We start from the raw sequence: 69,685 nt of genomic DNA on the forward strand, positions 1-69,685 counted from the left end.
TAAGCCAGGGAAAGTTTGGGGGCAATTCATTCATTCATTTGTTAATTCATTCATCAGATACTCAGTTCTCATTTCAACTCTGAAGCACATTTGCACAACTCCCAGGATCCCTTCTCCCCACCTCCATCACAGGATTGAGAGCAGGAAAGGACCTTAGAGGTCATATAGTCCAATCTGCTTGTTTTACAGATGATATACATGGGTAGCAAGCCTCAGAATCAGGATTTGGAACGCAGGTCCTGTGCGTCTATGTTTGTGCTCAGAAATCCTGACTCCTCCTGGGGGCAGCTAGCCCTCAACCAGGCGAGTCTGGATGAGAATACTGGGCATGATGTTGCAAAAAGAATCCCAGATGAGTTGTCAGGGGAACTGAGTGTGAGTTCTGTTTTCTGAGTCACTGATCTAAAGGAACTCACTCATTCAGTGACTCATCAGGGCAGGGTCCACGGTCCCCTGAAGCAGCAGGGTTCTGTTAAGTTCCCCATAAGATGGGACCTGAGAGGCTTGGGAGTGGTTCTAAAGTAGGAAAGGGGAGCAGAGGAGGAAGAGGGGAGGAGTTCTGTGAGAGGTTGAGAGGAGGCTGGTGACAGTGGAGTGATGGGGGTAGGGTGGGAGTGGGGGGGGGTGGCGATCACTGCAGGGAGTTGCCACAGGGATTGTGCAGGGTGGGAGTAGCCACCAGGGCTGAGGAGGCAGTGAATTGAAACTCTTTACCCCAGAACCTAGGACTTCTCCACCTTGTGCCTAATAAATCAACCATGGGCAAGGCAGATCCCGGGCCAGAGACCCCCTACACTCCTAAGAGCACAGAGAATCCCTCACATCCCAGGGCCCTCCTGCTCTGGAGGGAGTAGCTGCCAGTGGAGAGAAGGACTGTCCCCCGCCTGGAACAATGGGGTGGGAAGGGTAGGAGAGGGGGAAATTGTGTGCTTCTGAAAACAAGTTTGGGAGCAGCCCTCTGCCCCCACCTCACCTCACTCCCAATTGTCCTTGCTCCCAGAACTGGAGAGAATCAGCGGCCACTGCCCTCAGGCTCAACTCAGAGCTAACAGCCATACATCACAGGGCTAAGCAAAGCATCCCAAGCTGAGACCCTGACCTGGCCTCAGTCAGGGTTATTCTCACAGACATGAGGAGACAGATGGCAGAACAGATGTGTTCATGTATATACACATATGGTAAAAGCAGCTTCCTATAACAGTTTACCTTCCATCTTCTCTCCCACAGCTAAGGGGAGACCTTATACTGGTCCCTGAGTGAGACCTTAGGGCAGTGGCATGAACATTGCATCTGGATCTTAGACACAGCATTGAAGTCCATTAATCATCAATCCCCACTCCCTCCCTCTCCCCACCAGGATCAGGCACCAACTACCTGAGACTCCAGAGGCCATTTCCCCAGTCTCTCTCATAGAACAGAGACCCTTGGAGGCCTCCCAGTGGTTGCCAAGTACTAGGCCTAAAGACAGACTTTTAGCCCACCCCATGGCTTGTGCCTATTGGGGAGCATCCCCCCAGATCATCAACAGTGTAACCTGCTGGTCCCAAGAAAGGAACCTCGGGTCTTAATGGAGTCACTGCCTCATCAAACTCTGTCCAGATAAGGAGCAAGAAAACACCAAAGGAGAGAGACAACCATAGGTGGCCAAAAACTGGGAAAGGGATGCCTCAGGATTCACCTGGAAGAGCTGCTGGGCTGGGAATCCAGATTCCTGAGTCATCTCTGACACAGCCACCACAGCACCTAAACTATTGGGATGGCACCTCCTAGGGATTGTAATTTGGCTAGAGGGAATGAAGGGGGCCAGATGGAGTTAGAGAGATAGGCAAAGATGGGGAGAGTGGGGAAGGGAACATGTTCCCAACCCCTTGTTCCTTACACCAAGCAAGGTTCCAGGAATGATTCTAAGAGGCAAGGTGGTGGCTCTGAGAATCCAGTGGCCAGTTGAACTGGGAATGGTACCACCACCAATCAGGAATATGGGCAGTAGGAGGGTAGACCAGAGAGGCAGGTGAGGGAAGGAGGGTGAGAAGTAGAGTGACAGTGGTCACAGCTCAGATTCAGGGGTGCTGGCCAGCAGGTATCCACTCCCATAGCGTCCATTCGGGGCACTACTCATCTCCAGGGGGGATGTACTTCCTGGGCCAAGGTAGGAGCGATGGGTGGGCATCGGAGAGGGAGTCTCGCTGGGCATCTTGCTCAGGATGAAGCGGGTTTCATCGTTTTCCTCCAAGTTGGAGATGTCCTTCATCATCCGGCCCTTCTTGTAAGACACAGACAGGGTATTGGAGCCATCTGACAGCAGGTGGAACTGGCGGAGGATGAAGACCACAGGGATGGGCAGAATGGCCAGAACAATGAGAGTGATCAGGATGGCCATGGCCCAGTTGGGGAAATAGAGGTACCGTTCTGCAGCCTGAGAGAGGAAGTAAGGGGAGGGCATACTAAGTAAAAGCATTAGCATATGGTCACCCTTGTCTGGTTCTCTCTCTAGGCTATAGGAATGGTCTCTCTCTGACCCTCCTCACCAATTCATCTAGGCTCTAGGCACCCCAAAGGAACAAGGCTATCTTTCTTTCCTCGTGCATGCCCTTCCATGCCACAGTATTGAAGAGACAGATAACACTGCCTGGCATGGAATCATAGTTCTAGAACTGGAAGGCGTCTCAAAGGCCACCAAATCCAACCCCATCATTTTATACATAAGGAGACTGAGACCCATGGAAAATAAGTGACTTGCTTAAAAAAGACAAAATGCAGAAGATGTCACTGGACCTAGAGAATGAAGTGATCTGGGATTCATTACATTTGATGTAACTGCTGATCTAGAGAATATATTTGATTGGAATGTAAAGTCACTGTTTCTATATTTACCAGCAGAATATTCAACAAAAATAATGCTCTGAACCAGGCTGTCCTCTGGGACAAGATTATTCTGAGAGGTGATAATCTGAAGCTGCTGCTGAGAGATATGAAATCAAAATATTTTTTCTTTGACGATGGAAATGGTCTCAAAGGAAATAGAAATATTACTTTAACCCTCTCTTGGAATGTTCTACCAAATGCTGGAATTCTACCTCTACCTGAGAGGATCAGGACATGTCTCTATTCCATTCCCAGATACATACGAAATAACAAAGAATTATTCAATTATTATTCTGAATTTGAGCAACAAATCTTTATATGTCATGATTTTAACCTCACTTGCCCCATCCCTTTCCCTCTTCCTGCCCTCTCTTCTTTTGCCCTGAAAGGAAAAGATATTTGCTCCTGGTTGTAACCTTTACAAAAAATTAGGTTTCTTTTCTTTTCTTTTCTTTTCTTTTTATAAGAGCCAACATTGAAAAATATAACTGAAAGGAAAGGTAAATGGGTGACAAAAAAAATTTTTTTTAAGTTGGCCACCTGAATGAAGTATCATCTTTCTTATAAATAAAAGTTGAAAAACTCTCAAAAAAAAAACCAAAACAAAACTAGGCAATCATAGTCATCATTTGAACACAGGTTCTCTGACTCCAGAACCAGCACTCTTAAATGGCACATAAGAGGCAACATAGTACAGGGCGTCCCTAAAGTCTGGACACGTGGACAAAAACATATATTTTGAAATATTTGGAATATTGACAGACCTTAGCCCCCTTGACTTCTTTTTCTGGGGTATGCTAAGGGAGAAGGTATACACAATGAAAATCACGGATGCAACACACTTGATTGAACGCATAAATGCATAAAGAGTGAATGTTCTAAAATTGACGGCAATGTGGAGTTATTGCATCGAGTTCATGTGAATCTTGCAAAGCACATCGACCTTTGCATCACAAATGATGGAAATCATATTGAAGATGTTATTTGTTAATATTCCAATTAAATAAAATGTTGAAAATTTCATTCATTTCATTTCTTGAAAACATGCATTTTTGCCTATGTTTCCAGACTTTAGAAACACCCTGTAGAGTGGACCAGGAATCAAGAGACCTAGAGTCTAGCTTTGGTTCCACTGCCAAACTTTGCTTAGTCATGATGGTTGACTAATACGGCCTCTGCAAGCCTGCTTCCCCAGATCCAAAGGGGAGCATTAATTTCCTACTGAGAACAAATAACAGTCTGAGAGATGATAGCGACTCAGGAAGGCTCCAATGGCACCATTGTGACCCTGCCCTTTGGAACAGGGAACCCCATAGCACAGGGAGGCTTGGGGAAAGGTGACCTGGTCTCTCCTCACCTCCTCCTTGATCCAGGCACTATAGCCTGGTGGGGTAACACCCAGCTGGATAATGCTGGCAGTGGTGAGAATGGCCATGCACAGGGGGGACACATATTTCCACATGTAGAAATAGAATTGGTAGGGTCGGAAGCCCAGCATCTCTGTCAGCTCCTGCATGAACCTGGCAAGGGAAGAAAACAGAGAGGACAGGAGGAGATGGGGCGACTGTGCCACCACCAGCCCAGAGCCCACAAAGGGCATGAGAGGGCATTCTTCATGACATTGCTGAGGAACAAGGAACATTCTCCCCCACCTCTACCCCTCACATCTGCCTGGCTCCAAACTCATCATTGGCAAGAAGCTTTCTCGGTTAGTTCCTCCCTACTCCTAGGAGGTAGGAAGCAACTCCATCCCTTTCTGCTCTCTCCTCTACCCTGATCAACCATAAAAATCACATATTCCCAGGTTCAAAGAATGAATGTCGGAGCAGGAAGGAACTTCAGAAATCATCTCATCTAATGTTCTTGTTTGACAAAGGAGGAAACTGAGGCTCAGAGAAGTGAAATGACTATCTGGCCCACTTGTCAATACAAGCATCACAAAGGCTCAGATTCCTTAAGTCTACCCAATTTGGTGAATCTTTAATAAACTTTGTTTTACTTTGGCTGAAAGAAGGTGTGGGTCTAATTCATTTGGGCAAGACCCAGCGTGTCGGTATTTCCAAAATACCCCAGGTCCTGAGTACCCCTAAAACTCAACATTCTAAACCTCAACATTATGACCCACAGGCAATAAAGGACAGAGCCAGAATTCGAACCCAAATGCCCTGAAGTCAGAGCTAGCTCTCTTTGTACTCCATCAATTTATGCCTGTTGATATGGCCCTCGATAAACATTCACACATCAAAGTTTAATTCAGTTCAGTAGCCACTGATTAAGCCCCCACCAGGTGCAGAGCACTATACTCTCGAAGACAGAGTGGAGTTCAGACACAGTTCCTGCCTTAGGGAGCTTACAATCTAACAGTATATGATACCAATACAAAACACCTGAATTAAGAATAGGGCATAATAAATGTTTAAGAGAGATGAAAACCAAGAGCTACAATTATTTACAAGCAGATGAATCAGGAAAGGAGAGGTGGCATTTGAACTGGGATTTCTAGGATGCGTAGGATTAGGATCTTCTATCTAGAGCTGGAAGGGGCGAGGGCAGGGAGAGTGAATACTTTGATTCTTAGGGACGCGGAAAATTCTTCCAGAGTATTTCTTTGCTCTCCATTCATATTCTCAGCTCAGAATTCTATCCACAATAGTAACAACAGCAGCATTTATGCCATGCTTTTAAGTTTGCAAAATATTTACAAGTATTATGTCATGTTGTCTTTACAACAACCTTCTAGATGATGGGTATTAGCTATTATTATCCCCATTTTATCAATAAGAAAACTGGGTCAGGCAGCCTTTAAGTGACTTACCCAGGGTTATACAGATATTGTGTCTGAAGCCAAATTTGAACTCAGATCTTCCTGACTCTTGGCCCAGTGCTCTATCCACTGAACCACCTTTTGTTAGTTGTTGTTCAGTGGTTTCAGTCATGTCTAACTCTTCCTGACCCCATTTGGGTTTTCTTGGCAAAGATACTGGAGTGGTTTGCCATTTTCTCCTCCACTTCATTTGATAGATAAAGAAACTGAGGCAAATGGGGTTAAGTGACTTTCCCAGGGTCACCCAGCTAGTAACTGTGTGAGGCTGGATTTGAGCTCAGGAAGATGAGTCTTCCCAACTCCAGGTCCGTCATTCTATCCACTTTGCCATCTAGCTGCCCACTGAGCCGCCTAGCTGCCTCTAATGCACAATACACAATATGTAATAATATGGTAAGTCTTCCATTCTTCAACAACAAATCATCAAGAACTTATTAAGTACTCACTGTGTACTAGGTGCTACACATCTAGCTTCCGTAGAAGGAGGAGAAAGAAGCCCAGCCACCTCCTCATTTGCCACCAGCTTTGAATTCTATTCCACCGTCATCATGACGGCCCCCAGGAAAAGCTCATCATCCCATAGATTGCTTCAGCTCTAGTTCTCATGCTCATCAGGACTCGAAGTAGCCTCTGCGCCTCTGACTGGAGGGCTGGAAGAAGTAAAACACTTCTCCCAAACCCTCCAAATAAAGAGGGCTCAGAAGCCCAATGAACTCTTCATTTCCCAACAGCTGTACTCTTTGGATTCTACCCTGACCCCAACACTGAGTGCTTCCTTCCCCCCCCCACCCCACCTTTTAGCTTCCTTTTGTCTGATGGGTTCCTCCATTAGACTATAAGCTCCTCGAGGGCAAGACCTGTCTTTCCTTTTCTTGTTATAATATTCCCAGAGCTTAGCTCAGTGCCTGGCCTATAGTATGTGATAAATAAATATTTATTGTATTATATTATGTTGTGATGGAGTTACAAAGACAAAAGTGAAATAGTTCTTGCCCTCAAAAAGCTTACTTTCTAACCAAGGGAAAAACAATGTACACTTGTAAGTATATCCAAGATATACCCAAAGAAATACAAAGTAATCTTGGGGTAGGAAGGCACTAGAAGTTTAGGAGAATTTGTAAAGGCCTTGTGTAGGAGGTGACATTTGGGCTGAGCTTTGAAGACACACAGGGATTCTACTAGGCAGATGGGAGGAGGGAGGGCCTTTGAGGTAATGGGGACAGAGTCTGTACAAAGACTCATAGACAAAAGACAAAGGGTTATGTTTGAAGAAGATCAAGGTGGCTGGTTTAGCTGGACTATAGGGTGTATAAAGAGCACTAATGTATAATAAGCCTGGCAAGGTAGGTTGGAGCCATATGGTGGTGAAGGTCTTTAAATGCCAAACAAGGAAGTGTAGATTTGTTCCTAGAGCTAGTGGAGACCACTGGAATTTTCCAAGCAGGAGAGTGGTCAGACCTGTACTTTAGGAATATAACAGTGAATTTTATGGAGGATGGATAGGAGAGGGGGAGAGAATGGAAGCAGGGACACAAATTAGGAAACCAGAATAATAATTAAAGTGAGAGGTGATGGGGGCCTGAACTAGGGTGATTGTAGGGTAAATGTTTAACCACTAGCTGTGGGGAGGGGAAAGGAGGGAAAATACCCACATACAATACATTGTTTGATCTGCATTATTACTCTTTTCTCCATCATTTTTTTAAATCTAGAAACCAGCAAAACCAATAAATCAGGCCCTGGTTTGTAGGAGAGATTTAAACATTCGCACTGAAATTTTAACAACCAGCTCTCTAGCCTTAGTGGACTCAAGCGCACCCTTGGGTGATTGTGACATGAGTAGAAAGAGACTGATGTGAGAAATGTTGTGGAGGAAGAAATGACAAGACTCAGACATTGCTTGTGATATGTGGGGTGAGCAAGAGTACAGATTGACAATCTAGATTCTTTCCTTTGTTCCTTTTTTCTGTCCACATTTATTAATTGCATCTCATGCACAAGGTGATAAGCATTGTGGTGTGGTAGATAAAGAATCAGCACTGGAGTCAAGAAGATCCAGGCTGATGTTCTGCCTTTGATATATACCAAGAGCAAGTCACTTACCCTCTTGGTGGCACCTTCCCATACCCCCACCCCAAGCAAGTCTCTAAGACCGTAAGTCATGGCCAGGTGCAGATCTGCATTGGTGAAAGGACTGGTGGCTCCCCACACTGATGAAACTATAGGTCTGGACCAAAACCAGAACTTTACCAAAAAAAAACCCACAAAAGGTATTATGCTCTGTTCTGGGGTAGAGATAAAGATAAGTAAGATACAGTCTTCACTGTTAGGGAGCTTACAGTCTAGTGGAGAAGGAGGGCAGTGCAGTATAATGGAAAGAGATTACTACACAGGAATCAGCAAGGGTTGTCCACCAGCCAGGCCTGCACTAGTTTGGTCAATGGTTTATCACAGAAGCCAACTGACAATAAGGATTTCTGTCCGGCTCTACAGTGGGCTAGTGTTTTTTAGTATTTGTGCTATGCTATATTCTAAGGAGTGTGCTGATATTGGTTAATGTCCAGTCTCATATCTCCAAATGAATATTGGACTGGATCTCGAACTCGATGTCCCAGAGGCATTCTAAACTCAGCATCTCCAAAACTAAACTCAAACTTCCCCCAAAGCTCCCTCTCTTCCTAACGTCCCCCTTACTATGGAGGGCCCCACCATCCTTCCTGTTACCCCAGTTTGCAACCAGCTGTCATCTTTGACTCTTCACTTGTTCTGACTTCCAACATCCAATCTCTTGCCAAGTCCTGTTGATTCTACTTTTGTTATGATTCTACTTCGTGTACACCCTTTTCTCTCCTCTGACACTGTTACCGCCCTCATCACTGTTACCACCCTGCAGGTCCTCATCACCCCATGCTTCACCAATTGCTTGGTATGATTGGTCTTGGTGCCTTAAGTCTTTCTCCACTCCATCTGCCAAAGTGATCAGCACAGGTCTGACCAACTACCCTCCCTTTCAATGAACTCCAGAGACTGCCTTTACTACTAAGATCAAATCTAAAACCCTCTGTTTGGCATTTGAAACCCAGTCCATTCCCACCTTTCCAGTCTTCTTATACCTTCCTTTCCTCCATATATTCTGTGATCTGGGCACATTGGCTTTCTTGCTATTCCTTGAACACTCCACCTTCCAACTCTGATTTTTCGTTGGCCGTCCCTCATGCCTGGAATTCTCTCCTCCCTCATCTCTGCCTCATTACTTCTCTTGCTTCCTCTAAGTCCCAGCTAAAATCCCATATTCTACAGGAAGCCTTTTCTAGTCCTTTTCAATCCTTGTACCTTCCTTTGAGGCTCCCCTCCCCCAAATTGATCCTGTATATAGCTTGTCTGCACATAGTTGTTTACATATTATCTCCTTCATTAGACTGAGCTCCTTGGAAATAGGGACTATATTTTGCCTTTCTTTGTATCCCTAGTGCTCAGCAAAGTGCCTGGCACGTAGTAAGTTCTTAATAAATGCTCATCAGCTTGTCCTGATTCACTTGGGGCACTCTTGGTGATATTCCATGTTATGTCTTTAAAAAAGTTTTGATTTGAGTAACCCTAGGTAGACCTGAGAGGCATCTGAGACACAGAGCTGGCCTCGGAATCATGAAGATCTGATTTCAAGTCCTCCACCTGATGTATACTAGCTCTGTGGCCTCGGGCAAGTCATTTAACCTCTCCTTGTGCCCCCTGCCCCCAGTCTATTCAAAGACTAGTTGTATAGCAGGTAGTCATCTGTGTCAGTGGAGGAAGTTTCCTCCCTGGGAGCTACCTAAATGGATAAGATCACAGTTTTTGTCAAATCTCCCCCACCAAAAAAAAATCTAGATTGAGTTATGAAATCTGGGATTGAGTTCCAGAACTGTCGCTAGGTATTTGTGCATGATCTCTGGAGCCCAATAAGTACCTCTGCTGGTTAAATGAGGGAGGTGAGTCTAAATGATCTCTAGATTCCTTCTAGACCTGACAAGATACTGGCTTTCTGCCTAAAGCTGACTCTGCATTCATGATCTCTGGAGTCACCCTACAAAAAAGTCTGAGAACCTACTTCTTCATTCCCAGTGAAACTGGAACCCATCGAGGTCCTCCCTCTTCTTCCAATGTATGCTCTATACTCTACCCAGTAATGACAGATCATTATCATAAGATTGCATCTACTTATACCTCCCTAACCCCAAGCAGGTGCTGATGCCTGCCCTTCCCCAGTCATAAGAAGGGGATTCAGTAGTAGAATGTAGACTGGAAAAGGTATGGGAGATTTGGAGACAGAGGTTCTCAGTAAGAGGCTCTGGGTTTTGACATTTGCAATCTGTGTGACTTCAGACAACTGGGTTAAGCTCTTAGTCTTAATAAATGTTTGTTAAGCACCTACTGTGTGTCAGGTACTATGCTAACCTGCTGGGGTTCTAAAGTCCTCCAAAGACAGGCAAAATATAGTCCCTCTCAAAAATCTCTCAGCCTATTGGGAGAGATGACATGCGAACAGTGGGCAAACATGTGAACATCTACAAAACAAGAGGCTTGGACCAGATTGTTTCTAAGGTCTCTTCTAGCTTGAAACCTGCGATCAAGTTTGTACAGTCTCAGATGCCCTCTGCTGTAGAAGCGTGAAAAGTACAGCTTCCCCAGAGCCTCCCAGGTTCAATTAGACAAATATTTACGTAGGACCTGGATGAGTCTTAGCAGGCTACGAGTTCAACATGAGCCAACAATAAGGCTGCATTAACAGAAGTAATGGGCAAGAAGCATTTTGCAGGGGAGAGAGCCTTTACTCAGAGTCAGGGAGGTCCTGGCTCTGACACGACCTCTGAGGAAGTCACTTTAGTGTCAGGCACTGTGCTAAATCACTGGGGACACAAAAACAGGCAAAAGACAGTGCTTTCTCCCAAAGAGCTCACAATCTAATAGGGGAGACAACATGCAAATACTATATACAAATGAGAGAGAGAGAAGCTGAATTGAGGGTAGTCTCAGAGGGAAGGCACTAAGACTGAGGACTGGGAGAACTTTCAGCTTCTTGTAGAAGGGGGGACTTTAAGATTTGAAGGGTGCTGGGAGGTGATGATGAGGAGGGAGAACATTCCATGGATTTGGGACAACCCAGTAAAAAAGCTCAGAATCAGGAGTGTTTTGGGGGAGGAATAGTAAGGAAGTCAGTATCCCTAGATTGTAAAGTATGTTGAGGGAGAGTAAGGAAGGCATAAGAAGACTGGAAAGTTAGGAAGGGACCAGGCTGTGAAGGACTTTAAAAGCTAGGGGGTTTTATATTTGATCTTGGAGGCAATAGGGAGACACTGGAGTTTATTGAATGGGGAGGGTGACATGGTCCAATCTGTGCTTTAGGAAGATCAATTTGGCAGCTGATTGAAGGATGTACTGCAGTGGGGAGAGACTTAAGGCAGGCAGAGCAGCCATCATTGCAACAGTCCAGGGTGAGGCAATGAGGGTTTGCATCAAGGTAATGGCAGTGTCAGAGGAGAGGAGGGGGCTCATTTGAAAGATGTTACAACAGGAAACAACAGGACTTGACAAGAGAGTGTGCCTGGACTAGAGTGGAACCACACAGGCAAGACAGGAGTTTTGTAAACCTTAAATATGGAAGACTATATAGGATCCAGAACAAGGGAGGAGATAGTCCCACAGCACCCAAAACTAGTGAGACCATACCTACTTTGCCAAATTGTTCTCACACTTAGAGAATGCCCTAAGGTTCACAACATTCTTTCCTTATTTAGAACAACCCTAAGTGGCAGAGCCCAGCACAGTGCCTGGCACACAGTAGGTGCTTAACAAATATTTGATTACTTCAAGTAGTATTTTTCCATTTTACAGATGAATAAACTGAGGCCCATCTTTAAATGTTTAGTTTAGAGCATTGTATTTTAGGAAGGTACTCTAAGGTATGGAAGAACATTGACGAACTAGAGTGGGGGCCAGAGGAGGGTACAAGTATAGTGGGAGTGCTAGAATGTGCCTTTTGGTCATACAACTAGTAAATGTCAGAGGCAGGATTCAAACCCAGGTCTCCCTTGACTCCAAGACCAGTGTACTTTCTTCTATGGGGCTCTTATATGAAGGCAGGATTACACTCTGTTCTGCTTGATCCCAATAGATGGAAATTGCTGGGAGGACGATTTAGATTTGACATAAGAAAGGATTTCCTAAGGGGATTCGGGGAGAGCGGACAAGGTTCTCTATACTTGCCAATCTTCAACTATCACCACCATGTAATAACAAGAACTTTTCTATGGAGCTTTAAGGATGAAAAATTGTTTCTCTCACAACTCTGCAAGGAAGGTTGTATAAATATTCTCTCATTTTTGGTTGAGGAAACTGAAATTCAGAGTTTATATGACTCATTACAAAGTCCATAACTGTTGGGGTCAAACCTGGTTCTTCTTCCTCTAAATGCAATACTGGTTTTCTCCATGCTATATCCCACATTGCAGAAATCTATAAATCTCCATCCCTGACTTCTCAAATATCTAATTTTTTATAAGACATCTCTACCTGGATGTCTCAAGCATATCAAATCCAATGTGTCCAAAACCAAGCTTACCAGTCTTTCTCCTAAATATACTCTTCTATAACTTCACTATTTCCATCAGTGGCACTACCATTACTCAATATCCCATCTTCAAAATGTAGATACTATCTATTATTCTCTCTTCTTCCTTCACCTCTCAAGTCTGATCAGTTACAACTTCCCCAGGAGCTCTTGTGTTCATTCCTTGCTCAATATTTCCATAGCCACCATGCCAGTAATTTCTTGATTAGCATCTAATTGGACTATGATATGGATTCCGTTGAGCTGATTCTACCAGTATCTTGGACAGAGACTACAGAGAACTGGGCCAGGAATTGAGTGGGAGGAAGAAAGCAGACTATAACATTTGGGAAGTAGCACATCACTTATTTTGATCCCAAGTTGCTTCCTGAAATAATAACCCATCTTTTAAAACATGAATATTCTTCCAGCACGAGCATGGTGGATTGGATAGAGAGCTGACTTTGGAGTGAGGAAGACCTGGGTTCAAGTCTTTCCTCTTGCCTGTGTGACCCTGGGCAAGATACTTAACTTCTCTGTGCCCCAAGCTACTCTGTAAGACTAGAAGTTGAAGGGAAGGTTCTGATCTTCATCAGCAGAGGGCGCTTCCTCATTTGAGTTCCTTATACCAATGAAATCCACTCTACCCTTAAAATCTGCTTTCTGTCCTTCTATTCTTTTAATGATCCCGTAGAACTGTAAATCATGGAACAATGTAATCTCTGAAGAATCAAAATCATGGGTGACCCAAAGAGCAATAGAGAGATATATGGTGGATGTAAATGGGCTGCAACATTACTGATGAAGACTTGTGTACAAGGAGGGGCATAAATGCCATCATCCAAGAGTAAGAAAGCAAGGTGTAATGGAAAGAAACTTAAAAGTCAGACAATCTCGGTTCAAATTCTGGCTCCATCACTTAGTACCAATGTTACTTTGGGCAAATTACTTTGCCTGTCTGGGCTTCAGTTTCCTCACCCATAAAATGAGTGAGTTGGACTACATGGACCCTAAGACCCCTTCCAGCTCTAAATTTATGACCTTATGAGATTTATAATCAGAAAAGGAGGCAAGCTAGTTATGTTGGGGAGGACTCGGGGTAACAGCTAGGCAGGCCAAGTTCTCCATTGCACTTGGCCGACTTATATAGCAATGCCTTCTCTTTCAGTTATTCAGTTGTTTTTCAGTCATATCTGACTCTTTGTGGCCCCATTTGGAGTTTTCTTGGCAGAGATAGTAGAGTGGTTTGCCATTTCCTTCTCCAGCTCACTTTACAGATGAGGAAACTGAGGCAAATGGTTACATGACTTGCCCAGGGTCACACAGCTAGTATCTGGAGCCAGATTTGAACTCATCAAGGTGAGTCTTCCTGACTCTAGGCCTAGCGCTCCATCCACTGGCCGCCCATGCCTAGTCTAGCAAAGCCAAAATATCAAGAGGAAGGCCTCTAATATGTTGAATGGTCATGCAATAAAAGATTTATGAAAGCACATGAATGAGGCATGAGGAAATGTAAATGGTAGGGAGCAGGTACCACTGGAAGGTGGTCCCACATTGATGAGATTTGAATCTACTAGACTATTCAGGGGTCATTCAGTTGTGGAGGAGGGATTCCACTCTATTCTGCTTTTGGCCCCTCATGGCTGAGGCAGGTTGGTAGAAGACTTTAGAAATGATGTGGAGAAGGTGGTATAACCACTTGGCATGAACTTCGGAGCAGAAAAGGATAGTGGGTAGTTTCATCAGGACAATAGTTTGGAAGGGGGAAGTGGGAAAGAAAGAACATGCTGACACTTCCTTTTGGCCCTGTGAGGAGGGCTGGCCACCAATTGAGAGGCTTTCAAGGCTTGTAGCATCCCTGAGAGAAAGTCAGGTTTTCATTAGTTTGAAGAGAGGGAGTGTGTGGGTGGAAAGGAATACAAGAGGGGAGGACAGATTTTCAATAGCCTAAGGCCCTAAACTCTAAACTATTCAGTGGAAAAGAAAGGGAGAAAGAGACTGAGGGAGTATTAGGGTTAAATTAGATAGGGACTAGAGTGGGGAGGGGGTGCGGTGGATAAAGCCATGGGCCTGGGGTCAGGAAGACTAACCTTTCTGAATTCTAATCTGGCATCAGACACTTACTAGCTGGGTGACCCTGGGCAAGTCACTTAACCCTGTTTGCCTCAGTTTCCTCATCTGTAAAATGAGCTGGAAAAGGAAATGACAAATTGCTCTAGTATCTTTGCCAAAAAAAACCCTAAATGGAGTCACAAAGAGTCAGACACAACTGACACAACTGAAGAACCACAGAATGGGGGGAGAGTGAGAGGAACTAGGGAGCATTCGGGTTAAATTAGATAGGGATTAGAGTAAGGGAGGAGACAATAGAGAGCAAGGAGAAGGTGTTTTTCCCTAGAGCATCAAATCAGAATAACAATTAGGGAGGTAGGAGGTTGATTGGAAGACTGGAGGAACAGGTTAGCCACTGAGAAGAGAAAGTTCTGATGAGTGATAATATCTAACATTTATAAAGGGCTTTAAGGTTTGTGAAATGCTTTATATAAATGCTCTCATTGGATTCTTACAATAACTCTTTGAAGTAGGTGCTTATATTAACGCCATTTTACAGATGAAGAAACTGAGCCTGGGAGAGGTTAAATGACTTACCCAGTGCCATACAGTTAGTTAGGATGTGAGGCAGATTCAAGTCTGGGGCTTTTAAGGCAGAGCCATCTTCCTATCCTAGATGCAGGGTCAGAGGCATAGCCCTTGCTTGGCTCTATTCTAATTTTCTTTGCACTCAGGGCTATGAGAGGCTCCTAATATTGCTTATAGATCATAGAGCTGGAAGGGGCTTTGGAAGCCATCTAGTCTAAGCGCCTTTTTTTTTTTTTTTGAGCAGGGAAAGGCAGGGCAATTGGGGTTAAGTAACTTGTCCAAGGTCACACAGCTAGTAAGTGTGTCAAGTGTCTGAGGCCAGATTTGAACTCAGGTCCTCCTGACCCCAGAGCCGGTGCTCTACTCACTGTGCCACCTAGCTGCCCCTAAGTGCCTTCTTTTACAGATGAGGAAACAGAAGCAGAGTCAGTGAAGTGACTAGCCCAGGAGGCAAGGGTCCGAGATAGTAAACATCAGAGGCAGAATCTGAACTGAACCTAGAACCAGTGCTCTTTCCAGGATACCAAGTCTGTTCTTTGAACTACTCTCTGGTTGTTTTAGCTAGGCCTCCTGTCTTTGGCTAGGCTCCCTACCCTGAAGGAGCATGGAAGCATCCACTCTAGCTTATATCCTTTTCTAAGTACTTGGGCTCAGTAAACCATAGGCATTTTTTTAAAAAATCAATTGAATTCCATAACCTGACTTCTATTGCTAAAAATTAAGCAGGGAGCTGAGTGGTACCAGGAGGAAGGGGTCAATGACCAGCCTTCCAGCAATCAGTTCTGAAAATGAAAGACCCTCCATGCCTCCCCTGTAATTCCCAGGACTAGGACTAGGAGCCCCTAAGGAGGAATCTCTCCTCTCCCAGGCTTCCCACCCTTGGAAGGCATTCCCTGCCCATCCCCAACATCCCTCCCCACCCAAGTCAGAGCCTTACTTCTTGGTCCCATAAATCCAGGATACAGCGATGTTTTCTAGGATGACAATGATAGTGAGGGGCAGAGTGGCTGAGTAGTCATCAAACATGGTGACAAAGTAGTTCCCAGAGCGCTGGACAAACAGGAGTCCCACAAAAAATGCAACGATGCAGCATCCGACTGCAAAGAGAACAGAGATTTCAGAACCCCTAAGATTGTGGAAGCTCCCGCAGAGGAGGCAGCCCAGCCACCTCTCCCCAACACCTCTCACTCCCAGGAAAGAATCAGCACCACCACAGTCCAAGATGGCCCTTCCAAGGAATGCAATAAGACTGAAGTCTGGGAAAGGAGAAGGAAGCCCCATGGGTAATGGCCATCCTTGCTTTTGCTGGGTATCAAGCAAGAGTATGGGTACCAACATTAACCTGGAAAAGTCTTGAATACAAACTTGGAAGAAGATTGAAGGGTTGGTGGAGGTTATTCCCAGGGTAACCCCGAAGTTCTTAATGGAAATGGGAAGAGAACCAGGAGGTCTAACTCCCAGCTCAAATACTTACCAGCTCTGTCTAGGGAGCGAGCCAGCTACTTATGGTAGAATGGAAGCAGAGCTGAGGCTCCACCTAGCCCTATTCCAGCCACACCCACAGTCTACAGAGTGAATCAGGAAGGGAGGGAAACACGGTCATTGGCCATAGAAACAAGTCCTTGAAAAGTGGCAATGGCACCTGATGACCTCCCTGACCTCACCAGCAGCTTCTTTCCTACTTCCCAAGAAAGATTCTCTGAGGACACTATTACCAAGCTCACCCAGCTTTACCAACCAAAAGACTGAAGTTCTGATGGGGAAATCAAGATAGAGCCCAGCTAGCAACAGTCGCCCAGGTTCACAACATAGGTGTCACCTTCAACTCTTCACTCTCTCACCTCCCATCCGTTGCAGAGTCCTGTCTTCAGAATATCTCTCATATGTATTCCCTCCTCTCCTCTGATGCTGCCACCACCCTGGTATAAACCCTCGTCATCACCCAATGCCTGGACTATTGCAAGAGCCTGTTGGTTGGTTTCCTTCCCTCTTCCACCCCAGTCCATTCTCCACTAAACTATCAGTGATTTTACTGACTAACCCAGTCACTCAAAAAACTTCAGTGGCTCCCTATCACCTCCATGTTGAAATATAAAGCCCTCTATTTGGTGTTCAAATCCCTTCATAACTTTCTTCCTCTCTAGTCTTCTCACATTCTAGTCTTCTCACATCTTACACCCTCCCCTCTGGGATTCAGTGACCCTGGTCTCCTTGCTATGCCTTCTGAAGGACACTCCATCTCCTGGCATTTTCACTGGATGTCTCCCATGCCTGGAATATTCTCTCTTCTCATTTCCAACTCCTGCTCTCCATGGCTTCTTTTAAGTCTGTGCTAAAATCCCTTCTACAAGAAGCTTCTCTTAATCCCTTTGCTCTGTACCTATTTCCAATTTATCTTGACCATATCTTGTTTGTAAATAGTTGTGTGCATGTTGTCTTCCCCATTAGACTCTGAGCTCCTTGAAACCAGAGACTACTTTCCCCCCTTTCTTTGTATCCTCAGTACTCAGTGTCTGGCACAGAGCAGGAGTTTAATAAATACTCATTGATTGACTTACTGACTAGCAGTTTCCCTGAGGGTAGCAGCTCACCCCAGCTGGAGGGTTTCTGGGCACTTGGGGACTAAGTGATCTGTCTACAAATGAACTGAGCAAAGCAGCAGCTATTCTTGAAGTCAAGAGGCTGGGCACTGTTGGCAATGAAGCTGTTCGTCCCTTGTCCTCCTGCAACGGGACAGAGGATGGAGGGTGGAGGGGTGCCCTGGGAGGAGGAACACAAGGCTGAAAAAAGGGGGGAAGGATTTACCTGTGAACATTTCCTTTGGCACCTTGAAGGTATCAATGATGGGTGTGGTGATCCCAGCCATGGTCCCGATCATGCTGCCCAGGCCCAGGTTGATCAGCATAAGGAAGAACATGACAGACCAGAAGGGAGAGGCTGGGAAGTGGGTCATGGCCTCAGTGAAGGCAATGAAAGCCAGGCCTGTCCCCTGCACAGACTGTCCAAGGAGACAGGGAGGACAAGGAAGGTACAAGATTCAGAATGTGTGTAGCAGGATAAAGTGAGCAACCAAGACTACCTCTAATGGCCACCAGCTGCCAAGCCCTCAGTCATACAGCTATGAGCATTCACTGCATACACATGGAATCCAGAATCATAGACTCTTAGACTGAGAAAAGAGCTCTGAGCTCAGCACACCAACCTCCCACCCAGTTCAGGAATCCCTTCTGCATCCATGAAAGTCCTTTACTTGACTAACTTTCAGTGACTAAACTATTTCAGAGGGTAGCACAATCCATGGCTGGACAGCTCTGTTACAAAGTTCTTCCTTGCATTGTGCTGTAATCTTCTCTGTACCCATTGGGTCCCACTTCTGAAGCACAGAACAAAATCTACTCTCTCTGCCATGTGACAATCCTTCAGGAATTGAAGACAGACATTCCCTAGTCCCTCCCCTTCCAACTCCCCTTTCTGTGCAGTTTTCCCCTGTTAGAAGGCAAGTTCCAGCGGGGCAGACACTACCCTATTGCTTATATATGTGTTCCCTATGCTTAGCACAGTGCCTGGTACACAGGAAGTGCTTAATAAATGCATTCATACTATCTGTCTCTGTATATGTGTCTGTCTCTGTCTCTCTCTGTCTCTGTCTCTCTCTCTCTCTCTCTGCTTATCTCTGTCTGCTTGTCTGTCTCTCTCTCAGTCTTCCCCCTCCCTCCTACATGCCTGTTTCAAATATGGTTTCCAGATCCCATCAGCATTCTGGTCATCCTCCTTGGGATGGGTTCCACCTTATCAATGCAATTCAATTGGGTCACACAAGCACTTTTTATGTGCCCTTTGCCCTCAGAGAGCTTACATTCTACCGATCCTCTAAAGCTATATAGTCCCTCAAATGGAGCCCAGTACTCCAGGTGTGGTTTCATTATCGCAGACTCCAAGGGAACTGCAATATCCCAGGACACACTGCTCATTCACATTGAGCTTGTGTCAGCTAAACCCTCCAAATCCTTTTCCATCGGAGCCACAGCAAGCTAAGGCTCCATCATCCTGCACGTAAGTCATTGAATTTTTGAACCTAATTGCAGATCCGGTCTTTCACCTTTCCAAACCATGTGGCACAATGCAGTCTGACTATTCTCTCTACAATGTTTCTTTCAATCACTGCTTCAAGGGCTGGCGCTTGGTGGCCCAAGGAGTAAAATCCAAATAGCCTTGAATTCAATGCCTTCTCCAGTCTCTCCCTAACCCATGAGAAACCTCATTTCCCAATACTCTCCAAAAGGAGCCCTTTCTTTACTCCAGACAAACTGATGCATCCCCTGAACGTTTCATTCCCATTCTAGCCTCTGTTCACATTCTTCCCACTTAGAATGCTTTACCCTTCTCTCCTCTCTGTCCCTCCCAATCCTATCCATCCTTAGGGGCCATTTCAAGTTCTCCTTCCTCCATGGAGCTCTCCCTGAGCCCTGTAGTCCGCAGTAAGCTCTACCTCCTGAGAACTTCTACCTTCTGTCATTTACATTCACATACAGACATCTAGGTGGCAAGGTGGATAGAGTGCTAGTCCTGGAGTCAGGAAGACCTGAGTTCAAATCCTGCCTCAGACACAAGCTGTGTGACCCTGGATAAGGCACTTAACCTCTGTGTGCCTCAGTTTCCACAACTGTAAATGGGTATCATAATAGCACCCAACTCCCATGATTGTTGTAAGAATCAAATGAGCTGATATTTGTAAAGCACTTAGTCCAGTGCCTGGCACGTAGTAGGTGTTCAATAAATGCTTATTCCCTTCCCCTTCAGGATGCCTTTCAGTCCCTCTTGCATCCTCCCCTGATATATCTATTTAACTTTTCATGTGTGACCACTTTTTCTACCCAACAAGATAGTGAGGGCAGGAACCTAGCCCTTCCATTCTCCAGAGTACTTAGCATATTCATTTCTGGAAATGTGGACCCGTGATTTCATTAATTTCATCAGTATCATTTCCGGTGGAAATGGCTCCCATCAAGGCTGAGAGGCAGATTAGTAGTACCTCTCCAGCCTGAGATCCTAAACAGCCGTCTGGGGCATTGAGAAGTTGAGGGACTTACACACAGTCACACAATCAGTCTGTGTCAGAGACAGCCTTTGAACCTAGGTCTTACTAACTCCAGGGTCAATCCCCTATCAGTTATGCTACACTAGTCCTCATCTAACACAGAGTAGGTGCTTTATGAATATTTGCTGAATGAGTTAATGATGATATATCTGTCTTACCTCATCTATTAGTCATAGAGCTCCCTAATGGCAAAGATCCTGTCGAAGCTTTTTCCTGTGCCCCAAACATCTATTACCCCTGTCCCTGGACCCTTTCATCATAGCCGCTGGTCCCTGCAAAGGGACAGCCCTGTCTCCAAACCTTATTGAGTTCATCTTCCAGAAGACAGGGGTCCAGGCCCAGCTCCTGGAATCGGTCTTCCTTGACAGTCATGATGACTTTGTACATCTCACTGTAGTCATGGGCAGTCAGGTGGGAGAAGTTGACATGGGGTGGGATGAGGTCATGACTCAGGACATTGGTGTTCAGGTACCCAAGGATCTTCTCGGCATTCCTGACGGTGGAGAGGGTGAGGGAAGAATGAAGGAGTTACCCAGGGGCAGTATCCCTAGTGAGGAAGTTTCCTTACCCAGGCCTCACCCCAAAAGGGACCAAGTACAGGAAGGTCTCTGACTTCCTCTCTAAGTAATCTGAGGCTGGGGAAAACAGGGTTCCTCTGTTCCCCTTTCCACAGCCTGAGGGTAAGGGTGACTATCCCAGGCCTCCTGCCCCAAGGGAGGAAGGGAAGATGGGACCAAGAGGAAGCTATGAGGAGAAGGGGAGTGTCACCTACTCGACAACACACTTTTCATTCATGATGTTGGCCTTGAAGCCCAGCACAGCAAAAACGACCAGGGTGGCCAGCACCGAGGTGAAGAAATTGATGAAGGACACAAGGGCAGCATCAAAGTGGCAGTTGTTATCCTGTTTGTTATAGCTGGAGAAGGCAATGACGCCCCCAAAGCCCAACCCCAAGGCAAAGAAGACCTGAGTGGCCGCCTCCCGCCACACCTGGGGGTCCAGCATCTTGTCTAGCTGTTGGATGGTGGAGGATAGGGAGTGGAGGAAAGGAAAGAGGGAGAGAGAAAGAGAAGAGGGGAAGGAAGAAGAGGGGAGGAGAGACAATGGTTAATTGTTTTGTTTCCGCTCCTCCCTCCCCCACCCCAACCCACATATACAACCCCCCTCCCCCAGCTTCATCAGGAGGCTCTGATATAATGACACAGAGCCCAGTCTCTCCAGGTGTCACCCTTCTTCTACCCCAATCCAAAGCACTACCTCCCCTTGCTGGCCTAACCTGTCCCCTGACTCTTCATGGAGACCTGGGAAACCCCCAAGGCTCCTTTGTTATTCCATTGTGGGAATAGCAGATTGAGGATCAGAACCCAGGAAATCAGGCATCCTTCCCCATTTCCTCCCTCATGCCCTTCCCAGTAAGGGGTGGTCCCTGACCAACAGGCTCCTTCTCTACCATATAATTACCCCAATCCTTCACATCCATCCAATGCTGTAACCTTTCAACTTTATCTCATTTAATCCCCACAACCTGGCAACTACATTGTCACCTTATTAATAAAAATACCCATCCACCATGTTCATTGTCTCATTGGTGTTAGTACCCATAACAATGTGAAAAAAGAGAGAGAAGTCATAGCTAGCAAGCTTCCATCAAAATAAGAATGCTGGCTTGGGGAAAGGAGCCTGAACAAACTCATTACTGAGGTTGCTAGGTGATGTGATAGGTTGGGTGCTGGGACTGAAGTCCGGGAGACCTGAGTTCAGATCCAATTTTAGACACTCTAGCTACAGGACCCTTGACAAACCTTGTTTACCTCAGTTTCCTCATCTGTAAAGTGAGGAATATAATAGTACTTACCTCACAGTTGTGAGGATTAAATGAGATAATAATTGTGAAGCACTGGTACTATAGTAGGTACTATAAAGATGTTATTTATTACTATTTTTATTATCATCATTATTCCTAGTTACTGGAGGTCTTTAAGTTGAGAAGAGATGAATAACCACCAGAAGAGATTCCAGTTCAGATCCAGGCTGGACCGGATGACCTTGGAGGTCCCTCCCAGTTCCAAACTTTTGTGATTCTCTAAATCTGTGGTTTTTGATTCTTAGCTTTCTGAAAGTTGTGAGCTGCAGGACAGCAGAAGGGAGGACACGTGACTGGGAGTAAGTAGAGGGAGGGATTCTGCCCTTCACTGGCTGTGGGACAAATCACTTAACCCAAATCTCAGTTTCCTCATTTGTTAAAGCAGGAATAATCATCCTTTGCCCGGCAGATCGAGCAGGGGAGCTGTGAGGACCAAATGAGATGAGAAATGCAGAAGTGCCTCCTTTCTACGTGGGAGTTATTGCAGGGGTGTGTTGGAGTTAAATGTTCAGTGGGAGCATTGGGAATCAGCAAATGCCACAAATCAAGGCTTTACTTTTTGTTTTGTTGATTGTCTAGACCTAAGGAAGTAATGGAGAAAATGTGAAAATGCAGGTTAAACTCAAAATCATGTCTTGCATAGATTGGGGGGGGGGGTGCCACTTGTTAAATATTTACCAGTGCACTTCTAATTCTTAGTTTACTGAACAGTCCAGTTAGAAGGCTGTTCTGCAAATTCCTGGTGGGATTTTCTTTTGTGAGCTTCCTGATTGTAAGGTTGGTGATCAGTTTCTCTTGCCACAGGTGTGCCCAATGATACATGTCACCAGATGTGTGACTGCCAGGGGAGCATCCGGGGCTTTACCTTGGGAGTAAACATATGCAGGATCCCATCCACAGCTCCCCGTAGCAGCAGCCCCCGGACCAGGAAGCAGGCCAGCACCACATAGGGGAAAAGGGAGCTGAAATACATCACCTGGAGAGAAGACAAGGAGATGCCCTAGGGTCAGGGCTGTGTGCCTGCTGGCAGCTGCCCTTCATCCCTTACAGCTCAAAACCTTACGATCCTGTAATCCTCCCGCCTGCTCCCCAGGCTGATAGGAGAGAATAGGACAGCTTCATAAAGACAGGAAGCCCCCTCTGAGGTCCATAGTAACGGGCACCTCCCTGGGGCATTAAAGCCCCTTGGCAGAGTGCCAGGCACATTGGCTATGCCTATCCTCCACCGCCAGCTTTGGCTGGCATGCCTATAAAGTTTCCAAGGGGTGAGGTGATAGAGGTTTCATGTGGGCATGGCAGTGCCAAGGAACTGGCTTTCTCTCCTCAGGGCTAGTGGAATCCCCGCAGATTACAAAGCAATCACTCGGTTAAATGCTCCTCCTGAGGTCCACTAGGGCTTCTTGAGGGTGATAACTGCACCCACCACACTGTTTCCTCTCCCCTACCTCCTGTTCCCCCTCCCCTTTGTTTAATGTTCAGCATAGATAGGAGGCAACTAGGTGGTGTAGGGATAGAGTCCTGGACTTGGTGTCTAGGAAGATCTGCGTTCAAATCCTCCCTCAGACACTAGATGTGTGACCCTTAGAAACTCAACCTTTCTCAGCCTCAGTTTCCTTATCTGTAAAATAGGCATAATGAACTAGTCTACCTCCCCCCCCACAAAGTTGCTGTGAGGCTTGAATACGATTATAATTAAAATGCCTTATAAGCCTTAAAGTGCTGTACACATGTCAGCAGCTGTATTTAGCAAGTTCAGAGGGTGTAGCTCTGTTTAAAGAGGGCCTGGACTCCAAGGAAGACGGAGTGCTAAGTACATTCAAATGTACTTGTGTTTTACAGAAAACTAGAGCCCTCTAAGGTTTCATCAGCATGCATTAACAAGCTAATGCTTGGTTAGGCAAGATGAGCTGATTCTGTAACTAGCCAAGTGGGGTATGGGAGGCCTTTGTGAATGTTTTGTTTGGGAGTTTGAAGGCAGAGAATCTAACCTGAGATCACAGGGTTAATCTTTTTGCCCAGGAAGATGTTTCCAACACCCCTTCTCTACTTTTATTCCATCTTAATGATCATTTTAGGAGAGAGCTGTCATATGGAAGAGGGAGGGAAAAGATTTCTCTTTCTTGACCCCATAGGGCAAAGCTAGGAATAGCAAATGGAAGTTTCAGAGGGGCAGATGTAAGGGACAACTTACAAAACAAAGTAGAATGAGTTGCCTTGGAAGGGAGAGGGGTTTCCCCTCCCCAGAGGTCTTTACATGAAAGCTGGTCCACCATTCGTTGGGAATTCTGTAGAGGACATTCCTGTGAAGGTACAGGTTGGACTAGGAGGGCCTTTGGGGCCTCTTCCAGCTCTGGGAATGTGTGTGGGCTCTCAGGTACTGAGAGGGCAATACTGGGAGTTTTCTCAGCAAGCTTGTCTGTCAGCCATCCCCTTAGGCTTAGGTTCCTCAGAAAACCACTTTTGCAATAAGAGTAATCCCAGGGGGGATCCCTCTCTCTTTGACCACCCACCCCCATCAAACCCAATTGACCTTTGACCATTGGTTCAACAAGGAGCTGTCACCAACTATTTACAAAGTCAAGAAACAGAAGTTTGTTCATCCAAGTTTTGGTGACTCCTTACCCCATCAGGCAACTTTTTTGGCCATGGAATTGTTCATTGGGCACCCATTAAAAAGAATAATATCTCATGATTCTATGTCACTTGAATATGAATGTCTTTGATTCACAACAACCCTGTTAGGCAGGTAGTGTAATATTATTATCCACATTTCACAGACAGGTAGACTGAGGCCCCCCAAAAGGCTTAAATAAAAGCATACGGTGAATTAGTACAGATTCAGGATGAGAACCCAGAACTTATTAATTAATTCTTGATTGATGTTCCCTGACACCCCTTATCCCTTCCCACCTCTGCAGTCCTCTGCTACTTACCTTTCCTGAAGACTGAATGCCCTTGACCACAGCCATCCCCACAATGCTCCAAGCCACAAGGAGGCTGAGGGTCATCTTCCAGTTGAGCCCCCCACTCTCTGAGATGGAGTTAGAGATGTCCAGAGCCTCTCGGTACCAGAAGTAAGTGGTAGCTGAACTCTTGTCACACTCTTCCTCCACCACTGAAACCAATGATCAAAACCAGGGTGCCTCAGGGCTGAGTAACGCCCGGCAAGGATGCTGAATTGGCCCACCCACCCAATATCACCCTGTGGGATGTGACAAAGTGTTTCCTTCCAACCCATTAGGGAGCAAAAAGAGGGAAAAGGAGCTAATCTAGTTCTGGGTAAACCAAATTTTCATAGTTGTGTGATGTGCTGGGTGCTGAGCACTGCTGGGCTCCCAGTAGATCCTAGAGAGCACTAGAACATTCTGGCCTGGCTAAATTCTTGTCTCACATCACCTTCCTGACATTGGAATCACGAGGCAAGTCTCCTCTGGAGTGGAGCCCAAGTTAGAAGGCTCAGCTTCCCATCTCAGCTCTTCCACTAACCAGGTTGTATGCATCCTTCTGGGAGGCAGGATGAAGTTTAAAAAGCACGAGGTTCGAAGTCTCAGGGCAGGTAGGTGGCGCCATAGTGCATACAGTGCTCAGCCTGGACCCTGGAAAACGTATCTTCCCCAGTTTGAATTTGACCTCAGATACTTGCTAGCTGTGTGACCCTGGACAAGTCATCTAATGCTGTTTGCCTCAGTTTCCTCATCTGTCAAATGAGCTGGAGAAGGAAATGGCAGACCCCTCTAGTATGATTGCCAAGAAAACCCCAAATGGGGTGATGAAGAGTTGGATATGACTGAAAGGATGGATTTGGAGTCAATGGACCTGGGTTCAAAGTACATTTCTGTTACTACAAGTGAGGTCTCTGAGCCTCAGTTTCCTCATCAATAAAATCAATAAAATAAAGGCTTGGATAAGATGACCCCAAAGGTTCCTTCCTGCTCTAAATCTGTGATGACCTTGGACAAAGCAGGAGAAGGGGGAAGGGCAGCTAGGTGGAGCAGTGGATAGAAAGCTGGACCAGTTCAAATTTGGCCTCAGACACTTACTAGCCAAATGACCCTGGGCAAGTCACTTAACTTCTGTTTGCCTCATTTTCCTGGGGATAATAACAGCCTTGTACTTTAGAGGGTTATTGTGAGGATCAAAAAAGATAATGACTGTAAAGTGCTTAGCACCGTGTCTGAGACATAGTAGGCATTTATACATATATATTATAAATGTTAGCAATTAACTATTAAATAATTTTCCCTTCTGGTTTTTTTTTCCTCTATTGTAAAATGGGGAGGCAGTATGGTGTCTGGGTTCAAGAGCTAGCCTCAAAGCCAGGCAGACCACCAACATGTTATAACTGTGGGACTATGGATCAGTGAGTCATTTATTTAACTCCTCAGTGCTCTGGGCAAACTGCCTAAGACTATAAAGAGTACAGAGTGCACACGTGCCTTGAGGGGGAGGGTGGGGTTTCTTTACCTGGAAATACCACAAAAATTGAAGGTCCTGATCCTAGTCCTATCCCTAAAATGGGACTGGTCAATCCTGACCACTTGCTCATAGGAGGAACATGAGGACCAAATGGGACCAGAGATGTTGAGGTAACATATAAGATGGAGGCAGTAGATTGTAATAATAATAATCCCTATTAGCTAACTTTGCCTTTTCCCCTTTGTCTTCCCATTGAATGTATTGCTGATTTCCTCTCCATTTTATAAACAGGACAACTGAGTCTCAGGGAAGTTAGCCGACTTGCTGACAGTGGCATTTTGATCTAATGGTACAGGTGGGATGAGACTCACTATTTCAGATCTCCAACCTGTTCCCTTAGTTTACGAGGAGCTCTTGTTCTTTGGAAATTTCTTTAGTCAGAAAGGGCCCCCCCTTTTACCCCAGGCAATGAGCTACAAAGATCTATTCTAGACTACACGTGTGTTATGGTTGATAGGCAGGTGATGGCAGACCAGGGTCAGTGTACCAATGGTGCTGTGGCTTTTATCTCCAAGCCTCTCAGCCTAGGCTCCCAGAGACTCACCTACAGTAGTTCCATTCCTAATGACAGGACACTCACTCCAGGGCAACGGATACTGGAAGGATTTGAAGAAATAAAATATACTCCAGGCGATGATCACATTGTAATACAACCCAACAAAGATGCAGACCTGGAAAAAAGACAGATGGATGGAGAACCCTGTGAAGACAGGAACTGCCTCTCTCTGGCATTCTCCAGAGAGCTCTGGTTGGGATACCATAATTAGTGACACTGTCCTTGAACTGGTACCAGCCCTGACCTTTTCAATACCACCTACAATATCCCTGAAGAATCTTTCAGTGACAACAATATTGTCCCTACTTCACAGATGAGTAAACTGAGGCCCCAAAAAGGCCTGCCCAAGGGCTCAAGCCTTATACAAAAACCAAGGAATCTGGAGTCATAAGATTTGTCCTCAATGGATTTATTTTATCTAATCTCCACTGGACTTTTACCTCAGGGAGGTCATTCTTTTACTCCTCCCTAATTGACTCCCTGTCTCACTCCCCATAAAAGTTGGTCCAAATCTTCTCTTTTCTCATCTTCCACACCTCCTTCTGTCAGCTGACTTCACATCTTATTGAGAAAATCAAACCCATACGCCATGAGTTCCTTCTTTTCTCCTTCTTTAACATCTCAAGAACCCTTTGACATCAGTCTCCACTTTCTCCTTTATTCCTGTCTTTGTCAAGATCAACCCCTTCTACCTGTTGATTCCATCCCCTACCCTTTTTCCCAGCAGATTGCTCCCACAATTGCCCCTTTTCTCTCTCATCATCAATCAAAATTTACTGGTTTCTTTCCTCCTGCCTAAAAATATGCCCACATCCTCCTTTACCAACATCCTTTAAAAAAAAACCCTCACAAGAAACTACTATACCTTCAAGAGGGTAGTTATGGCTCAGTGGATAGAATGCTGGGCCTGAAATCAGGAAGAGCTGAGTTCAAATCTGGTCTCAAGCATTTACTGTGTGACTCTGGGCAAATTACTTAACCTGTTTGCCCCAGTTTCCTCAATTGTAAAATTGAGTAATAGCACCTACATCCCACGATTGTTGCATCAAATGAGATAATATTTGTAAAGCTCTTAGCACGGAGCCTGGCACACAGAAGACACTTAATAATTGTTCGATCCCTCAAGCTATCATCCTATATCACCCTTCCCTTTCTCAGCCACACTCCTAGAAAAAGTCTTTTACACTCAATGCTTCCACTTCCTTTCCTCTCTCTTGCTTCTTGACCTTACGAAATCGGGCTCCTAGCCTCACCACTCAACTGAAATTACTCTCTCCAAAGCTGCCAATGATCTCATTAACAGCCAAGTCTGATGGCCTTCTCTCAGCCTTCATCCTTTTCCACTTCTCTGCAGCATCTAACACTGTAGACCATCCTCTCCTTCTAGATATTCTCTCCTTTCCTCTCCTAGATGCTCTCTCCTCTCCTCCTTCTGGATGCTCTCTCCTCTCCAGGTTTTCGTGAAATTACCACCTCCTGATTCTTTCCCTACCTGTCTGACCACTCCTTCTCAATCTTCTTTGCTAGATCTTTATCTAAGTCACACCCATTAACTATGGCTGTCTCCCAAAGCTTTGTCCTGGGCTCTCTTCTCTATTTCTTCTACACTATCTCAATTGGGGATCTTATTCACTCCCATGGGTTTAACTAGCATCTCTGTGCAGATCTATATATCTAGCCCTTAATTTCTCTCCACTCTAGTCTTGAATCGATAACTGACTCTTGGATATCTTGAATTAGAAGTCCTAGAGGCACCCCTAACTTAACATGTCCAACAAAACCCTTGGTTTATGTTCCCAAACCCTTCTCTCTTTCTAAGTTTCCTACTACCACAAAGGGCAACACTATCCTCTCTATTTTGTTGTTATTCAGTCATGTCTGACTCTTCCTAACCCCATCTGGAGTTTTCTTAGCTGAGATACTGGAGTGGTTTGCCATTTCCTTCTCCAGATCATTTTAGAGATGAGGAAACTGAGGCAAATTAAGTGACTTGCTCAGGGTCACATAAGTAAGTGTCTGAGGCAGGATTTGAATTCAAGTCTTCCTGGTTCCAGACTGGGCACTCTATCCACTGCACCACCTAGCAGCCCCTATCCTCCCTGTTACCCAAGCTTATCATTCCATATATTCAATCTGTGGTCAAATCTTATAGCTTTTACCTTTATGATATCTCTCATATATATATATTATATATGTATATATATATATATATATATATATATATATATATATATATATATATCCCCTTATTCTCACTCACATAGTCACTGCCTTTGCACAAACCCTTATCATCTCTCATCTGAATTATTGCAATACCCATCTGGGTCCCCACTCCAATCCATCCTCCACTCAACTACCAAAGTCATCTTTCTAAAGCTCAATTCTGACCATGTCATCCGAATTTACAATAAACTCCAGTGGTTTTCTGGTACTTCTTTGATCAAATATGAAATCCTCTGTCGGCCATTAAAACCCTCTATAATCTACTTAACCCCCTCCTGTTCTTACAGTCTTCTTGCACTTTTCTCTATAATCCAGCCAAGCTGGTCTCTTTGCTGTTCCTCCCACATGACATGACTCTGTCTCCCAACTTGGTACACTTGTGATGGCTGCCCCCATGCCTGGAATCCTCTCCCTCCTCAATCCCTCCTTTCTGGCTCCTCTGGCTTCTCTAAGACTCAGTCCACATCCTACCTTCTGTGGAAGTCCTTTACCATTCCTTCCTTTAGCTCGATCCTTATTAAGGTTACCCCCATCTACTCTGCTCACATTTTGTATATATCCATTTATGTCAGCATCTCCCCAGAATGTAAGCTTGTTGGGGTCAGAAATTGTTTTTGCTTTCTCTTTCTATCCCTAGTCCTTAGCACAGCACCTGGTACATAATAAGTAATTAATAAATGCTTGTCAGTTGATTAATTGATAGCCACCATCATTCTTGCCAATTTGTCTATATCACGTAGTCCCTCTTGATGAGAACTCCCTGTCTTTGTTTCAAAGAACTATTCTGAGCCACCCACTAAGCTGAGATCCACATAAAGGATGTCTCCAGTTCTCAGCTCACGTGCAAATGACTGATGAACCTTGGGGGCTGAATGACTAATCAGATCTCTCGATTTTTGCCCACTCCTCCAAGTAAAAACAACATATTTCTTTTTTACACAAGGGAGGTGATGAAATGATAAGCCAGATGGAACGTGTTCCCCCTAGATTCCTAGAAAATAAAAGTCAGTTTTTCAGGATGGGGCAGAAAGATCTAGCTGAGTGGTCGCTAGGGATATCAATTGGCTAGACTCAAGCCTTTATTCAGCTATTGGTCCTTCTGGCATGAGAACCTTGATGGAACTTCTGTGACCTCACTTCTGGACTCCAAGAACTGCTCTTTTTCCTTCTGGGCTCAGGAGATGGTCTTGATCACTTCCTCCTCCCTTCCACTCATCCTCATCATTCTCTTCCCTCTTTCTTCTCCCCTTACCCTCCTCCCCGTAACTCACAATGCAACTGGAGAAGCCAATGCCACCAAGCCGAGGGCATACATAGTGCCATACTCCAATGCTGCCCCGGCGTATCCTCTGGCCCACAGCCAGTTCTAAGAAGAAGAGTGGGATCCCAATGATGATCAGCAGCACCAGGTAGGGCACGAGGTAAGCACCTGCATGGAGAGAGAAGAGGCATCGGGGAGTTTAGGTTAGTGAGGCAGAGGTGAAGTGAGATAGAAAGTACACTTGGCAGAAAAGATCAAGGACTGGCAACCCCACTCTCAGAGATTCATTTGGCTCCCTGATTTTCCTAGAACTCAATGAGTCTTTCTTCTGCTCTCTATTACTATCCTGCTCCCTGGGATTCCTTCCATGCTACCTTAGCGAGAGATAAAGCAGTAGAATTGTAGAATTAGGAAGGCAATGGTTGTAGCCGAAAGCCCATCCAGGGGTATCATCAGACTCACTCACTGTCTGAGGCTTTGTGGAGGCTGTTTATAAATGAAAAGGTAGACTAGACTTCTGGGCTGGTAAATCCCCAGACTGGCCCTTACACCCTGATGGCAGAACTGGATGCCTGATAGTCTGGGCATCGAGAGCCAGGTAAGACCTCATTGTGACAAAACAGTGAAGGTCTGAGGAGTCCATTTTCTTCAGTAGATCTCTCTGTGTGTCTGTCTTTGGGTTCCCTTGAGTTGTGTGTATCCCTCGGTGCACTGGGCTATACTATACTGACTCCTCTTTTCGGTCTCAGGTAAAGAATGTGTCAAATGGCTGGGCAGTGAGAACTTTATCTCACAGGATCTTGATGCCATCTTCTCTATTCCTTGGGGGCATGCCCATGTTACAGTCTGTGGAAACTTGGCAGTCAGTGGATCCAGGACCATGACATCCGATATGCATATACTTTGTCTCTACTATACCTGCTTCTTTCTCCAAGGAAATTCCTAACCTGGAAGGCTTCAGTACTAAATTCATGTGCATCTCAACATCTCAACAAGGCAAACCAGTCTCAGAGAAAAAAATGAATTTTTTCACATGCCAACCCAAACGTGGTGCACAGTCTGCATTGAATGAGAGGTAGACTAGCGTAGTCATAGTAATAAAAGTAATAGCTGGCATTTATTTAAAGTTTTCAAGGTGTCTTACATATATCATCTCACTTAATCCTCACAACTAGCCTGGGAGGTAGATGTACTATTATCCCCATTTTACAAATGAGGGAACTGAGGCACACAGACAGATTAAGTGACTTACCCAGGGTCACACAGCTAATCAATATCTGAGGATGGATTTGAACTCAGGTCTCCTTGCCTTCGAGACTAGTGTTCTATCTACTGGGCTGCCTAATAATGGCCAGAGCCCTAGACTCAGAAGTTAGGAGATTTGGTTTTCAATCCCACTTCTGCCATTCACTATTCGGAGAAGATACTTATGCTTTTTCAAAACCTCAGTTTCTTCATCTGTAATAATAGCAGTACTGCCTGCTTGACAAGGTTGGAGTGAAAAGAATTTTGCAAACTTGAAAGCACTATAGAACTGTCAACTTTTAAATAAAATGCTTTGAAAACTGCCAAGTATTATGTGAGCCTAAGTTGATATCCTCCCAGGCTAACTAACCCACACAGTAGAGCATCCCTGGCAGATCCACTCCGTCACCTACAAGGATAAATGCCCGGGCACCAGGCTAGATCCTCCTAGCACTACCTTTATCACGTGGGCATTAAGTGCTGACACAGCACATTGGGCAGCTCCGGGAAAGCAGAGGCTGGAATCTTTCCCGAGAGTGAAGGCCCTGAATAGAAACACCATTAATCTACGACTAATTGGGGAATGTGGAGAGAAATTAGCAGCACAGGAAGCATAACCAGGATGACCATAAAGGATGAACCAGATCTTGCCAGAGATTCCAGCTGATGAATTAATCGCACCGCCTAGGGCATCATTTCAGACACATTCCCGATTCTAAGTGACAGGGCGTTTAGCAGGAGAATTAAAACCATGTTTGGACACGGGCGAGTACCCTCAGCAGAGAGATGTGCCAACATTGGCCTCTGCTGCAGTAAATACACCCTCATCCTATGACTGGTCAAAAGCATTAGCTGTCCTCTCTGCTTGTCACAACACAACACAAGCTGCCAGGACACCCGAACCAGGCCAAGCCTTCAGGCACCATCTCGTCTTGTGCTTTTCTGCCCCATGTATTAGACAGAGACAAATCCACCATCACCCTCACCAAGCAGCCTATGATCCCACCCTGTGGGCACCTTCCTGGGTACTGGGGGAGAAATACCAATGAAAGATAAGAAATGGTCTCTGCTCTTAAGGGTTTAAAGAATAGGTACCAAGGAACAGATCTGCAGTGGTACATTAACACAATGTGCAAGGAGCACATATTTATAGAATGAGTGAATACATGTATACTGCTGAGGGGACACGGAGCAAATAAGTGCTATTTCCTCTAGTACAATATGAGATCCTTGAGAGAGATGACTTTTTTGCTTTTCTATTTGTAACCCCAGTGTTTTCCACATGGTAAGTGCCTATTTTTTCATTCATTCATTCCCTCATTCATTCATTCACTCACTCACTCATTCATTCATTCACTCATTCATTGATTCATACATACTTACATTCACAGCCTAATAGATTTTATTAGGGAAGGCTTCCTAGAGGAAGCCAATTCACAGAGCTTTCACCATTATGTGCCTTTTTCATTAAATACTAACCCTCTCCCCCAAACCTTGATAATGATTAAGAGGAAGGTGATGCAGGGACAGACAGTTAAACTTGGAATTTGGAAGACCTGAGTTTGAATACCACTTTGCTAGCTGTGTGACTCAAGGCAAATTATTTAGCCATTCTGGCCCTCACTTTAGGGCAGCTAGGTGGCCCAGTGGATAGACCACTGGGCTTGAAATCAGGAAGACTCATCTTAATGAGTTCAAATCCAGCCTCAGACACTTACTTGCTGTGTGACCCAGGATGAGTCACTTACCCCTGTTTGCTTTAGTTTCCTCCTCTATAAAATGAACTGGAGAAGAAAATGGCAATCCACTCCAGTATCTTTGCCTTGAAAACCTCAAATGAAGTCTAGGAGAGTCCATATGACTAAACAATGGGACTCTCTTTACAAGCTATTCTACCCCTGGGCAAGACATTTAAGGTTTCTAAGTCTCAGTTTCCTTAACTGAAAAAAAAAAGTGTTAATAATAGCTCCTACCTCACAGACTTGTTATGAGGATCCAATGACATTATGTATGTAAAACACTTTGCCCATCTTAAAGCACTCTATATAAAATATGTAAAACATCAGCAGTTATGATGGTCCCCTCAACTCGTCACCAAGAAGAAATGCCACCAGCAAAAAGTATGATCCTGAAACTAAAGAGGACTGGCCGCTTAAACCTCTGGGTTCTGTTCACAAGCTATTTCCAAGGCTGGTTCTGTGTGGGAGGTGGAAGGGGGGTGGGGCACTGAAACATTAACTGAAGGAAGGGATTGTAGCCTCTTTATGCTTTGATTTCTCCAATGAAAGGTTGCATTCAAAAGTTCCTCTAACAAAAAGACTTGTGAGAGTGAGTGAGTGAGTGTATGTGTGTGTGTGTGTGTCGTGTGGGGAGTAGCAGCTTTTAACAGAGATCAGGAAAAGTGGGGATATTCTGATTAATCACATGGCCCTTTCATTTCAACCCTTGCTGAAAATCTTTTGAAAGTGTGTTTGTTTTTTAAGGCAGGAGAGGGAGTATAAAGTGGATTTTCTTCTTTTTCAAAAAAAAAAATTTGGTGTATTTTCATTGACTAAAATAAACTAAATTAGAAAAAAGAAAATCTCTGCTTTTTTTCTTAAAGAAATTTCATTTGTACACTTTCCTTCTATAATAAATATAGTTTGTGTTTTGCTGTTGTTTTACCAGACCTGTGATTTCATCAGCATACGGAGCTTGCAGTAATGAACTCTCTTAATTTCCTTCTTAATTTTTGGTCTTAGAGAGTTGTTGGAAGCAGTGAGAGATGAGGTGACTTGCCCAGAGTCGCACAGCCAGTATGATCAGAAGCTGATATTGAACCCAGATCCTCCTGATTGAGGTCAGCCCTGTATTCCCCATGCCATGCAGCCAAGTTAAAGCACACTGGACAGAATGAGATCCTTCTTTGTTGACTGAGAACCTTGCAGTATACCTTGGAGTCATCACCTTTGAACAGCAATGATGTTCCTTCAAGGTCTGATTCCGAAGATGTTTCCCCATTGTCTTCCCTGATTTCATCCACCCCTCTTTCCTCCCAAAAATTAAAAAAAAAAATTCTGGAAATGATCTAGCACTCCTTTGTATTCTCACGATATTTTGCGCCTCTTTTATTGAACCTTCTCATTTTACCTTGAATTATAGTTGTTAATCCAGCTTGTACTGCTTCACAAGAGCCAACTGTTAAATTTTCTGCGTGAGCATTTACACCTCAGAAATTGGCAAATGCTACAGATCTGGACTTAATTTGTTATTCTGTTGATTTCTAGACTTAAAATGATGGATAAAATGTTAATAATTCAGATTAAATTTAGAAGTGTGTCCTGAATACCATCCTTCTTCCTCCCTCACCCAGAGAGAATTCATTGTTAAACATTTACCAGCACATCCCTGAATAATAAGACATTTACTTAGCACTTTAAGGTTTACAAAATACTTAGCTTATCTCCACTACTATAATATAAACCACCAGACGGTGGGAACAATGTCTTTCTCTTTCTAAATCCTTCCCTCTCCCGTCGGCAGGTAGTGTAGCAGTTCACAATTAAGAGTCAATAAATATTTGTTCAATGAACATATAGGACCATAGGAATAAATATAGAAGAGAGAGACTTCCTAGGAAAATGGAGTAGCACTGTGGGTTTGTAGAAAAAGTGGCAGAGTTGAAATAAGGAGACCTTGGTTCAAGCCTCAGTTAAAATACTGAAAAGTTGAGTAGCTATGGACAAGTCACTTAACCCTTTCTGAACCTCAGGAACCTCATCTGTAAAACGGGTATAAACATATTTGTACTACTAACCTCATGTTGTGCGAAAAAAGACCCCTTGTGGGTGGTTATTATAGTCTAAGCCTAGGACATACCTGGGAGCTGATATTGAAACAAAGCTTTGGTTCCAGCTTTTTCTCTTGCCATGTATCTCTTTTTCACAGAAACGAAGGGCAGGAAAAAAAATCCCAAGGTTTCACTGGAATAACCATATCCTCAAACCACAGAGTGACAACTCTCCTGCCAAAATCCTTCCTCATCCTTATAAGTTCTTTAAGCTCTGGGTCTGGAGTTGGAAAGATATCGATGTGACCCTGAGCATGTCACTGAACCTCTGGTTGTCTCAGTTTCCTCATCTGTAAATTTAGGATAATAATAGCATCTACTTTCCAGGGCTGTGAAGATCAAATGAGATAATAATTTGTGAAGTGCTTAGCCCCGTGATTGACACCTAGGAAGTACTAATTAAATATAAGCTGCTCTTAGCATCGATATTATTATTTTGCTTTTTTAATACCCTAGAGCTAGGGCTACACTTGTGTTAGCCCACACCCTCTCTTGTTGTTAAATGAAGGGTCAGCATTTACACCTTGGAAATCTGCAAACTCTATATATCAAGGCTTGATTTATTGTTTTGCTGATTTTCTAGACTTCAGAAAGGGAGGAAGAGAATATTAACACAGATTAAATTTAGGAGTGTGTCCTGCATATGTTTTCCCTTGGAGTGACAGTTTAAGCAGCACACCCTAGGCTAGAGCAGTCTATTTAAATAAACCAGCAAGCATTTATTAAGTATCTATTACATGCAAGAGGAGGGAGCTAGGCACACAGCAGTTAGAATACCGGGCATCAGGAAGACCTGAGTGCAAATCTGTCTTCAGACACTTCTAGCTGTGACCCTGGGCAAATCTCTTAACCCTATTTGCCTCAGTTTGCTCAACCATAAAATAAGGTGGAGAAGGAAATGGCAAACCAGTTCAGTATCTTTGCCAAGAAAACCCCAAAAGGGGTCACAAAGAGCTGGCCATAACTGAAAACAAGTAAACACACACACACACAAACACACACACACACACACACACACACACACATATGCAAAACCGGAGCAGAAAAAGATAAAAATGAAGCCATTTCTGCCCTCAGGAATCTTACACAGTCTAGTAAGGAGAGGGATACAATATGTACACAGCTAAGTATAATTCAAGGTCAATTGAGGAGGGAAAGAGCACGGACCAGTGGGATAGAGGAAATCAAGCTGGGCTCTATGGTGAAGATGGCACTTGGGCCTTGAAGACAAAAATTCTGGGAAGTAGAGATGAGGAAGAAATATATTTCAGGCATGAGGAATAGCTTGTCCAACTGCACAGAGGTGGGACATAATGTGTCAAGATCAGAAAACAGATTGAATATAGGGAAGTAATATGAAATATAGTGGAAAAGACAGATGGGAACTAGGCTATAGAGGGCTTTAAAAGCCAAGCTAAGGAGTTTTTATTTTCTCCTAGAGGCAATTGAAGTAGAGGGGAAGACAACTAGGTGTCTGAGGGCAGAGTAGTGACAAGGCCAGACCTGGGCTTTAGGAAGATGATTTAGGCAGCTGTGTGGAAGGTGAATCAAACAGGAAAGTGTGGGAGTAGGAAGACCAATTAGGACCAATTAGGAGGCTTAAAAGGAGCCCTTAAAAGGTAATTAGGACCTAGACTGGGTTGGTGTGGAGAGTGAAAAGAAAGGGATGGATATACAGGGGAAGTCAAGACTTGGAACTGGATATGGGGGTTGAGGGAGAGGGAGAGCGTTGAGCCAAGGATAATTCTGAAGTCATCTGAATGAGGAGAAAGATGGGGGTGCTTTCTAGGAAAATACGGAGGAGGGAAGGGCTTAAGGAACAAGATGCTGATGTCCAGGTTGAACATGTCAAGTCTGAGCAGTTTTCTGCCCTTTGAACAGCAGCAATAATTTAAAGCCACCCCCTCTACCCCCAAGACTGCCTCTTACCTCCGCCATTTTTCTGGCATAAGTATGGAAATCTCCAGACATTGCCCAGGCCCACCGAGAAGCCAATCTGTGCCAGGATGTACTGTAGTTTACTGTTCCAAGCAGGCCGATCCTCAGCCTCCAGGTCTTCCTCCACATCCTTCTGTTTGTCCTGGGTCTCTCCGGCCATATTCAGGACACTGTGCTTATAGTCCACTGGCTCCTCATGAGCCAGCAGGTCAGCCACAGACTCAGTGACATGCTCATTACTGTGCTCCCGCTGCGTGACTTTGCTGTTCTTCGGCATTGGTGACCCCCAAGGGCCCCAAGGCCCCCACCCCTGAGCTTACAGAGAAGGTGGGCTGGGAGCCACCTTCAGCTTTTTCTCATCCAGGGAACCTGCAAAACAAAGGAATGACAGATGGAAAGGAATTAGACCAGGGTCCCTGAAGAAGAGTCTGAGGAGCTAAAGGATTTACCCCATGGTATCCATTTGGTGGATTGACCACGATCAAGGCTGAATCCCAGACTGACTGCTGTTAGCTACCCAGCAGAGGGGTACTGCTAGCCTACCTGCTCTCCTCATCAGCTGGGGTGTGCTTGGCTGCTGGGAACTCACCTGTCTGAACAGAGCAGAACTAGGAAAGTGAATCTGCTGGAGGAAAAATCTGTGATGCAAACCAAACTCAAATTTTGGGAATGGGGGGGGGGGTCATTCCTGAGTTAGGATTATCCATTGTTCCATTATATAATATTAATCACAGAGAACCAACTGGAGATCCACTCGATGAGGTCACAGTGGCTTTCCCCACTAAGACAGACAAGGCTGGGCCCAGATTAAGGGACTCTCCCATGCTCACTTTGTCTTCAGTAATCATTATTATTATATAATATTTCTATTCTAGTCATTCATCCTTTCAATAAGCAGTTATTCAGCCTTTGCTGGGTATGAGGCATCGAGCTGGGTACTCTGTATGGAGACAAAAATGTCCCTGACCTCAAGAAGATTACATTCTATTGGGGGAAATAATAGATGCACGTAAAGTAAATACAATGCTTTCTTCATATACTATGTGTGCAAGGGACTGAGACAGGTGCTGGGAATAGAAAGACAAAAAAACCACCCCTTTTTTCATATTCTCCCTGAGAATCCAATAGGCCCACAAAGAAGTAAACACCAAATATTTACAAAGTCCAAGTGATTGCAAAAGTAAGAGAGTACTAAACAACCCGGGGAAGGGCTGGAGATGTCCTTTGCCCTCTGCCCAAGATGCCTGGATGGCAGCTTCCCTGCTCCTGGACAGCTGCCTGGCCTCCAGAGAAGGCTGAGCTGTTGCAGAGGCAAGCTCCAGGGCAGCAGACGCTGCTGGAGCTGGCGGCATTTGCTCTGTGCCAACAAATCCTGGGGTGATCTCTCACTGCTGACATTATCAGCGGACTGCAATGGCCAAGGACCGCTAATTCATCCTTCAGTGACGGCTTTACTGAAGATAACGCCTGCACGACACTGATGAGCGATGCAAAACCACCCCCTCCCTGCTCTCTCCACATTTGTCTTTCACCTTTTTTTTTCTTTTTTGGGAAATTAAACCTTTGAAGGCTCCCATCTGTCTGTTGCATTTCAGACTGCCCCCTCATTAAAGTGAGGCCAGAGGCGGATTTTTAGGAGAAAGAAATGCAGAAAAATAACAAACTGGCTTGCAGTTTGCCTAGCATCTTTCCAGGGATGTAATAACCCAGCGATGTAGTCACTTTTAAAGCACCCCTCTGGGAGCCACCACCCCTCAACTTGTTCCTTTGGGTTGAGTCTCTGAAAGATGACTGCTCCTAGGGTCCAAAGAGGTGTCTGTACCACTAGAACTATAGCTCACAAGCCCCAACTAGTGCACCTAGCTTTAACAGTCACACAGTAGACACCATTTCCTCAAAGCAAAGGCATTTATGAAGATGGCATAGTAGTTACACAACACTCCCCCCATAAACCCAGGGCACACACTTCCACAAATACAGAGCATCAGTGGAAGAGCGGGCACAAACTTAGGATAGGCTAACAGTAAGATACACGTTTGACAATTCATACCGCTAATAGGACAGAGCCCTGATGTCCTCTCTCTTCTTAGGGCGACTTCAAGCTGTTCCTCCTCAGTGGAGGATCTCTACTGGGGAATAATAAGAACACATTATCATCTCGTTGGAGCCTCACAACAATCCTAGGAGGTAGGTATTATTTCTGTTCCCATTTCACAGATGAAGAAACAGAGTCAGAGGTGAAGTGACTTTCCCAAGTGTCTGAGACCAGATTTGAACTCAGGTCCTCCTGACTGCAGGCCCAGTATTCTAATCACTGGGTGACACGGGTAGGCGTCTTAGCTGGCTTTCTTGTATCTAGGGTTTTTTTTTTTCCTTTCTGCAGCTTGACTGTTAACTTCCAGAACTAGTTTTCTTTTGAATCCTTAATTGTCCCTCTTCTCTGCTGCCAGAGGACATGCTCCTTGAAGCTGCTCCCTGCCTCAGTATCTGTCTCTGTCCTTATCTCTCTCTCTCTCTCTCTCTCTCTCTCTCTCTCTCTCTCACACACACACACACACACACACACACATACATACACACATGTGCATGGCATGTGTGCCTACATACACACTCACTCACTCACTGCTGGAGGCAATATCTCCTCCTGGCTGGGTAGCACCATTATCATTGGAGAAGGGCAAAAAACATTTCCTCCCCATTCCTTGTTGCTTTCTGGTAGAGGCTCAGAGGTCTCAGTCTGTGGAGCTCCTTCCTTGCCTTAATCATCCCATTGGACTCTAAGGCTGGGACACTTAATTTTTCAAAGGCCACATTTAGTGGGTCAGTCTTCGAATAGTTAATGATGAGCTAGCTATCTTTCCATTTCTTCACACTTCCTAAAGGGATAGTCCAATCTCTCTGTCTCTCTGTCTGTCTCTCTCAGTCTCTCTCTCTCTCTCTCTCTCTCTCTCTCTCTCTCTCTCTCTCTCCCCCTCTCTCGTGTGTGTGTGTGTGTGTGTGTGTGTATGTGTGTGTGTATCTTTGTACTTCATTAAAACCTCATTACCTCTGTTACCTCCCCCCTACTCTCTGTGATTATATCCACTGGTCTGGGAAATGGGTGGGACTGTGTATCTTATTAAGAAAAGCGCCATTGGAAACATTCTATTTCCCACCAGTTCTCCCTGTTTTCATGCTTCAAGCCCATTAACAGCAGGATGGATATGAGCAAGGACACTGGAGCATACAGCCTATCTCCTATGTTAATCTTACCCCTGTATCCTGGCTTTCTTCAACAATAGTCCAGGCCCAAGAAAAATGTCAAGGCACAGCCTGTTAGACATGAAACATAGAGTTGAACCTAATATAGCTCTAGTAGGTAGAGCCATAAATAGGCCAGGGCTAAAGAGGATTTTACCCAGATGCCAACATTTAGAATGGCATACTTCTTTCCCACTGAGTTCCAAAGACTGCCATCTCTGCATCCCAGCAGGAATGGAGCTGGGCCCCAGGAGAGCAAGGGACTAGACTTACTTGAAATGGAGGTCAAGGGGAAGGAACTGGACATTCCCACTTTTCCAGCAACTGATTTTCACTACCAACCCCTGTGAGTGAACTGGCTCCACTCTCTGGCAGATGATCTCCACCCTAGCTGACTTTGCCCCCAGGTGCCAGGGTTCGTAGTTCTGACTCTTCAGGATGGGTGGTGTTTGGGATCAGGATTTGGCATCCTCAGACTTGGACCATGTCAGAGGGTGACAAGATTCTACTCTTTTCTATTCCACTCAAATTCAAGGGATCTTTGGAATCTTTAGCAACATCCAAGAACAGGAAAGGGTCCTTGGATTTGCATTTCCCAGGGATGATTCCTTTTTGTGGAAAAGACCCCATAATTCCCTTTAAAGGAGACATAGATGAGTGATTTCTCTACAACTGTACTTCATAACTTCTTCCTTAAGAGCCAGAGCCAAGCAGAAAAAGGCACATTCAGACACATCCAGAAGTACGGGACAATGACTGACAACCAGATCCAAATCACCCCAGGAATGGCATTATGGTACTCTGGCTGCTGGAACTGAGATTATAACTTTCAGATTTCCAGCAGTATAAGTATAAGTAAAGCTCAGACTAGAGCCCAGGGATTCATAGTAAGCCATCAACCAACTTCCTAGTTCTTGTTGTTCAGTCAGGTCTGATCTTCATGACCCCATTTGGAGTTTTCTTAGCAAGTTTCTTAGTAGTTTACTGTTTCCTTCTCTCTCTCATCTTACAGATGAGGAAACTGAGGCAAAAAAGGGTTAAGTGACTTGCCCTGGGTCACACAGCTAGTGTTTGAGGCAGGATTTGAACTCAGGAAGATGAGTCCTCCTGATGCTAAGCCTGTCGCTATCCACTGCACCACCTAGCTGCCCTAACCCCCTAGTATGACATGGTAAAACAAACATAAAAGCTTTGGGCCTGGAGTCAAAACACCTGGGTTCAAATCCAGACCTTGCCTCTAATTACCCAGTTTAGTAGATTCTCTCTTACTAAATGTCTTCAAACAAAGTCTGGAAAACTATTTGTCAAGTACATTGCATAGTGGACTCATGGTCAGTTATGGCTTGGCCTTGCTGACCTCTGAGGTCCCTCCCAACTGGGATTCTGGGTGACCCCAGGGCAATCACTTCTGGGCCATGGTTTTCTCTACTGTAAAATGAAAGGGGTTGGACTAGATCAGCACACCTCAAACATTTTTGTTTCATGATTCCTTTACATTAAAAAAAAATTTGAAGACAATCAAAGAGCTTTTATTTATATAGGTTATATTTGTTTATATAGGATGTGCTGGTAAATATTTAACAAGCAGCTCTTGGGGGGGGGGGGAATGTAGGCACAATGTGTTTCTAAGTTTAATCTAAATAATTAACATTTTCCCCATCACTTTTTTTAACCCAGACAATCAACAAAACAATAAATCAAGCCCTGATTTGTAGTGTTTTCTGATTTCCAAGATATAAATGCTCAGACTGAAAATTTAACAATTGGCTCTTACAACCTCCAGCACACCCAAGGTAATGTCCTTCAATATTTACCATATTAGGAAATTAAAATGCCATACTATTATTATGAAAATAGTTTTGACCTTGAAAAACCCCTGAAAGGGTCTTAGAGACCCCCAGGTCCCTAGGCCACATTTTGAGAAGAAATCATGACTAGCATAGTGCTTTAAGGCCTGCAAAACACTTTACAAATAATTATCTCATTTGGTCTTCGTAACAATCCCAGGAGGTAGGTGCCATTATCGTCCCATTGTACAGATAAGGAAACTGAGGATGACAAAGTGCCTTGCCCAGGGCTACACAGCAAGTAAGTGCCAGCAGCTAGATATAAATTCAGGTCCTTCTGACTTCAGGCCCAAGGTAGCCTCTATCCAGCCACCTAGCTGCCACCTTTCCCACACCCAAATCCTATTATCCTGTTTTATATCTTTCTGAGTTCAAATCCAAACTCATTTACTATCTGTGTGACCCTGGGCAGGTCACTTAAGCCTGTTTGCCTCAGTTTCCTCATCTGTAAGATGAGCTGGAGAAGGAAATAGCAAAACCACTCCAGTGTCTTTGCCAAGAAAGTTCCAATGGGGTCACGAAGAGTCGGACACGACCGAACAAAGTGCAGAGTTATCACATATGGCCTATTACTCCCGCTCTTCCCCATGTATTTCTTCACCTTCATCTTTTACCTCTCCCCTCCCTTTCTCCTTTGTCTCCATCCAAGTTTCTTCCATGCTTAAGCCCCAGGCCTCTAACCAGGACTGCCAGAAGTCAGTGCCTCGATGGGGGGAGATCCTGCCCTTGGGTCAATATTAGGAGTATCAGGAAAAAAAACCACATCCTCCCAGTCCCCTCAGTCTCCAAAGAAGTTCTCTCTCTGCTCAGCAAGACCAGCTCCTAATCTCAGGACCCAGAAGCAACTGCCCAGTGACTTGGGGAAGAATACGGCAGAGCCCCTGCCCGTGGAGGAACAACAGCTAAGGAAGCTGGAGATGCTCCTGACCCCTGAGTAGGGCCTTGAAGCAGGCTCATCAGGAAAGAGACACGAACCCCAACCTTTCCCCAAGGCTCAAGCCTCTATCTTTCCACCAGAACTGGAAGATCAGGTCAGGATCCCTCCGGAAATAGCAATCACCAGGATATCCAGGGCTGCAGAACTACCTTCCAGACACTTCATCTGCAGCGTGATTCAGGCAGGACAGATTGCAATGCATTAGACATGATTTACTATTCATTATGCCGCAACTCAAAAAACTCATGCAGGATTCCAGCAGGTCTGCACGCGGTGATGCTGAGTGACTGGAGCTAGAGGTTTTTGTTGGTTTTTTTTTTCCTTTTAATAGGCCTGGTCACTGGGATGTGAAGGAACCTCGTTAGGTTTTACCCTTTGGGGAGCTGGCAGGTCAGAACACTTCCAATTAGAGCTAGAGCATGGGCCAAGCAGCACCAGGTGGCAGGACAGTCAGGAAGCTGTGGGCTTCTGTGGTCACTTTTCGTCAGTCCTCCTCCGGCCCATGGAACCTTCAACATCCAGTACTTCTGATGGGGGCCAAAACAGTCAGGTGAGGGTGAATACAGGCTGCCAGGGTGCAGCTGCAAACAGCCGGGCTCAGGCAGGAGGCTGACCTTGAATGTGACCAAGGTCACCTCTCGTCAGAAAGGTGACCCCTCCCCCCAGCGCCTCTTATTGCAGAATCCTCCAAGTCAAGATCAGAACAAATAAAAAGAGCCTTCCCTTGCCCCTTAGCTACCACCATCAAGAATAACAGCCTGTATTGATGTAGCTCCAGATAGAATTACATATTTATAGAGCTTTACAAGGTGGTAAACTTCCATTGAAAATCTCCTCGGATGCCTCCCTGCAGCAGGAACACGACCTTGAGTTCTCTGAGGCTAGGGAAGCAAAGGGCAAGCTCTGTCAGGCCCCACTGAACGAGAAGGGCCTCAGGTCCCAGCCCAGCAACGATCAGTACATCTGCTGTCCGAGGACCATCCTGGCTCAGACTGGAAAGGCTCATTGCCAGAGAGTTCACTGCCAGCTCACATATTTTCTCCGGACACAGTTATTCAAAAACCTCTTCGGGAATAAGGGTTGCGATTTGAATTGGTGGAGGGAATGTCCACCACAAAGAAGCAATCATAATAGAGCCTTGAATTCTTTATGGCTGCAAAGTGATTTACAGACATGAAGTCCTTGAGAGAAAGGACTGCTTCATTTTTGTGTCTGTATCTCCATCATTTAGCACAGTGCCTGGAATATATGTGCTTAATGATACGTGCTGACTGACTGCCTGATTTGAACCTCTCAACAAGCCTGTGAGGTAGGGGATGCATTTCAAGATGGGGAAGCTGAGGTTCATGGGGATGGAATGACTTGGAAGCAGCTCGGTACAAGAGGGAGGCAGTAGGTGGCTCTAGCAGGAGGCAATAGGGTAGAGACACTTACCAGCTATGGGACTTTGGGCAAGTCATTTAGCCTGTCAGCCTCAGTTTACCCATCTGTAAAATGGAAAGAACGATAGCACCTATCTCCCACTGTTGTTGTAAGGATCAAATAAGGCCGTATTTGTGAAGTGCTTGGCACGTAGTAGTTGCTTAATAAACAAGTGTTCCCTTCCTTTTTACTAGCCCGGAGCCAAAAGGCCTGGGTTTATATCCCCACTTACTACTTCAATGACCTTGGATAAGTTATGTGGGCCTCAGTTTCCCAATCGATTAAATCCGAGGGTTGGCCTGAATGGCCACTACAGTCAGTTCTAGATCTATGATTCTAGGACGTAACCAAGGTTGTCAGCTGCTGAGTCTGATGTTTCTCCTACAGTGCCTGGACTTCTGGTCTATCTATCATTGTCTCTCCTCTTGTAAGTTCTCCTAATACAGGACATGAGTTCTCAGCACTTCGGTTCTCTGCTTCCATCGTTCTATTTAACAATAAAGGTCTCGGTGATGAGACAGTGCCCTGAGTCCCTAGGACGGTCCCCCAACAGAAGGCACCCTCAGCTGGGGTTCCGTTCTGTCACTGGTCTCTGACTCACCTTTGGCTGCCGCCATCCCAGGGTAAAGACAAGAAAGACAGATTTCCCTCTCAGACCAGGTCACTTTCCTTCCTCACTTTCTCCTCCCCTGTGCTTCCTTTTCTCTCCCTGGATAGGATGCTCTAGAGCACACGGTCAATTAAAAAGCATGAACTAAATTTGGTTATATACTGTGAGGGAATTACTAAGTAGAAATTAGATTCATCCTCTTCCTATAGTGAGTATTGGAGTCATCTAAGTGGATAGATAGTGGATAGAGCGCTGGGCCTGAAAGACCTGTGACCTTCTAGGTCCTTGGGCGTAGCCTTTTGACTGAATTCAAGTTTTACAGAACAAAACCTTTTATTAAGGGGTTTGTTCTATGGAGTTTGAATTCGGTCAAAGGACCACACTTGAGGACCTAGAGAGCTACTTGTGGCCTCAAGCCCTCAGGTTCCCTGCCGCTGGACCAGATCCTTACTGGCTGGGTGATCTTGGGCAATCACTTAGCATCTGTCTTACTCAGTTTCCTCAACTGTAAAATACGAATCATAATATTACCTACCTCCCAGAGTTGTTGTGAAAAGCAGATGAGATATTTGTACAGTGCTTAGCACAGTGCCTGGCACACAGTAGGCTCTTCATAAATTCCAGTTTCCTTCCTTCAATAAACACTTGTTAAGTGACTACATGCAAGGACCTTGTGCCAGGCAGTGGGCATAAAAGATGATAAATAGTACACTGCCTGGCATACTCTAGGAGGAAGGCCGAGACGTGTAGAAAATAAACTAAGAATGGTCAAAGAGAGAATCAAGGAAGCAGGAATCAGATGTAGCTTATGGGAGATCATGGTGTAGGTGCAAGCTGAGCTAGGCTTGGAAGAAGAAGGCGTTCAAAATGGGGCAAGATGGGAAGGGGAAGGGAGAGGGCATCTATTCCAGCCCTTAAGAATAGCTTGTGCATGGGCAGCTAGGTGGTGCAATGGAGTCAGGAGGACCTGAGTTCAAATCTGCCTTCAGACACTTACTAGCTGTGTGAACCTGGGTAAGTCACTTAGCCCTGACTGCCTCGGGAAAAAAAAATGACTTGTGCAAAAACATAAGAAAGAAAGAGAAATATATGATGAGGGAACTATGGCAAATCCACTAGACCATAGTATGAATTAAGAGGAGTAATATAAAATAAGATTGGATCCTAAATGTAAAGGGCTTTGAACACCAGGGTACAGAATTTCTGGTTAATTTTGTTGGTAATAGGGAGCTCCTGAAGGCTCTAGAGCCTTGGAGATCGTTACCCCTTGGGAAGATTACTCTGCCAGGGCTGTGGTAGATGGATTAGGGAGGAGAAAGGATGAAGTTCGATCACAAATCAGTGCTTTGCAAGTACTTTCTTCATTTTCCCTTTCTACTTACAAGGGTTTCTTCTAGGCTCTAGCTCAGAAGGATTTAGAGGTTTTTATCTGGTGTGGAGGCCCTGGAAGAAGGCTTTGATGTTTCTGTGCTACAGGGTGGTGTCCGCGTGCAGCTTGGAAATTGTTGAAGACAACTTTGCCACAATCAAGCTCCAACCCCACGGCACATTCAGCCCCCTTGCTTTTGCACCCATTCTGCCTCAGCTGGGCTCCCTTGAATATTCTTACTTCCAGACACAGGGTGATTTGTCCAGTTGGCCCCCGGGCCAACAGTCAGTCACCAGGAGAGGCAGCGCCAACTTGGATTTCCTCATTTCCTAAAGCTGAGAATCTCGATGCCAGCCGAGGGAATCCACACTTCTATTTTCACACTGGAGACAGTAGACCAAGAAGGTTGCAGGATATAAGTGGAAAGAGCATTGACTCTGATTTCAAATGCCTTGGGTTCAAATCCTGACTCTGATGATTACTTACTGAGTGATATTTGGCATTTACTAAGCCTCCCTGGGCTTCAGTCTCCCCGTCTGTAAAATGAGGTGATTCAGCTGGTCTCTGAAGTCTCTGCTGCCTCTACATCTACAATCCTATAAATGGTAAGGATGGTGATCTAGTGACCTGGTGTCTAGCCAGAGGCTCATAAAGCATCCCACATGAGACAAGGATGCAGATGGCAGGAAATAATCCTGTTAATAAGATTAGAGGAGAAACAGCCCTCTCCCTCTTTCTCCTTCTTCACATTACCCTCTGGAATCAGGAGGACCTGAGTTCAAATCCAGCCTCAAACACTTACTAGCTGTTGATCCTGGGCAAGTCACTTAACCCTGATCACTTCAAAAATAAAAATAACCACAGAACTGGGAGTTCAGAATCCTGGAATTCTATCTCTGGCTCAGGTCCTTCTTACTGTGTGACCTTGAGGAAGTCATTAATATTTCTGGACCTCATGCCTCTCCTATGCGAGTGAAAGTTCATTAGTCACAGAATCCTGGTTCTGTCACTTACATCTGAGTGACCTTGGGCAGGTCACTTAGTCTCCCTGGGTATTGATTCTCTCATCTACAAAATGAGAAGGGGATAGACTACACTATTTCTAAGGTTTATCCCATCTCTAACTCTACAATCCTACAAATCTATAAAATGTTTTAATGTCTTAAATTTCTGTATTACATTCAATCCAATTCAAGCACTTATTAAGTGTGTACCATGTGCTAAAGTGCAAGGGGCAGCTAGATGTGCAATGGATAGAGCACTGGGCCAGGAATCAGGAAGACTTGAGTTCAAATCTCTGGGCAAGTCACTTAAGCCTGTTTGCCTCAGTTTCCTCATCTGTAAAGTGAGCTGAAAAAAGAAATGAGAAGCCATTCCGGTATCTTTGCCAACAAGACCCTAAATGGGGTGGTGGAGAGTCAGACATGACTGAAATGATTGAACAAGAAGGTGCTAGGTGCAGGGACTCAGAAACAAAACAGATCATCTCTATGTTCAAGAAGCTTACCTTCTCCTGGGGGCAGGGAAGGGGATGAGACTCTCATTTCAGAGTCTTCTGATCTCATGGTTATGGTCTTCCATCCTCTAGGCAGCCTCAAAGTTCTGATAACTCCAAGAGGCGCTGCCCACTAGCCCCCACAACCTATTGTTGGTGAGACTCCACAAAGGCTGCGTATTTCTAGCCAGCACAGTTTCACTCTCAAAAATTACCCAACTGGTTCTATGGAAGCACAGAAAACCAGTATAACCCTTCATTAAACTGAGGCAAAAGGGTGAACAGACTTGCCCAGGGTCTGGCAGCTAGTTAGCAGCTGAGGTGGGATCATAACTAGTTCTCCCAGTTCCTATCTCAAGGCTCATTCCATTTTACTACCATGTCTTTTTCATTGAGAATCTCTGGCAACTAAGCAATCTGGGTGCCAGTAATTCTCCTGTAATATCTCCATTGGGTTGTAAAGTCACCTTCATGAACGATGCATCAGGTGATTAACTTCTGTGATACTAACTTAAAGTAATATCTCAATTACTTAACGGCACACTTCAGAGACTGCCTCAGCACACTGTGCAAGCCCCTGGTTCCAAATCTTTCACTTAGCAACAAAAGTACCGAGGAACCCAAAATAGCACATTTAACAGAAGAGATGAGTGAGTTTTCTCAAAGGGGAAAAATATAGCAAGACAAATAGGTAAAAATATCTCCTGGTAGAGAGAGGGCTGATCTCCTTGCCACATTTCTTTGCCATTTTACCTAGAGGGCTGACTCAAACAGCAGAGAATGGTTGATCTCAAAGCCCTATTCCCAGCTCTGTTTAGGAACCCTCTGCTTGACTGTGTAAGCCCAGGGAGGTGGAGGGAGGAGGGTCCCTGGAAGCTGAGTCACATCCGGAAAGCTCAAAGCAGTCACTAGGATGCTGGTGATGGTTTGTAGGGTCTTTTCTTGCTCAGCCTGGGCTGCACTGAACAAAGGGAGTTGGAAGGGAGGAGGCATGTTTGCTATTTTTTAATTGAGCAGACCAACCAAAAGTGTAGACAGCTACCATCTTTGATGAGGCCAGACAGATTCCATGATGTCCTTCTTCCCCTGCTCTAAAACCCTGACAGCTAATAATGTCACTCTCTGTGAGTCATTCCCTATCATTCAGAACTGCTTTTATTTTCCATTGTGTCCTTGAAGCCATTGACAAACACCAGGTATGAATGGCCCCTACTAAGGGTCTGCATGACTTAGGAGCATTTGGAAATTACATGGGCACTGATAGATAGTTGTCACAGTACTGAAATGCATAAATAAAAATAGGACTGGATTTGGGGGTCAGAAGACCTGGGTTTGATCCTCAGCTACTTGCATGACCTAAAGCACAGTCCTCAGTTTCCTTATCTGTAAATCTGAGGGACTATACAAGATGATCTTCCAGCCCTAAATCCTATAAAATATGAGCTTCAAGGAGGGATCATGGCATTAGACCTGGAAAGGACCTTGGAGAGCAACAAGGGTGACCCCCCCCCCCCAATGCTTTACAGCTGAGTAAATGAAGCCCAGAGATAATACGATTTGTCCAAGGTCACACAGGTGGTAAGTGGAATTGACTCCAAATTCTAGTAGTATTTCCATTGTTATCACCTCAGCTTGAAGCTTCCAAAATCCCTTGTGTATTGGGGCAATAAGCAACAGAATGCCCCACACACATTTCCAAGTATCGAAGATTATTTCAAGAACATTTTTCAAGGGGAGAGTGAAAGGGTGTAGACCTTGGGACCTTTACTATGGAGGTGAACTGACAGCTTTCCACTGTGGCATAGGCAGGGAGGTCCCAGTAAGTATTTAACAGCTGGTGGAAAAATGTATGCATGAAACACTTTTAAGTTTAATTAATTTAATTTAAAATGTTCATTAAAACTAATTTAAGTCTTAAGTTTAATCTGCATTATTTGCATTTCTCTATCACTTTCTTAAGTCTAGAAACCAAGAAAACAATAAACCAAGCTCTGATTCGTGGTCTGTTGATTTTCAAGATGTAAATGCTTACACCGAAAATTTAACAACTGGCTCTCACAAGGCTAGGTAGAGCTAGCTCTGGTACACCTTTGATGGGGCTGTAACTTAAACTTGCCCTTCTAACAACCCCAGAACTTCTATTACATGAAAGGAGCTTAAATTAGAATAATCTGCAGACAGGGGTCATAGAAAAAAATGGATTTAGAGCTGGAAGGAACATTAGAGATCACATGGTACAACCCCCCACCCACCCCTTGTTTTACAGATTAAGAAATTGAGGCCAGAGAGATCCAGTGATTTGCCTGAGGCCCTACTGTGGTAAGCAACAGAACCAGCACATGCATGCATATCTCCTAAAGCCAAATCCAGTGCTCTGTTCCTCTATCTTGCTGCCGTTCTAAGATCTTTTAGTCAAACCAATTTTAGTCATTTCAATGAACAGTTAAAATCCATGGTATGTGGTAGGGACAGTATGTTGTAACAGAAAAAAACATTCAATTTGGAGTCATAAGAGCGCAGGTTTTGAGCTGGAAAGTACCTCTGAGACCATGCAATACAACCCCCTCAATTTGCAATGGAAGACAACAAAGCCCAAAGAGATGAACTGAATTGCCTGAAACTACACAGGGAGTATATGAGATGTGAACTCACGTCCTTCATTTTTGATCCGCTGTCCTTTCCCCTGCACCATCAGTGAAAAGACTCAGGTTTAAGCCTTGGCTCAATTAATAATTGTGTGGCCTTGAGCAAGTCACAACTTCTCTGGACCTCAGTTTCCTCATTTGTGAAATGGGGATAACAGCAACACTTATTATACCTCCCCCTCTCCCATAGGCCTGTTGTGAGGACCAAATAATAGTTCCATGCACAGTGCCACACACACACACACGCACACACACACATATTTGCACATATACACACATGTGCATATATGCATACATAAATATGACTATATACACATACACATATGTCTATGTAATACACACACTATTGGAACAGCTGGGTGGCACAGTAGATAGTATCAGGCTTCATGAAAACTCCTCTCCCTGAGTTCAAATCTGGCCTCAGATGCTAGCTGTGTGACCCTGGGCAAGTCACTTAACCCTGTTTGCCTCAGTTTCTTCATCTGTAAAATGAGCTGGAAAAAGAAATGGCAAACCACTCCAGTATTTTTGCCAAGAAACTCCCAATAGGGCCATGAAGAGCTGAATATGACTAAAATGACTGCACAACAAGCTATTATTACTATACTCAACTGGTTCCACTTTTCATTGGTTTTCTTAAAACTGCTGATCAATACTGAGTATAAATTTTCCCTCTCATGGATCTCTGGATGACTTAGCATCATTTGTCACTTAACATGTATTTCTGGCTTCTTCTGCTCCCACCTTTGGAGAGTGGCCTGAGTCTTATACTGGAATTGGAATCATAGCTTTCCCTCCCCACACTACTCCTTGCCGCAAATAGGTAGGACTGAAAAGCTCTCTGTCGAGGGCTTAAACACCGAAGCACAACTAGATTCTACAGCAGCCTTGGGCTATGTGTGGGGAGGTCTTTAGGCCTCACAGACCAAATCTTTCCTCAGTCTAAATAGATCCTCATCTGATAATAATGGATTCACCATGTTAAAAGGATCAGAGGACTTAATGGATGGGAAAACCCTTTAAAAAGTTAACTGAGCTCTGCCCAAGATGAAGGCTCTGTACTATCTAACTCCATGTCCCACATCAATTTCATTTTTAACTATCCCCTGCTCTGCATTAGACATATATTCTACCTTAGATTCTAAAATGGTATATAAGCATAGCCCCTTTCTTTCTTTCTTCCTTCCTTTCTTTCATTTCTCTCTCTCTCTCTCTCTCTCTCTCTTTCTCTTTCCCATACACCGCTCATCCACACATATATATTCTTGGCAAAGATGATGGAGTGGTTTGCCATTTCCTTCTCTGACTCATTTTACAGATGAGAAACAGAGGCAAATAGAGTTAAGTTACTTATCCAGGGTCACACAGCTAGTAGGTGTCTGAGGCTGGATTTGAATTCAGGTCTTCCTGACTCCAGTATCAACAGTCTATCTACTGTGCCATCTAGCTACACACACACACACACACACACACACACACACACACACACACACATATTTACATATATGTATATGTTTGTATATATGTAATAAACAAATGAATGGATTAAACCACTGCTTCTTTATCTCCATAGATTTTGCAGAATCTGATCTTTCACCCCCCTACCCATCCACACTCCATTCTTTCTTCTGAAAGCATTTTTTGGTCCTAACCACCACTGTACACTTAGCAAAATTGTCCCCCAGGATCCAAGAAGCCCAGTTCTGTCATTGCTGCTTACTGTCTTCTCCAAGAAGCTTTCTCTGATTCTCTCATCAGAAATTATCTCTTCTTCTTCATTCCTTGCTTCAGATTTCTTTTATGCACTTACCAAGTTCTAATATATTCTAGTTATTTGTGTACTTGTCTTTCTCTCTCCCCTTCCCCACTAAATTGTAAACTCCATGAGGGCATGATTCATGCCTTATTTATGTTTGTATCTCCCTTACTACCTACAACTATATTTACATATAGAAAATGATGAATGAATGATAGATGAATGAATTAATGAACAAGTCACTGCTTAATAAATCTAGTAGGGAAGTACAGGTCTATGAATTCAATGGTGTAAGGAAATTCCTCCACCCATGCAAATTCGTAACTCATCTACAACTTAGCATGTTAGGGGACTATTTGGGGGGGGACACTTAGCTCTTCCTGCTAGAATCCCTCATTTCAAAGGTTAGCTCAAGCACCATCTCCTATATTTACATGAAAATGTGAGATGGGTGTACTGGGTAAGGAAAATCAAGAAGACTATTTTGGCTGGACCATAGAGTGAATGAAGGGGCATGGTACATAATAAAACTTGAAAGTCACATTAGAACTAGGGTGTAAAGGGCTTCATATGCTAAACAGAGGGGTTGGTACTTTCTCTTAGCGGCAATAGGTGGTCACTGATGTTTGCTGAAAATGGGAATGACATAATCAGACCTGTGCTTTGGGGAAAATCACTTTGGCAGCTATATGGAGGATGGGTCAGAAAGAAGAGAGACTCGAGGGAGGGAGACCAATTAGGAGGATATTACAACACCTCAAGGGAGACGCAATGAAAATCTAAAGTAAGGTAGTGGATGGATATGAGGAATGGGGAGATAAAACTGACAAGACTTGGTACCTGATTAGATTTGTGGGGTAAGAAAGAGTGAGGAATTGAAGATGACCTCAAGGTTGCACATCTGAGAGATGTCGCCCTTGACCAAGATAAGGAAGTTACAGAAGTGTAAGTTGGGGAACGTGGAAAATTGAGATCTGTTTTGGACATGCTGAATTTCAGATGCTTATGGGACATCCAGTTCAAGATGTCAGAAGGCAGTTGATGATGGAGCTGAAGAGACTAAAACTGGATATCTTGATATGGGAGTAATCTGCATGGAAAGGATCATGGAACCTGTGGAAGCTGAGAAGGTCACCAAGAGAAAGAGGAAACAGACAAGAAAAGAGGGCCCAAGACTGAGCATTTGTGACACAACTATAGTTAGATGAATGATATGGGTGAAGGTCTGAAAAGGAGACTGAGAAGTGATTATACAGACAGGGAGAACAACAAGAGATAAAAACTCAGAGAAAAGAGAGCATTCAGGAAGAGAAAGAGAAGGGGGTGGATAAACTTGGGAAAAGTGAATGAGAACAGGAACAAAGAACTGTTTGACCTAACCAACTCATCTCTACTCTTCTGCGTGGAAGAAGTATATGCCCTCTGATTGCACTGGTAAGAGAAGTATTTTCTCTCCTATATATCCCCTCTTTTGTTTGAGCATAAATATATTTGGTACAATTAGTGGGAGAACCCAAGTAGATTGCTATCACAAAAGCCCATTTATTTTGACACTGACATTCTCCCAATGATACCAAATAGCTGTGAATCAAAGTACATCATCATCTCAAAAAAATCAGGGAACCCAAAGGATAATGGAAAGAAACATGTTGGACATCAGCAGGCATGTTGACATATCAGCATATTGACAATATTGGGGCATAAAAGATATTATCAAGTCCATACGACAGTGGACTTGTCATGTCATGAGAGTGAGGGACAATAGAAGGACAGCCTAGTAACTACAATGTATTAAAAATAACCAGATGAATGCAAAGTGAAATGTACTGTGTACAAAGCAACAGCAATGTTGTGTGATGATCAGCTGTGAATGACTTAGCTATTCTCAGCAATACAATGATCCAAGACAACTCTGAAAGACTTATGATGAAAAATCCCCAGACAAAGAACTGATGGTATCTGAATACAGATTGAAGCATACTTTTGTAAATTTTCTTTATTTTTCTTGATTTTTTGTCTGTGTTTTCTTTCACAACATGACTATTATGGAAATGTTTTGCATGACAATGCATGTATAACCTATATCAAATTGCTTACCTTCTCAATGGAGGGGGGGATGGAGGAAGGGAGAGAATTCGGAACTAAAAGTTTTAAAAACAAATGTCAAAAATTGTTTGTACATGTAACTGGGAAAAAATGAAATACTAAATAAAACAATACAAACAAACAAAAAAAAACTAGAGGAAGGCTTTTATCAAGTTGAGTGTATCTTCTTTGGAATATTTACAGAGATATGTGAAAAAGAATGCCATGAGAACAGGAGATGCAGGTAGGCTGCAGTCTACACCAGTGGTGAGGTGTGGCAGGTGTATCTACATTAATGTGATCATGGATGCACTACAGTGTCCAAAGAGGAACTGAGAACCCACCTACAGGAAGCATCTCTCTCCTTTCATTTTATGCATGTCCCTGAAGCTATGCATATCAGGGTAGCACATAGGCAAGAAGGGAGAAGGACCTGGGCCCATAGATTGAGGTGAGGGTAAGGGGCAGACAACTAGGTGATGTCAGCACATGTATATTCAACCTGACCCTCATCCTCTTCACAGTGGGGAACAGAGAGCTTCAATGTTTGGAAAGTACAGATAATAGACAAGCTTAGGCTTCCTTTAAGTCTCCATAATGACATTTTTCTATTAAACTGCTTTGAAGCATGTGTCTATTTCCAGGCAGGGGACCAACATAAATCTTCCAATTTGGAATAAGGACATTAAAAAAATCAAATGCAAAAGAAAAATACCAAGTCCAATTAATATACTCCCTTCCTCTCTTATTTAGTATGACAATCCCTACTGCTGACAGATGGGCCCTCATAGCATCTGCCCAAAACCCTTTGACCTGAATTTTCTTAAGATGAATGTTTTCTCTTGACTCCAAGAAGGTGGCAGAGGGAACAGTGGGTGTCCAATTACCTGAGTTATACAATGGGCTAGTGAAGAGCACTTGAAGGAATATTTATCAGATACCCTTAATCACATTCTTTCCTTGATGTTTTTTTTTTTTTCAGATGAATCCAGAGAGCATTTTATGTATCTTTTCTCATCAAGGCTTTTTGATGGAGGTAGGGAGTGAAATACATTGATGAGAGAACAATTTACAGGACAAATATTATTCACCAAGTTATTGGTGAAACAGATGTTTTTATTCCAATGTCAGTGTTCTCACATTGGGTCCTGCCACTTTCCTGAAAATGGCCAAAAGAAAACCCCTTCCAGCCACTCAAAGGGCAGGATTCCAATAGCTGGCAAAGTGCCCTAGTCATGGTTTCAGGACCTTGAACAGCACCAAGTGTTCCACGAGCAGGGGAAGAGAATGGGCCCCCAACACCACCATTCCTTCACCTTCATCCACAGCGGAAATAAAAACCCAAGAAAAGAAAAAAGAAACATCACTTTCCTTGTTAAGTGCATATAAAATAGCATATCCTAGAAGTACAACACCAAACATTGGCTGCAACTCCCTTGATAAACAGTTTTAATATTATAGCACTTAATCCCTTGTACAGCAAGTCTCAGGATTTTTTTAAACTTAAGATTTAAGAAATTACAATAAAGGGTAAAATGCCAGCAGTAGAAAATTCATTTCTAAGCAGAATACCAGGCTTTAAATTAGTGAAACACAGAACCTAGCAGAAACTCAATTAAACCAGTAATTAGAAATGATGAAGTGGTAGGAGAGGCAACTTGTTATTTTCAAATGAGTTCCAGCATTGGGCTCTATGAGATCAAGTGACATCCTAGTGGTGACAACTACATCTGATAAGAATCATCTGGGACCTTGAGAGGTGGAGTATCAGTTTCTCCCTTTAAGTGGCCCTACTTTGGCCTTCAATCTACACAAAAAGGCTACAGAATAAACACTTTGGGACCCCATGTTTCAGTAGTTAATAGGGAGTCCAATCATTCTATTTAAAAATTTATCTACTGCAGGAAGTCTTCCTAGACAAATCCCATATAGCTCTAGTAATTTCATTCTAGCATCTTCTTATCACATCTTTGCAGCTAAGTACAGATATCATTTGCATTATTACAATGTATATGAATACATATGTTCTTTGCATGTATGCCCTTGCATATATGCATTTTTCTGTATACAGTGAATACTCAATACTCATTTTTTTAATGACTAGGTTTCCCCTGCTCTGGAATGTTTCTTTTTAAAAAGATTTTGGTGAGAAGGTAGGATGTGCTTAAATGGACATATCTCCACAAAATGGCCACTCCAAAATGAAGCAAAGGTTCCTAAGAAGTTTTCAGTGTCCTAGTTGGGACAGAGATTGGAGAGGAGGACTAGCTGTACCCTGATAGAGGGATGGTAATGGTGATGAATCTTATAATTGTCCAACATCACTTAACAGAAAAATGCCCTCACATGTTTTCAGGTTGGTCAAAGATGACAAAGTGGGCATGACAGCAAAGACCTATTCCTGCTGGTGTCGGTGGTTTCTCAGAGATATAGAGAGCCAGTGTCCTGGGAATATCATATCACTCAGCCCTTGGGATGAATAGAGTTGGGGATGAAGGAGCAAAGGTGTCTTCTCCTTAGGCTTCCTCTGAGTGGGCTACATGTGGAGGAAGCTGCCTTCCACCCAGTGACACATGTCAAACACCCTTAGAGCATCACCAGTTCTACTTTGAGTTCTGGGTCGTTAGCACAAGCTGCTGCAAATTCTTGGCATGCATTCCCTTCAACAAAGAAATTCGACACACTGGGGGCCCTGACCAGGAGCGAGCTGTGCCCTGATAATGCAGACTCAGAAGTTCTCAGGGACAATATACAGGATCATAAGATCAAAGAATTGAGCTGGACAATATCATAAAGGTCCTTTACTCCAAACTCCATCCACTCCCACTGTACAGATGAGAAAACTGAGGTTTCAGAGAAGTGGAACGACTTGCTCAATTTTACACAGCCAATATGGTAGAACTTCTAACCCCAAAGCCAATGTTCTTTCATTTGTACCACATATCAGTCTCAAACCTCCTCTGATTCTTCCATAACTTCTCTTGGTTGTTATTGACTAAGGCAAGGTTTAAGGGAACAAAATTGGTAGGGACTGGGGAGGAGGTGAGAAAAAGCAGAGGGGACAACCAAAGATAGGTCCTGTATCAAGCACTGGGATTTAACTTCACTCTGAGTGTCCAGCTCTCAGCCCAGGGCTTGGCACACAGTGCTTGATAAATGCTTATTGACTTGATTCGTCTGGACCCATAGACATCTGAATCCAAAAACAATGTCCCCCCAGGTTCTATATTGCTGTGTATTTTTTATTCTCTGTCTATTCGCCATGTAAAGAAGGGGGATACCCACCTACTTCTAGCACCTATATCCTGCCTGATATCTCTGGTTAACATTAAAATACCCATTTCCCACTTTTCCTTTCACTAGACCATTCACTTTAAAAAAATAGTCATTTATAGAGATCCCCCAGACTCTCTAGGCATAGGTCTGGGCCAAAAGACCTCACCTAAGCAGTCCTGGGAAATGCCTAGGTGATTAACCTAAGTTTTCAAAGTTTCAGGTCTCTTCAGTTCCTTTCTCCAAAAAGAATTCAGAGTTCAAGTTCATCCAGATACTACCAAGCTAATATATGACTATCTTTAGGGAAGTCTTACCCATTCCATAAAGAAATAACAAAGTCCCTTTCCAAAGCACATTTTGCCAAGGTTGACCTGTAACCAAATGGGATGCCAAGGAAAAGAAAAAAATGGTTTAAAAAGAACCCAGTGTGCCTGATCTGATGGGTCCTTTCTCCATCCCATCATTTGCCTTTGGGGTTTGCAGGACATCTGATTATTTGAGGACACCTGCAGCCTGGTCTGGAAGTGAGTGATAAACAGACAGGATTATGGAGAAACTCATTGAGGAGCCCAAATCCTTTCTCCCCTTAGATTTTTTTCCATTGCTTATCTCAGTGGCTTTCCAGAGGATTAGAGATGAAATTTCCTACTGCGGCAAAACTGGAGAGGAAGGACTACAGGGAACAAAGGGGATAGAACAAGGTGGAAAAGAGCACAGTTTTCTGGGAATCCTCTTCTCGATGCCTCCTTACTTCCCTCCCAGATCAGGATTTCTCTCCAAGGGTCAAGCATGGAGGATTAAGAGGGGAAGAGGGGTTCCCCTGGGACAAATAGCCTCTCCCATCCTTCCCATCACAGTATCTTTAATTTGGCATGCACTTCCTCTTCCCAGTGCTATGCACGATTCCTGACCCTGAGGACATGCAAATTAATTAATGAGCATCAAGTCCAGACACCGTGAGGGAGGAAATGGGGGAGGCCCAGGATCCTTCAAGAAAAACATTACTGATACAAAAATAAAGCCAATATTCTAAATTTCCTCTCTAGGACTCTCCCATCCTGATACTTTAGGTACCCCTTCTCCCCTTGGCAGTTTTAACCCAGTCTCCCAGTTTCATCATGGAGTAGTAAAAATAGGATGAAAAAAGAGCCTAGTCAATGTGCTGGGGGCCATTAAATGAGTCCCAGAGGAGGCTAGAGTGGGGGTCTGAACCAAAGACTTAAACAAGGAACTAAGTGTTGGGTCTCTCACCCTAGTGCTTTTCAGAAGGAACCCAGACCTTCGTAGATGGATTTGGTTGTCTACCCCCCAGCCCCCAACAATACAGAGTGGCTCTTCTTTCTCACCACAACCTTTCTCTGATACCTACATCTGCCGGGGAAGGCTTGAAGGTGGAGAAATAGGTCACAGTGATGCAGTTATTGACCTTTCTCCAAACCATAGGAAATCCTGCATTTTTACTTTTGCCTCCCCTGGAATAGCATAAGGATTGCTTTCTTTCCACATCATGGCTAGCAAAGCTTCACCGAAGAGAGTTTCTTTGAAGGTAGAACCACATCACACATCACACACACACGCGCGCACACACACACACAAAAACACACACACACACACACACACACACGTCAAGCTAGACATTTGCTTGGTAGCTACACTCCAGACAGTGACCCTAGTCTCTGGAAACTGCTTGGTGGTCTGGTAGCCTGGCATCCCGAGGATGTGCCCAGCATTCGCTTCTAGGGAAATATCCCATTTTCTTATTTGGAAGTTTTGACCTTTAATGATCACACTACTTCACCCCTCACAAGTGATCTCTGCTAAGTAGTTACATTCAGCACACACACAAAGGCTGGGCACATGACTGAGTGTGACTCAGGGTAAACAAACTCACTCTAATCAGAACTGGTGGGCACAATTTGGCTTACACACAGAGTCACCCTCTGTGTTGAACCACGGGAATCTGATGAAACGTAACCATGCACTTGGCCATTAAAGATGCAAACCAGCTGAGGAGTCAGAGACAAAGGGGAAGCTGTCAAGGACAATCAAACATACAACCTGAAAGCTTTTTTTCATTCATACAGAAGCCAACTAGTCTAAAGACAGCAAAACTACTCCACCCTGTCATCTGATAACCAGAGTCTATTTCCACAGTCTCGAAGGTTTCTTTCTGTGTCCTGAACACATTTTTTAAGCTTTTGAAGTTCTCCTCCACATAGGAAGTCTCTTGAAAATAAAATCTCACTCTTTCAGTACCCTCCCAACTCCTGCCACCTTCCTTTCTTTCCACTCCCTTCACCTGCTTCAAGGCTATGGGTTGAATGCCACCTTTGAATGGTTCTGGTAATAGTTCTCTAAACAAAGGCCCTAAAGATGTAACACTTTAAGAAGAACCAGGGCCACATGAGAAAATCTGGGACAAATTAAAAAGAAAAACAACACACACCCAACAGTGAAAGAGTCAAAGAAGGTCCTTGCCGCTGGGATTTCAGCATGTTCACTGCACTATAAAGCAGCCTGGACTCGATAAGTTTGGCCCTCTAAAAAGAAACAGCAGGCTTGGTTTCCAAATCAGTCAAACCTCCGAGTTACTCCTGGAGTTACGGGAAGAACCCAATTGTAGTTACATTTTAAAATAGCATAGAAGTCACTCACCCCAATATCTCCTCACCCCATCAATCACAACCCTTTCACAAATAGAAATTCCCCATGAGAGTAGATCCCTGCTCTCAATTCATGAAGGGCTAAACTCTGGGGCTGAGCATTAAATATTCATCATAGTGGCGAGCCTTCAGCTCCCCTTGCCAATGTGATATTCAAGGTCAAATGAATCTGAGGCCGAGAGGCTGAAGCCGAGGTCCTTATGGTTTGGGGCCAGCAGACCTCGTGTTTCAGGGTGGCCAGTGTCCCTCCCATCCAGGGACATGCAACCTCTTTGTGCTGAGGTGGGCCCCTGGATCTGAGTAGGTTCCCGGGTCCTACCGTCCTGCCCTTGGGCCTGGGCAATTTTAGCTACCCTCTCCAGGCTCCTTAGGGAACCCAGGCGTCCTCGACACCGCTCTCCACCCTCACCCCGCCCCGGAGAGTGCTTCCGTGCCCTGCCCCTTAGAGAACGGTCAGCTCGGTAACCAGGCAACAAAAGTGGGAGCAGATGTAGAGCGACCGCAGCACGAAAAGCCTGGCACCTAGATTGGGGAGAGGGCTTCCAGCATTTCCATTCCCAGGCCTGGCTGGGCAGGTTCAGGGAAAGGGGTTGGGGGGCGGGGGGGGAATGTACCCTGGGCTTTCCTTGGGGGAGAAGGTGGAGTTATGGGCGGGGGGGGGGGGGGCGAGAAACAACAGTGAATGGGACCATGATACGGCCCGCAGGGAAAGTTGCAACTGGAGACCCTTGCAAAGGCTGCAGAGCTCAGGAAAATGTTCGATCCAGGTCCGAGGAGAGTCCGTGCCAGGAGGGGAAGGAAGAAGGGAGGAGCACAGCGCCGCGGCCATCAACTCACCTGTCCTGTGGACTCCGTGGAGCCTCCGCCCTGGTGGCCAGCACCCAGCACAGCCGGGGCAACTGAGATCCCAGCTGGGTCCTGGGTCCCCAGCTCCCGAGCTCAGGTTCACTCACACCCGTGTCCAGACGCCCGACAGTCTGGGTGCAGCACGGCGCTAGAAAGACTGCCCAGAGCCCGGGGCTGCGTTTCCAGGAGGAGCCGCGCGCGCCGGCGCACGCGACAAGCACCCCCGCCCTTCTCCGTCCCCCTCACTTCACTCTTCGCGTTCAGGAGTGCCAATCCTCCCCAGCCAAGCTATCCTGGGCCCGCTGCCCCAGGAGCTGCTACACAGGGCTGGTGGGGCCTCGCTTGGGTTGGCCCTGCCTCGAAGTCGCCACTGGGGCAAAGAGCCTGAAAATGGTGATGGAGGTAGTGGCGGTGGTGATGGTGAGTTTGTCCCTGGCTACGGTTCCCTCCTCCCCGCCAGCGCCGACGTGAGGATACCTAATCTGATGGTTCGCTCCCTATGCTTTGCTCAGCTCAACTCAGCCCTGACCTGCTCCCTGGCACCGTGTCTGGAGGCCCCTATCAGCACGGGGGACAGCGGCACTTTGTACTGTCCCTGGTTTTCCGGAAGGCCACTCTTTCCGCTGAGCTCGTGACGCAAGCTTGACTCACTCGCAGACCCGCGTCAATGGGAGAGGCACGCGTGCTGTAGTCGGAGCTCGGATGAGGACAGGAGGCTGAGGAGTGGGAAGAGAGGAGGGGTGCGCTAGTATTCATCCATCTGTGGGGATGGATGCCCAAGCTGAGGCCAGTATCTGTTGGTCTTCCTTTCTCAGCAACAGGAATACATTCACGACACTTCAGATAGTTGTCCTGCAAGCACTCGCCAAGGACCACCTGGGTACACTTACATCCGGCAGGTGCCAGCAAGGCTGTCTGTACATCTGAGGGGCTTCCTAGGCCTCCGGAGAGAGCAGGCTGTGGTTCAGATCCTGCGCCTCATTGATCAAAGCCCAGTAGGAAAGGTAGCCTCTTATTTACTGGCCCTGGACTTCCCAGACTTAGACAAAATCCCTCCACTCTAGCCAAACTGGAGTATTCACCATTCCCTTAAAGCGATTTGTACGTTCTCAGCTCCTGGCCTCTTCTCTGCTCTCTCCCCCTAGGCCCTGAATGCCCCTTTCCCTCCTCTACTTTTTTCACCTCTATAGAAACGATACCAATGCCCTAAGGATCAAATCAGATTCTTTTCCTTACTGCCTTCCCCCGTGCAGCATGACAGCCGGTGACCTCTCCTTCCCCCAAACCGCGCAGCTCCTAAGATCTGTATCATTCCTTAGTGGAGGGGCCTAGCCTTCGTGCTACGGTCCATGGGGTCAGGAAGAGTCAGACACGACTGAACAATAACAACCATTCCTTTGATTCTTAGGAGGTAAACTTTTCATGAGTCCATTTCTTCTCTTTCCCACTAAAGCCTAAACCTTTTGATGGTGGTGAAGTTGGGTCACAATAGTTCAGGACTCGGTCAGGAAGACCTGCCTCTTTCACTTACTTGGTGGGTGACAAAGGCCAAATCACAGACTCCCTCCTATGTAAAATAGAGGTGATAATGGGTACCACCCTCACAAGTCTGGCGTGAGGCTTACTTAAAAGGCAACACCTAGAAGAGTCTAACCTAAGCTGGAGGTCTTTAGGGACTAAAAGACACAGCCCTGAAATGTAAAACAGAAAGCAAAATAGACTTTCTCCACCAGGGAAAAGGTCTGAGATTCGAATTTCTCCATAGTGTCTGAAGAGACCAGCTAGACAATGAATGTGCCTCCAGGGCACAGACTTCATTCAAATCTTTGTTCCTGGTCACTCATGTGCATAAGATCCTTAAAGAAATATAGGAAGCATAATTGACTGAATTGAAAATGATCACCCTAAGGCAAAGTGGAGTTTCTTACTAAAGGAAAGTGTTTTTGAAGTAGTGAGGTTCGTCTGGATAAGGGAGATTATATCTTCTCCACTTCTTTGTGTAGGTGGCAAATAGCTTCAGAGCCGAATGGGTCTCTGAAGGAATCCAAGAGAAAAAAAAAATAATAGAAGTTTCTGCCAATCTGGAACCGTGTTCTTGTAATACTACAGCTGAAGAGACTCTTAGTCAGTGTGTCAAAAGGTGCCACCCACTGGGAAGATCTCAGTGGCTGAGCAACCTACCGGGCCTAACCTGGGCAGCCCCGACCCTATCAGAGCAGCCTGCAGAGCCTGATCCAGCCAGCAGAGCAAAAGCCCGACTAAGTGGACTGTTTCATTCACCCAAGCCAGCAGCACATTTGTCCACCCAGTCCACAGCATGTTGAAATGAACCATCTTAGTTGGAAAACAAAGCAATTCCATCGACAATGCCACACCCCAAATTAAACTGGAAAGGTTCAAGAAAAGACAGCCAGGCCCTTGAGACTCTGTGGTATTTGAAAGTGAGAGAAGGCGATGCTTTGTAATTACTCTTTTTGATGTGCTATTTGGGTAAATATGTGCTCTTTGCTAAAGAGCTGAGTTTTATCATTCTGAGTTTATTTGATTGTTAAAGGAAGCCTCACTGAAGGTTGAACTCTTGGACCAGCCACCCCGGTGGGACTCAACCTGCCTGGTTCTACTTTGAGTGGAAGGAGCGAGCCCATAGCTGGGTGTTGCATGTTTATAGTGCTTTACAAACATTAAATGACTGTATAAATGTCTATTGTCATGGGAGGACTATTTTACATTTTTTTGTATCTTCCACGGCACCTAGCACACTATTTCATAATTTGTTGGTTAGTTAACTGATTGAACCATTCTTTCTGCACTGGCTTTATATACCTCGGCCATTCCACACCCACCCCACCCCCCATCCCGGTCTTTAGTGTTATCTCCCTGGGAGAAGTGGGACATTGGATCAGTCTCCTTTTCCCAGCTCTCTACTTTTCCTCTGGATCTTTGTCCCTAATCAGGGACAGGCAAGGCCATCTTAGTAGTGCCAGCCCAGAACCTGGTTTTATCTCCCTTTACAAGTGAAACCCAGGCATAGTTTTTCCAGTTGTTTTCAGAAGTGAGGAATTGGTGGGAAATTTTTGGAATGGCTTTCTGCCAAGCAAATCAAGTCTAAATTTATCTGTTACATTTGCATCTCAAAAAGGGAGGGAGGGAGGGAGAGAAAGAGGGAAGGAGGATTTGAAGAAAGGGGCGAAAGAAGGAGGAATGGAAGGAGGGGAAGAGAGAAAGAAAGAAGGAGAAAAGGAAAGAGGGAAGGAAAAAATTTATTAAGCACTTACTATGCCCAGTAGAAAAGGAAAAAAAAAAACAGTCCTAGCCCTCAAAAGGAGCTTACTTTCCATGGTGAGCAGGCTGCAGGGGTGGTAGGATGTTCCATGAGGCAAATTCTTGAATCAGATAGACTACCATTCTGGTGCAGGACAACATATAACTTTAAATTTTTTCCTGATTTCATAGCTGGTGAAATAGAGACATAAAGCAAGGAAAAAGCAGGATTGTTTATCTATTCAATACACATTTATTAAGCATCATCTGATGTGTGCAGAGGACTTTTCTGAGAAAGATGCAAAGTTTACGTAAGATATAGATCTGGGTCGTCATGGAGCTTATAGACTAGAAGGAAAATAAGGTACCCAAAAAAGTATAATACAATCTATCTACGTGCATTCAAGAAGAACAAAACCATGTGTCCAGTGAACTCTGAGGGGGAAGGTTGCTACCAATAGGAAGGGTCAGTGAAAGTTCCATTAGTGGGTAGCACTTAGGTTGGGCTTTCAGATAGGGATAGTAACTTTGCAAACAAACAAGGGAAGGAGGGAAATCCTAGACAGAAAAAACAGAGCAAACAATGTAACAATGAAACAAGCATTTATTGAATGTTTACTGTGTTCAAGAATGTAGATTACTTGAGGGCAGGCATGGTTTTGTTTTTGATTAGTATCACCAATGTCTAACATAATGCCAGTCACATAATAGTCACTTAATGAGTACTAATGAATGAAGAGATGAATATAAGGCACTGGGACTATAAAGACAAAAGGAAAAATAAGGGTTTTTTTTTTCCCCTCATAGAGTGTACATTCTATTGGCATTAAGCTGGGAATCAGGATAGGGGATGGGGACAGAACAGTCATGAGACCATAGATGTAGAACTGGAGAGGACCTTCGAGTTCATTGAGTCCAACCCCCTCATTTTATAGGTGAAGAAATGAAAATAAAGAGAAGCAAAGTGTCTTGTGCAGGGACACAGCTAGTAAATGTCTGAGGCGGCATTTGAACTCAGGTCTTCCTGACTTGAAGCCCAGGGCTCTATCCACTGCACCATCTGGATGCCTCCAGTCCAATTTTACTGGAGTATAAATTACATGAAGGAAAAAAATATGAAATGACATTGAAAAGGTAAGGTGGTGTAAATATCAGTCAAAAGACTATGAACTTTCTTCAAGATGTAAAGGAAGCCACTGAATATGTTTGAGCTGGGGATTGACAGAACTAGATTCCTACATAAGAAAGATTAATTTGGCAGTTGCATGAAGGATTTGAATCTGACTTGGGAGTAATAAATCCTAATCATTTTATGATTGGTGTCAGATTAAAAACCAGAATAAGCACAGAAACTCATGAGATAATCTAGTCAGATCAGGCCTGTCCCTCAGTGAAGGGGATGGGGTGGGGTTTGAGGGTGAAGGTTAAGGGAAGATACATAGAAACAGCTAAATGACTGGTTGACATATCCATTGGTGTAACTACTGAGTACCCTAGGAATTTTTCCAAGGGTCTGCTTACAAAGATCTCCCATTCCCTTTGTCCTGAGTATAAAACAGTGTAAGGTCAATATTTCAGGGTCACTCAGGGCAGTCTGCTGAACTGGCAGAACTAAGTCAATCTGGCTGGACCTTATGTATGCTCTGGCAAGTTCCAAATCAGAGGAGACCCAAATGGCCATGTTACAGGCCTGCCTATACCCTCATTGCAATTTTTTATAATAATAATAATAGTTAATAAAAATAGCTATATAGTTATAATTAAAGTTATATGGATAAAATAATAAATAAAATAAAAAACAGTTTAAATAGTTATAAAAATAATAGTTTAGGGTTTGCAAAGCACTTTGCAGGATCTTTTGACCCTCACGACAACCACAGGAACTAGATACTGTTATTGTCTCCATGTTTACAGATGAGGAAATTGTGGCAGACAGTGTTAAAGTGACTTTTCCAGGTAACCCTGCTAATGTCTGAAGCCGCTTTCAAATTCAGATCTTCCTGATAGTGCCCTATCCACTCCACCACCTAGCTGCCTATTGCCATCAAAACAGTGTAACTAGGTAAATTCTTTGTCCTCAGAGGGGACAGAATACACCTGAAATTTCACTGAAGGATAGGAGCCTTGGTTTCCAGGGGAAATGACCACTAGACTACAGCAGGAAAAGGAAAGGGATTCAGTGGAACACAACCTTTCTGACCTAGCATCCATGTTCTACAAGGCTCTTATGACTCCTAGTTGCATTCAGATACACCTGGATGGTCAGCAATGAAGAAGAGAAGTTAAGTATATATTTTATAGGGCTCAAGGCCTATCAGCTTGGCTTCCCACTTCTGATGTCACAGGCCAGGTACTGCCGATTGATGTGTAGAATGAACTGTGGAAGTTTTTTATCCTTTCCAGCCTTATTTCGCTTTACTTCCTTTCCCAAACTCTATGTACCAGCCAAACTGGACCATTAGCTGTTTTCAGAACTTAACATTCCATCTGCTGCCTGCTGGCATTTGCCAAAACCACTCCTCATTCCAGGAGCACACTTCCTTCTCAGTGCCACCTCTCAATATTTATCTTCTTTCAAGGCTCGGCTTAGGTGTCATCTCCTCTGGGAAGCCTTCCCTGATTCCCCCAAGTAATGAATGCCCTCTTGATCTTCAAATCATGTTTTATCTACTTATTTCTGCACACGTTGCATCCCCCTAGTAGAATGTAAGCATCCTTGAGAACAGAGGGAGGTGACATCTGTAACCCAAAATGTAGTTCTTTTTTTTAATCTTCATCCTTGTGAATAGTATTTTATTTTTCCCAATTACATGTAAAAACAATTTTTAACTTTCATTTTTAAAAAATTTTAGTTTCAAATTCTCTTCTGCCCTCCCCCGCTTCCTAAGAGAGTAAGAAATTTGATATAGGTTATACATGCGCAATCATACAAAACATTTGATATTAGTTGTCTTGTGAAAGAAAACACAGACCAAACCCCCCCCCCCAAAAAAAAGTAAGTGAAAATAGTATGCTTCAATCTGCATTTAGACTTCATCAGTTTTTTTTTTTTTTCTGGAGGTGGATAGCATTTTTCATCATGAGTGTTTTGGAATTGCCTTGGATCATTATATTGCAGAGAATAGCTAAGTCATTCACAGTCAATCACTGTACAATACTGCTGTTGCTATACGCAATGCTCTCCTGGTTCAGCTCAATTCATTCTGCATCAGTTCATGTAAGTCTTTCCAGGCTTTTCTGAAATCATCTTGCTTGTCATTTCTTATAGTACAATAGAGCTCCAGAATAATCATATACCACAACATGTTCAGCCATTCCCCAGTTGTTGGACATCCCCTCGATTTCCAATTCTTTGCCACTGAGTTGTAGTTCTTCCAGTGTTGGGTGACTCAAGGTAGAAATGCTCAATATCCCACCAACAATATCCTGTTCTCTGGATCAGAATCTGAAGCAGCAAGCTCAGCTGTGGCGATCCAGACAGTCAACACCAGATTAAATCTGATATTACAGTTTCACCATCACCTGATCCCCAAACTGGTAAATGCTACATGGCAAGGTCCAGAAAAACACAAGGCATAACCTAAGTTACTGCCAGCACTACAAACAGCCCTGTCACAACATAATGATGATGCAAAGAAGGATGTCCGAGGCGAAATGCTATGGGCACTCTGGGTGCCAAACTCTTGGTTTTTTCCAAAAAAAAAAAAACCCCTCATTTTCCCTGTAATGCTGACCAAAGATTCCCTCCACACTAAATCTGCTACCTCATAAATCTCAGAGAGAATATTGAAGATGGGGGAGATGGAGATATCCCATTGCTTAACGATTTTTATGAGGACTAATAAACAGTGAGTTCTGGGAAGTTTTGATAACTGGACAGTAGACACACAGACAGGCTTACAACTTGAATGTTCCCATACAGCCTTTGAGTTTTAACAAATTGTATTCACAAAGCATTCTGGCTTATGTAGGCTTCTTCCCCCGAGAGAGGGGTGTGGGGCCGGGGGAAGGAAGATAAGATGAAAGGGGAAAGAGGCAATGAAAAGACATTGATTAAGTGCTGCCAAGCACTGTGTTAGTCTTGACTTTAGTCTTTCCACTGGACTTTGATGACTCGAGAACAGAAGATGAGGCTGACAACTTTGAGTAGCTCTGGCACACGTAAATCCAATGCACTAACAAGTCAAGAAATCACCCATGTAATGTCCCCTTTGAAAATGAAGGACTAACAACAAAACAAACAAATAAAAAAAGGAGATCTCATACTCTAATTGAGGAACATAAGAAAGATATGGACCATCACTCTGTATTTCTAGGAAGCAAAGTTAAGCTGCATTTTGTCAAAGGCCTTTTCTCTATCTATTGAGAGGATCTTGTGGTTTCGTATGTTTTGGTTTATAGTATGATTATGTTGATTGTTTTTCTAATGTTGAGCCATCCTTGAAGATCCCTAGTATAAATTTCATTTGGACATAATAAATGATTTATGGGATAAATTGCTATAGTCTAATAGGATTTTGTTGAAAATTTTTCAGTCAATATTCATTGATGATATTGGCCTATAGTTTTCCTTCTGTGTTTTATCTTTCTCTGGTTTAGGTATTAGGACTATATTGATCTCACAAAAGGATTCTGGTTGGGTGCTTTTTCCCCTCAATTTTTGAGAATACTTTGTGAAGTATTGACATTACTTGTTCTTTAAAACTTTGATAGAAACCTGCTGTGAATCCGTCAGAACAAAGATTTTTTTCCTCCCCCCTTTTTTTACAGCTAGTTCTGTTTCATTTTCTGAGATTAGATTATTTAAGATCTCTATTTGGCCTTCTGA

General features: G+C 44.4%; 1 protein-coding gene across 1 annotated transcript; it reads right to left on the reverse strand.

The window, feature by feature from the left end:
• Nucleotides 1-200: 200 nt before the first annotated feature.
• SLC6A17 (solute carrier family 6 member 17) lies at nt 201-37,684 on the reverse strand. The gene is made up of 11 exons (XM_036769363.1): nt 37,397-37,684; nt 30,404-30,561; nt 26,898-27,024; nt 24,811-24,992; nt 22,743-22,853; nt 20,786-21,027; nt 20,314-20,506; nt 17,721-17,913; nt 15,853-16,012; nt 4,223-4,385; nt 201-2,416 (listed from the first exon to the last, which is right to left on the reverse strand). Exons 1-11 carry the CDS (start codon nt 37,680-37,682, stop codon nt 2,048-2,050), a joined length of 2,184 nt encoding a protein of 727 aa, XP_036625258.1. The 5' UTR covers nt 37,683-37,684; the 3' UTR covers nt 201-2,047.
• Between the last annotated feature and the right edge of the window lie 32,001 nt (nt 37,685-69,685).

Source organism: Trichosurus vulpecula, chromosome 7, assembly GCF_011100635.1.
Source record: "Trichosurus vulpecula isolate mTriVul1 chromosome 7, mTriVul1.pri, whole genome shotgun sequence".
Classification (NCBI taxonomy): domain Eukaryota; kingdom Metazoa; phylum Chordata; class Mammalia; order Diprotodontia; family Phalangeridae; genus Trichosurus; species Trichosurus vulpecula.

Bases quoted from the DNA above. Each gene is read 5' to 3' on its own strand.
- SLC6A17 (XM_036769363.1), bottom strand. From the start codon at position 37,682: ATGCCGAAGAACAGCAAAGTCACGCAGCGGGAGCACAGTAATGAGCAT. The intron at 22,854-24,810 runs GTAAGTAGCAGA...TCTTCTCTCCAG, and splicing joins GCATTCAGTCTTCAGGAAAG to GTGATGTATTTCAGCTCCCT. The intron at 2,417-4,222 runs GTGAGGAGAGAC...TTCCTCTCTCAG, and splicing joins GTGCCTGGATCAAGGAGGAG to GCTGCAGAACGGTACCTCTA.